Source organism: Argopecten irradians, chromosome 8 (genome assembly GCF_041381155.1).
Source record: "Argopecten irradians isolate NY chromosome 8, Ai_NY, whole genome shotgun sequence".
Taxonomy (NCBI): domain Eukaryota; kingdom Metazoa; phylum Mollusca; class Bivalvia; order Pectinida; family Pectinidae; genus Argopecten; species Argopecten irradians.
Window position 1 is genome coordinate 43769587 of NC_091141.1, and position 70827 is coordinate 43840413.

General features: G+C 36.9%; 3 protein-coding genes across 3 annotated transcripts; 2 read left to right on the forward strand and 1 right to left on the reverse strand.

The window, feature by feature from the left end:
- Window positions 1-3649: 3649 nt before the first annotated feature.
- Window positions 3650-9933, forward strand: LOC138329925 (splicing regulator ARVCF-like). The gene is made up of 3 exons (XM_069277209.1): window positions 3650-3941; window positions 8836-8920; window positions 9699-9933. Exons 1-3 carry the CDS (start codon window positions 3650-3652, stop codon window positions 9895-9897), a joined length of 576 nt encoding a protein of 191 aa, XP_069133310.1. The 3' UTR covers window positions 9898-9933.
- A 12365-nt stretch (window positions 9934-22298) lies between these two features.
- LOC138329926 (uncharacterized) lies at window positions 22299-23027 on the reverse strand. Its single transcript, XM_069277210.1, has one exon. The coding sequence runs from the start codon at window positions 23025-23027 to the stop codon at window positions 22299-22301; it is 729 nt and encodes a 242-aa protein (XP_069133311.1).
- Window positions 23028-24434: 1407 nt separating this feature from the next.
- Window positions 24435-39954, forward strand: LOC138330444 (uncharacterized). Its single transcript, XM_069278072.1, has 5 exons — window positions 24435-24574; window positions 27492-27682; window positions 29867-29889; window positions 31044-31169; window positions 38045-39954. Exons 1-5 carry the CDS (start codon window positions 24564-24566, stop codon window positions 38222-38224), a joined length of 531 nt encoding a protein of 176 aa, XP_069134173.1. The 5' UTR covers window positions 24435-24563; the 3' UTR covers window positions 38225-39954.
- The last annotated feature ends 30873 nt before the right edge of the window (window positions 39955-70827 follow it).

Here is a 70827-nt window from a genome sequence, read left to right on the forward strand (position 1 = left end):
TACATCCTGTCACTGTGACTTTTATGTTACATCCTGTCACTGTGACTTTGTGTTACATCCTGTCACTGTGACTTTGTGTTACATCCTGTCACTGTGACTTTGTGTTACATCCTGTCACTGTGACTTTGTGTTACATTCTGTCACTGTGACTTTGTGTTACATCCTGTCACTGTGACTTTTATGTTACATCCTGTCACTGTGACTTTGTGTTACATCCTGTCACTGTGACTTTGTGTTACATCCTGTCACTGTGACTTTGTGTTACATTCTGTCACTGTGACTTTGTGTTACATCCTGTCACTGTGACTTTGTGTTACATTCTGTCACTGTGACTTTTGTGTTACATCCTATTACTGTCACTTTTGTGTTACATCCTGTCACTGTCACTTTGTGTTACATCCTGTTACTGTGACTTTTGTGTTACATCCTGTCACTGTGACTTTGTGTTACATCCTGTCACTGTGACTTTGTGTTACATCCTGTTACTGTCACTTTTGTGTTACATCCTATTACTGTCACTTTTGTGTTACATCCTGTCACTGTGACTTTGTGTTACATCCTGTCACTGTGACTTTGTGTTACATCCTGTCACTGTCACTTTGTGTTACATCCTGTTACTGTCACTTTGTGTTACATCCTGTTACTGTCACTTTGTGTTACATCCTGTCACTGTCACTTTGTGTTACATCCTGTCACTGTGACTTTGTGTTACATCCTGTCACTGTGACTTTGTGTTACATCCTGTCACTGTCACTTTGTGTTACATCCTGTCACTGTGACTTTGTGTTACATCCTGTCACTGTCACTTTGTGTTACATCCTGTCACTGTGACTTTGTGTTACATCCTGTCACTGTGACTTTGTGTTACATCCTGTCACTGTGACTTTGTGTTACATCCTGTCACTGTGACTTTGTGTTACATCCTGTTACTGTGACTTTGTGTTACATCCTGTTACTGTGACTTTGTGCTACATCATGTCACTGTCACTTTGTGTTACATCCTGTTACTGTCACTTTATGTTACATTCTGTCACTGTGACTTTGTGTTACATCCTGTCACTGTGACTTTGTGTTGCATCCTGTCACTGTCACTTTGTGTTACATCCTGTCACTGTGACTTTGTGTTACATCCTGTTACTGTGACTTTGTGCTACATCATGTCACTGTGACTTTTATGTTACATCCTGTCACTGTGACTTTGTGTTACATCCTGTCACTGTCACTTTGTGTTACATCCTGTTACTGTCACTTTATGTTACATCCTGTCACTGTGACTTTGTGTTACATCCTGTCACTGTCACTTTGTGTTACATCCTGTTACTGTGACTTTGTGTTACATCCTGTCACTGTGACTTTGTGTTGCATCCTGTCACTGTGACTTTGTGTTACATCCTGTCACTGTGACTTTGTGTTACATCCTGTCACTGTGACTTTGTGTTACATTCTGTCACTGTGACTTTGTGTTACATCCTGTAACTGTCACTTTGTGTTACATTCTGTCACTGTGACTTTGTGTTACATTCTGTCACTGTGACTTTGTGTTACATCCTGTCACTGTGACTTTATGTTATTATCCTGTCACTGTGACTTTGTGTTACATCCTGTCACTGTGACTTTTATGTTACATCCTGTCACTGTGACTTTGTGTTACATCCTGTCACTGTGACTTTGTGTTACATCCTGTCACTGTGACTTTGTGTTACATCCTGTCACTGTGACTTTGTGTTACATCCTGTCACTGTGACTTTGTGTTACATCCTGTCACTGTGACTTTGTGTTACATCCTGTCACTGTGACTTTGTGTTGCATCCTGTCACTGTGACTTTGTGTTACATCCTGTTACTGTGACTTTGTGTTGCATCCTGTAACTGTTACTTTGTGTTACATCCTGTCACTGTGACTTTGTGTTACATCCTGTCACTGTGACTTTGTGTTACATCCTGTCACTGTGACTTTGTGTTACATCCTGTCACTGTGACTTTGTGTTACATCCTGTTACTGTGACTTTGTGTTACATCCTGTTACTGTCACTTTTGTGTTACATCCTGTCACTGTGACTTTGTGTTACATTCTGTCACTGTGACTTTGTGTTACATCCTGTCACTGTGACTTTGTGTTACATCCTGTCACTGTGACTTTGTGTTACATCCTGTCACTGTGACTTTGTGTTACATCCTGTCACTGTGACTTTGTGTTGCATCCTGTCACTGTGACTTTGTGTTACATCCTGTCACTGTGACTTTGTGTTACATCCTTTTACTGTCACTTTTGTGTTACATCCTGTCACTGTGACTTTGTGTTACATTCTGTCACTGTGACTTTGTGTTACATCCTGTCACTGTGACTTTGTGCTACATCCTGTCACTGTGACTTTTATGTTACATCCTGTCACTGTGACTTTGTGTTACATCCCGTCACTGTGACTTTGTGTTACATCCTGTCACTGTGACTTTGTGTTACATCCTGTCACTGTGACTTTGTGTTACATTCTGTCACTGTGACTTTGTGCTACATCCTGTCACTGTGACTTTTATGTTACATCCTGTCACTGTGACTTTGTGTTACATCCCGTCACTGTGACTTTGTGTTACATCCTGTCACTGTGACTTTGTGTTACATTCTGTCGCTGTGACTTTGTGTTACATCCTGTCACTGTGACTTTGTGTTACATCCTGTCACTGTGACTTTGTGTTACATCCTGTTACTGTGACTTTTATGTTACATCCTGTCACTGTGACTTTGTGTTACATCCTGTCACTGTCACTTTGTGTTACATCCTGTCACTGTGACTTTGTGTTACATCCTGTCACTGTGACTTTGTGTTACATCCTGTTACTGTGACTTTTATGTTACATCCTGTCACTGTGACTTTGTGTTGCATTCTGTCACCTTGACTTTGTGTTACATCCTGTCACTGTGACTTTGTGTTACATTCTGTCACTGTGACTTTGTGTTACATCCTGTCACTGTGACTTTGTGTTACATCCTGTTACTGTCACTTTGTGTTACATCCTGTTACTGTCACTTTGTGTTACATCCTGTCACTGTGACTTTGTGTTACATCCTGTCACTGTGACTTTGTGTTACATTCTGTCACTGTGACTTTGTGTTACATCCTGTTACTGTCACTTTGTGTTACATCCTGTCACTGTGACTTTGTGTTACATCCTGTTACTGTCACTTTGTGTTACATCCTGTCACTGTGACTTTGTGTTACATCCTGTCACTGTGACTTTGTGTTACATTCTGTCACTGTGACTTTGTGTTACATTCTGTCACTGTGACTTTGTGTTACATTCTGTCACTGTGACTTTGTGTTACATCCTGTCACTGTCACTTTGTGTTACATCCTGTTACTGTCACTTTATGTTACATCCTGTCACTGTGACTTTGTGTTACATCCTGTCACTGTGACTTTGTGTTACATCCTGTCACTGTGACTTTGTGTTACATTCTGTCACTGTGACTTTGTGTTACATCCTGTCACTGTGACTTTGTGTTACATCCTGTCACTGTGACTTTGTGTTACATCCTGTCACTGTCACTTTGTGTTACATCCTGTTACTGTGACTTTTATGTTACATCCTGTTACTGTCACTTTGTGTTACATCCTGTCAATCAATTACACTTGTGTGAGAGGTTGAAGCTCATGGTGGATTATTTATTTTTTTGTTGTTGTAGGAATTTAAGTTCGGCAGCTAAAGAAGATGAACAGCGTGGATACGAGACGCGGAATCGTTTACGTGAATGTAGTAAGCTGGTGAACTGTTTAGTGTATGCTATTAAAGTGTCAGTAGAAAATCATGATAAAGACAGTAAGCCTGTGGAAAACTGTACGTGTTCCTTACGAAACCTTTCCTTCAGAATTCAGGAAGTGTCGGAACGTGACTTTTACAGGAAACGAAACATGACCTTAAAGAAAAAAGCCAAGCCAGAAAAAGGTATTACACCATTTTTGTTTATTCAGAACAACTGGTTAGACAGTTTGAAAAAGTCGTTATGTTAAGTATAAATCCTGACGGTCCCTCAATTTATGACACAGGCTTGTAAGGGCTTTGTCAAGGCTCGTATGAAAATAATCTAAATTCACCAGGTCCATCTTTAATTCATAAAGGAACAACTAGGTCCAACCAGTCAAACCACATATTAATCGAAAATGGCCCTGCAGTTGAAACTTTCAGGCACAGAGGGATTATCTCCCTTTGTTTATTGATCAAGTTTGAAGTTGTTCACCCGCGATTTGGAATGATACGAGATGAAAGACTTATTAAGTGATTACACCCCTTTTTATCAACTTTTTAGGTCACCTGAGACGAAGTCTCAAGTGACCTATTCTAATCGCCTTTTGTCCGTCGTGTGTCGTCCGTCGTGCGTCGTATGTCCGTAAACAATTTACATTTTCGACTTCTTCTCCAAAACTGCTGAAGCAATTTCAATGAAATTTTGCACAAACCTTCTAAGGCATAAGGCCAATCAAAATTGTGAATTATATGGTCCCCACCCCCCAGGGAGCTATGGGAGGGGCCAAAAGGGGTAAAATTGACTAAAATTTCAAAAATCTTCTTCTCCACTCACAGATGTGATGGAATTAAATACTCTTCATAGATAGAAAGGTCATAAGGTCCTTTACAAAAATTGTGAATTATATGACCCTGGGGTCTCAGGTTTCCCCCTGGGGAGGGGGTTAAGTTTACTATAGTTTATATAGGGAAAACACATTTTTGAGTATTATTTGATCATTTGTAATAGGAAATGAGTCAAATATTGTCAGAATTATCCGTATGAGATTGCCATTGAATCCTATTAACCAATTTTCCATGACTGACCCCCAGGGGCCTTAGGGGCGGGGTCAAAAGGGGTCAAATAGGCTATATCTTCAAAAATCTTCTTCTGAAATTCTGGAACTGGTAGAATCACATACTCTTCATAGATGGAAAGGTCTTGAGGTCCTTTACCAAAATTGTGAATTATATGACCCTGAGGTCTCACGTTTCCCCCTGGGGAAGGGGTCAAGTTTACTATAGTTTATATAGTGAAAACACATTTATGAGCATTTTTTGCTCAATTTTAATACGAAAAGAGTCAAACTTGTTTAGAATTATAAGCATGAGATAACATTTTAATATCATATCTATATTGGTCCTGGTCAACCCTCTCGGGGCAGAGGGGCGGGGCCAAAAGGGGCAAATAGGCTAAAACTTTAAAAATCTTCTTCTTAAATACTGGAAATGGTAGAATCAAATACTCTTCATAGATGGACAGGTCTTAAAAGGTGTTTTATGAAAATTGTGAATTATATGACCCTTGGGTCTCGGGTTTCCCCCTAGGGAGGGGGTTAAGTTTACTATATATATAAGTTTATATATGGAAAACACATTTTTGAGCATTATTTAGTCATTATAATAGGAAATTAGTCAATTGTAGTCAGAATTATCCCTATGTGATGGCCATTGAATCTTATTACCAAATTTTCCATGACTGATCCCCAGGGGCCTTAGGGGCAGTCCCAAAACCGGTCAAATAGGCTAAAACTTCAAAAATCTTCTTCTGAAATTCTGGAACTGGTAGAATCAAATTCTCTGCATAGATGGAAAGGTCTTAAAGTCCTTTACAAAAATTGTGAATAATATGACCCTGGGGTCTCATGTTTCCCCCTGGGGAGGGGGTCAAGTTTACTTTAGTTTATATAGGAAAAACACATTTATGAACATTATTTGCCTATTTTTCATAGGAAATTGGTCAAACTGGGTTAGAATTATTAGCCTGAAATAGCATTTTAACATCATATACATACTGGTCATGGCTGACCCCCAGGGGCCGGAGGGGAGGAGCCAAAAGGGGTCAAAATGGTAATTTCAAAAATCTTCTTTTTGAATTCACAGATTTGATGGAACCAGATACTCTTGATAGATTGGAAGGTCTTAAGGCCCTTTACAAAAATTTGTGAATTTCATGGCCCTGGGATCTCAGATTTTCCCCTAGGGAGGGGGTCAAATTTACTATAGTTTATATAGGAAAACACATTTTGGAACATTATTTGCTTAGTTTTCATAGGAAATTAGTCAATCTGGTTTAGAATTATTAGCCTGAGATAGCATTTAACATCATATCCATATTGGTCCTGGCCGACCCCCAGGGGCGAGAGGGGTGGGGCCAAAAGGGGTCAAAATGGATAACATTTCAAAAATCTTTCTCCTGAATTCACAGATTTGATGGAACCAAATAATCTTCATAGATTAAAAATTTATAAAATCACTGACTGACTTCAAGGGCCTGATGGGCCAATATATATTTATAGTGTTTATATGCATGTCTTTGTTTCATTCTGTGTCTGAACTCAGGTGACCGCTAAGGCCCATGGGCCTCTTGTTATGATTTTGTGCCTGTGCTGTACTGGTTTTAGCTCGTCTGCCCAAAGGGCAAGTGAGCTTATGCTGTGGTGCAGCTTCCATCCAGCGTAATTTTTTTCCATTTTCCAAAAGTCGGAGACCTAGTCCTTAAATTTGGCTTATAGCATGCTGGGATGAAGGACAACAAAGTTGGTTCTAATGAATGATTTTGACCTTCATTCAAGGTCACAGGAGTCAAATAAGCTAAAAAAAAATTTAAACAACTTCTTAATAACCAAGAGGCCTAGAGACCTCATATATGGCCTGTGACATGCTGGGATAAAAGGCTTTTGTACCCTTTGTGTATGTTAGATACTTTTCGATTCTCTACTTTTCTCATAGGCTTATACATGGTCATGTGACGTTCAATATATAGCATATTGACTCAATGTTTCCATTTTATAGAAACACCGAGTTAATATATTCCTTTGTTAATTTCATTACGCAAACGTTGAGTTCTTGAGGGTGGCGTCCTATGGCCAACGCTTTTCATGCAACTAACTTGTACATTAGAGAATGGTTTTGACATTTGCTAAGAAAATGTGTATTTACTATAAAAATTAATGTTGAGGTCCCTATGGTGTCAATTAGTGTTACTTGTAGATTTAAAACAATGTCTTTGGATGTCCATAATTGACATATATTGCATTTTTGGAACAATCGGTTAACAAGATGGCTGTCAGGCAGCCATTTTGGACTTTGATACTGCTATTTCTCAGAAAGTTATGAAGGGACCTTTTTCAAATTTTATACAGTGGAACTCTGTTAATACGATCTCCGGACTGCAAGAAATTTAAAGTTGTCCAAGCGTTCGAATTAAGCTATTCTCAATTACTCTTATTCCGCTATTTCTCAGAAAGTTATGGAGGGATCTTTTTCAAATTTTATACAGTGGAACTGTTAATACGATCTCCGGACCGCAAGAAATTTAAAGTTGTCCAAGCGTTCGAGTTAAGCGAGCTCCCAAGTCTACTGACATTTGTTTACTTGATTTATACCAGTATGAACATCACAACAACTTATTAAATAACAACAAAGAATATAACAGAATGATATCAGACATTATAATTTAACAGGGAATTGTATAGAAAGTAATCTACCTCTGTGCATGTCAATCATTGGTGGCTGGTGAACAGCATAAAGTCTATTTTGCCAAGTAGAACATTCAAAGCACTAACATTGCTCACACCGAAATACAATTGTTATTGCACTATAAAAACTGTGATCATGTACCGGAAGTACAAATTCTCGCCATCGCATCTGTATCTGTACAATTTACATGCAAATTTAGTCAATAAAACCCTCTTCTGATAGAAGACACTACCATGCTGATTTCCACCAAAAATTGTCTCAAAATTTGTCTGTGATCATACATGTACATATGCGATGGCGAGAATTGGTACTCGACGAGAACTGGTCACCTGCCAGTACAGCTTCAGGTTAAAAATTCGGTGTAAGGCTGTAAGGACAGTTCAGGACCCTAGAATCCTTGTTAAGGACAGTTTAGGACCCCAGGATCCTTGTAAAGGACAGTTTAGGACCCCAGAACCATTTTTAAGGACAGCTTAGGACCCTAGAATCCTTGTTAAGGACAGTTTAGGACCCAGAATCCTTGGTAAGGACAGTTTAGGACCCTTGAATGCTGGTTAAGGAGACACTTTTGAACCACAGAATCCTTGTTAAGGACAATTTAGGACCCAGAATCATTGGTAAGGACAGTTTAGGACCCTAGAATCCTGGTTAAGGAGACACTTTAGAGCCACAGAATCATTGTTAAGGACAGTTTAGGACCCTAGAATCCTAGTTAAGGACAGTTGAGGACCCAGAATCATTGTTAAGGACAGTTTAGGACCCTAGAATCATTGTTAAGGACAGTTTAGGACCCAGAATCATTGTTAAGGACAGTTTAGGACCCTAGATTCCTTGTTAAGGACAGTTTAGGACCCAAGAATCCTAGTTAAGGAGAGTTTAGGACCCAGAATCATTGTTAAGGAGAGTTTAGGACCCAGAATCATTGTTAAGGAGAGTTTAGGACCCTAGAATCCTAGTTAAGGAGAGTTTAGGACCCAGGATCATTGTTAAGGGTAGTTTAGGACCCAGAATCCTGGTTAAGGATAGTTTAGGACCCCAGAATCCTTGTTAAGGACAGTTTAGGACCCCAGATTCCTTGTTAAGGACAGTTTAGGACCCTAGATTCCTTGTTAAGGATAGTTTAAGACCCCAGATTCCTTGTTAAGGACAGTTAAGGATCCCAGATTCCTTGTTAAGGACAGGCTGTAAGAGTAAGAAGTTGAAATCCTGCACACTGTTGACAACAGGAAATAAGGACAGTGCAAACATTTTGAGAGTAAGAAGTTTGATTTTGTAAGTTTGAGTTAGAGAATTCTTGTATTTGTATCTCTAATAATTATTCTTTTAGCTGAAATAATTTTTGTTTTGTTTTCAGAAAACACAGGGTGCTTAGGGAATATGGGTAGTAAAAAACCACAACAATCCAAGGGTGGTAAAGGAAAGCCTGACCTTAACCAAAAGTAAGTATTCATAACAAACACTATCCACTCAAAGCTGATCACGAGGTGCGTACAGAAGATTTACCTGTACTCATACATGGTTGTGCAAGATAGTGACAACTTTTCACATAGAACAAATGACATACCCTGCCTTCATTCTGTTCCTGGCAGAGTTATACAATTTGTGTCCCTATGATGAGTTAAATGCTGAATTACACCATTGTATCCTAAATAAAGTCACGAAAAACCTACCATTGTTTTGTTGGCAAAGATAGAAATTTTAATTATGTTGGGAATGATGTTTTAGATATAAAAAAAAGTTGATTTCCATTAAACAAATCTAAGAAAAATTTCATTGTTTTATTTATGTAATAATGTACCAATGTGGTTCTCAATTAGTACAGTCGTACAGAATTACTGATGGTCTTTATTTAACAAGTTTGATAAATTTCATATTACATAGTCATAAGTGTAAGATTCTATTTATCACATTACTTTTATTCATAGAAAGTAAATCTCTATACAAATTGTAGAAATCCAGCTCGGATTTGATGTTTCCATCTATGATGACAATAATGCGACATCATATATAGATTCTGAAGTCAAATCTTTATGTCATAATAGTGTTACTAAACATGTGTTTTACGATATTTATGACACGGTCGTATGACATGGTCGTATGACATGGTCGTATGACATGGTCGTATGACATGATTGGACAGGCCAGTTATGTGATAAAAACAACTACAATATAAAATGTGTTGCTTTCATGCTTTTAATTTGACTGAAATTCTTGCAGTGCTGAAATGCGACTTCCACCTGGTGCTGCTGAATTCAAGGCATTATGGGAACCTGAGTTGGTAAAGTTATATCTTAGTATACTTAAGGATGGGACCAACCCTGTAACAATGGAGGCAGCAGCAGGGGCAATACAGAACCTTACAGCGTGTTACTGGCAGGTACACCATCCACTACCGTATATCATTGTCTTACCTTAAGCTTTCCTTGTGCAAGGCTGTTTGGAGCAATCTAATTCATTTCTGATACTCCTGCTATGGCAGAACATTCTAGCCTTGTTTGATATCTGGGCTCAGGGCTCACGTTAACTTTCCATTTTGCTAAGCTGAAGTTGCGAGAGAATTTCTTAAAGAAAACATTAAATCACTTAAAAGCTCTAAATAACTAATTTTATACATCAATTGTAAAGCTCATATGCTTACAAATGTAAAACATTTAGCTCCCAATCATTTATTTAACCGTCAGTATTGTTACTCTACAATCCCTTCAACATTAAAACATATGGTATCAAAACATATGTTTTTATTTAGACCTATAAGCAATGCAACTGAAAAGTTTTATGACTAAGGAAAAAGTAGTGAGGAAAGAGAAGAGTCTGCCTGACCTTGGTCGATCCTCCTTACACATGAAAGAGAGACAGTGTTGTGTGTCATGTGGCGCTAGCTCTCCGAAACCTTGCCATTGACGAGAGAAACAAAGAGTTAATATGGTCAGCTCAAGTAGTAACAATAATTTGCGTCTTCTTACTGTAAAATTGATAGGGTCCTGCTTCATTTTGCCGATTTAATCTATATGTTTAATTCTTCAGTTCTAAAAGCAAAATTCAAATCTGTTGATGACAGAACGAAAAGTAAATAAAGACTTTAAAGGTTTCTTACAGAGTAAATGTCTATAAACAACGACTTTGTGATAATGATGTGTTACTCTACAGGACATCACGGGTACACGGTTTTTACAGTCTTTCACACACATCAGTCTTTTACACGTCTTCACAGTCTTCACACACAACAGTCTTTTACACAGTCTTCACACACATACGCAGTCTTTTACACAGTCTTCACACACATCAGTCTTTTACACAGTCTTCACACACATCAGTCTTTTACACAGTCTTCACACACATCAGTCTTTTACACAGTCTTCACTCAACACATCAGTCTTTTACACAGTCTTCACACACATCAGTCTTTTTTACAGTCTTCACACACATCAGTCTTTTACACAGTCTTCACACACATCAGTCTTTTTTCCACACACAGTCTTCTTCACACACATCAGTCTTTTACACAGTCTTCACACACATCAGTACAGTCTTCACACACATCAGTCTTTTACAGTCTTCACACACATACAGTCTTTTTACAGTCTTCACAACACATCAGTCTTTTACAGTCTTCACACACATCAGTCTTTTACAGTCTTCACACACATCAGTCTTTTACACAGTCTTCACACACATCAGTCTTTTACAGTCTTCACACACATCAGTCTTTTACACGTCTTCACACATCAGTCTTTTACACAGTCTTCACACACATCAGTCTTTTACACAGTCTTCACACACATCAGTCTTTACAGTCTTCACACACATCAGTCTTTTACACAGTCTTCACACACATCAGTCTTTTACACAGTCTTCACACACATCAGTCTTTTACAGTCTTCACACACATCAGTCTTTTACACAGTCTTCACACACATCAGTCTTTTACACAGTCTTCACACACATCAGTCTTTTACACAGTCTTCACACACATCAGTCTTTTACACAGTCTTCACACACATCAGTCTTTTACACAGTCTTCACACACATCAGTCTTTTATCACAGTCTTCACTCACATCAGTCTTGTAACAGTCTTTCACACACAGTCTTCACACACAGTTCAGTCTTTTACACAGTATTCACACACATCAGTCTTTTACACAGTCTTCACACACATCAGTCTTTTACACAGTCTTCACAGTCTTCAATCATCAGTCTTTTTACACAGTCTTCACACACATCAGTCTTTTACACAGTCTTCACACACATCAGTCTTTTCACAGTCTTCACACACTATCAGTCTTTTACACAGTCTTCACACACATCAGTCTTTTACACAGTCTTCACACACATCAGTCTTTTACAGTCTTCACACACATCAGTCTTTTACTTTTACACAGTCTTCACCAACATCAGTCTTTTACACAGTCTTTTACACATCAGTACACGTTCACACACGTTTTATCAGTCTTTTACACAGTCTTCACACAAATCAGTCTTTTACACAGTCTTACACACACACATCAGTCTTTTACACAGTCTTCACACACATCAGTCTTTTTACACAGTCTTCACACACATCAGTCTTTTACACAGTCTTCACACACATCAGTCTTTTACACAGTCTTCACACACATCAGTCTTTTACAGTCTTCACACACATCAGTCTTTTACAAGTCTTCACACACATCAGTCTTTTACACAGTCTTCACACACATCAGTCTTTTACACAGTTCTTCACACACATCAGTCTTTTACACAGTCTTCACACACATCAGTCTTTTACAGTCTTCACACACATCAGTCTTTTACACAGTCATTCACACACATCAGTCTTTTAACACAGTCTTACACAGTCTTTTACAGTCTTCACACACATCAGTCTTTTTACAGTCTTCACACACATCAGTCTTTTACAGTCTTCACACACATCAGTCTTTTACACAGTCTTCACACACATCAGTCTTTTACAGTCTTCACACACATCAGTCTTTTACACAGTCTTCACACACATCAGTCTTTTACACAGTCTTCACACACATCAGTCTTTTACACAGTCTTCACACACATCAGTCTTTTACACAGTCTTCACACACATCAGTCTTTTACACAGTCTTCACACACATCAGTCTTTTACAGTCTTCACACACCATCAGTCTTTTTACAGTCTTCACACACATCAGTCTTTTACAGTCTTCACACACATCAGTCTTTTACACAGTCTTCACACACATCAGTCTTTTACAGTCTTCACACACATCAGTCTTTTACACAGTCTTCACACACATCAGTCTTTACAGTCTTTCACACATCAGTCTTTTCACACACATCAGTCTTTTACACAGTCTTCACACAACATCAGTCTTTTACACAGTCTTCACACACATCAGTCTTTTTCACAGTCTTCACACACATCAGAGTCTTTTACACAGTCTTCACACACATCAGTCTTTTACAGTCTTCACACACATCAGTCTTTTACACAGTCTTCACACACATCAAGTCTTTTACACAGTCTTCACACACATCAGTCTTTTACAGTCTTTCAGTCACAGTCTTCACACACATAACAGTCTCACACAGTCTCTTTTACACAGTCTTTTACACAGTCTTCACACAATCAGTCTTTTACAGTCAGTCATTCACACACATCAGTCTTTTACAGTCTTCACACACATCAGTCTTTTTTTCACACCACAAGTCTTTTACACAGTCTTCACACACATCAGTCTTTTACAGTCTTCACACACATCAGTCTTTTACACAGTCTTCACACACATCAGTCTTTTACAGTCTTCACACACATCAGTCTTTTACACAGTCTTCACACACATCAGTCTTTTACACAGTCTTCACACACATCATCAGTCTTTTCTTTTACACAAGCAGTCTTACACACACTTTCAGTCTTTTACACAGTCTTCACACACATCAGTCTTTTACAGTCTTCACACACATCAGTCTTTTACACAGTCTTCTCACACATCAGTCTTTTACAGTCTTCACACACATCAGTCTTTTACACAGTCTTCACACACATCAGTCTTTTACACAGTCTTCACACACATCAGTCTTTTACACAGTCTTCACACCACACATCAGTCTTTTACACAGTCTTCACACACATCAGTCTTTTACACAGTCTTCACACACATCAGTCTTTTACACAGTCTTCACACACATCAGTCTTTTACACAGTCTTCACACACATCAGTCTTTTACACAGTCTTCACACACATCAGTCTTTTACACAGTCTTCACACACATCAGTCTTTTACACAGTCTTCACACACATCAGTCTTTTACACAGTCTTCACACACATCAGTCTTTTACAGTCTTCACACACATCAGTCTTTTACACAGTCTTCACACACATCAGTCTTTTACACAGTCTTCACACACATCAGTCTTTTACACAGTCTTCACACACATCAGTCTTTTACTACAGTCTTCACACACATCAGTCTTTTACAGTCTTCACACACATCAGTCTTTTACACAGTCTTCACACACATCAGTCTTTTACAGTCTTCACACACATCAGTCTTTTACAGTCTTCACACACATCAGTCTTTTACAGAAAACCCCAAAAACTTCACACACATCAGTCTTTTACACAGTCTTCACACACATCAGTCTTTTACACAGTCTTCACAACACATCAGTCTTTTACAGTCTTCACACACATCAGTCTTTTACACAGTCTTCACACACACATCAGTCTTTTACACAGTCTACACACACATTCTTTTTACACAGTCTTCACACACATCAGTCTTTTTACACAGTCTTCACACACATCAGTCTTTTACACAAGTCTTCACACACATCAGTCTTTTACAGTCTTCACACACATCAGTCTTTTACACAGTCTTCACACACACACAGTCACAGTCTTCACACACTTTTACAGTCTTTTACACAGTCTTCACACACATCAGTCTTTTACAGTCTTCACACACATCAGTCTTTTACACAGTCTTCACACACATCAGTCTTTTACAGTCTTCACACACATCAGTCTTTTACACAGTCTTCACACACATCAGTCTTTTACAGTCTTCACACACATCAGTCTTTTACACAGGTCTTCACACACATCAGTCTTTTACACAGTCTTCACACACATCAGTCTTTTCACACACATCAGTCTTTTACACAGTCTTCCACACACATCAGTCTTTTACAGTCTTCACACACATCAGTCTTTTTCTCACACACATCAGTCTTTTACACAGTCTTCACACACATCAGTCTTTTACACAGTCTTCACACACATCAGTCTTTACAGTCTTTCACACATCACAGTCTTCACACACATCAGTCTTTTACACAGTCTTCACACACATCAGTCTTTTTACAGTCTTCACACACATCAGTCTTTTACACAGTCACACACACATCAGTCTTTTACACAGTCTTCACACACATCAGTCTTTTACACAGTCTTCACACACATCAGTCTTTTACACAGTCTTCACACACATCAGTCTTTTTTACAGTCTTTACATCAGCTCTTTTACACAGTCTTCACACACATCAGTCTTTTACAGTCTTCACACACATCAGTCTTTTACACAGTCTTCACACCACATCAGTCTTTTACACAGTCTTTCACACACATCAGTCTTTTACAGTCTTCACACACATCAGTCTTTTACACAGTCTTCACACACATCAGTCTTTTACACAGTCTTCACACATCAGTCTTTTCAGTCAGTCCTTTTACACACAGTCTTCACACACATCAGTCTTTTACACAGTCTTCACACACATCAGTCTTTTACACAGTCTTCACACACACATCAGTCTTTTTACACAGTCTTCACACAAGCAGTCTTTTACACAGTCTTCACACACACATCAGTCTTTTACACAGTCTTTCACACACATCAGTCTTTTAACACAGTCTTCAACACCACACATCAGTTCCACAGTCAGGTCTTTTACACAGTCTTTTACACAGTCCTTCACACACATCAGTCTTTTACCTTTTACACAGTCTTTTCACACACATCAGTCTTTTACACAGTCTTCACACACATCAGTCTTTTACAGTCTTCACTCACATCAGTCTTTACACAGTCCATCACACACATCAGTCTTTTACACAGTCTTCACACACATCAGTCTTTTACACAGTCTTCACACACATACAGTCTTTTACACAGTCTTCACACACATCAGTCTTTTAACAGTCTTTCACACACATCAGTCTTTTTACAGTCTTCACACACATCAGTCTTTTCAGTCTTCACACCAAATCAGTCTTTTACACAGTCTTCACACACATCAGTCTTTTACACAGTCTTCACACACACATCAGTCTTTTACACAGTCTTTCATCAGTCTTTTACACAGTCTTCACAACACATCAGTCATTTACACAGTCTTCACACACATCATCTTTTACACAGTCTTCACACACATCAGTCTTTTACACAGTCTTCACACACATCAGTCTTTTACACAGTCTTCACACACATCAGTCTTTTACACAGTCTTCACACACATCAGTCTTTTACACAGTCTTCACACACATCAGTCTTTTACACAGTCTTCACACACATCAGTCTTTTACAGTCTTCACACACACATCAGTCTTTTACACAGTCTTCACACACACATCAGTCTTTTACACAGTCTTTCACACACATCTAAGTCTTTTACACAGTCTTCACACACTTCAGTCTTTTACAGTCTTCACACACATCAGTCTTTTCACACACAGTCTTCACACACATCAGTCTTTTACACAGTCTTCACACACATCATCTTTTACACAGTCTTCACACAACATCAGATCTTTTACACAGTCTTCACACACATCAGTCTTTTACACAGTCTTCACACACATCAGTCTTTTACACAGTCTTCACACACATCAGTCTTTTACAGTCTTCACACACATCAGTCTTTTCCACAGTCTTCACACACATCAGTCTTTTAACACAGTCTTCACACACACATCTTTTCCACACAGTCTTCACACACATCAGTCTTTTACACAGTCATCACACACACACATCAGTCTTTTACAACAGTCTTTCACACACATCAGTCTTTTACACAGTCTTCACACACATCAGTCTTTTACACAGTCTTCACACACATCAGTCCTTTTCAGTCTTCACACACATCAGTACTTTTTACACAGTCTTCACACACATCAGTCTTTTACAGTCTTCACACACATCAGTCTTTTCACACACATCAGTCTTTTACAGTCTTCACACACATCAGTCTTTTACACAGTCTTCACACACATCAGTCTTTTACACAGTCTTCACACACATCAGTCTTTTACACAGTCTTCACACACATCAGTCTTTTACACAGTCTTCACACACATCAGTCTTTTACACAGTCTTCACACACATCAGTCTTTTACAGTCTTCACACACATCAGTCTTTTACACAGTCTTCACACACATCAGTCTTTTACAGTCTTCACACACATCAGTCTTTTACAGTCTTCACACACATCAGTCTTTTACAGTCTTCACACACATCAGTCTTTTACAGTCTTCACACACATCAGTCTTTTACAGTCTTCACACACATCAGTCTTTTCTACAGTCTTCACACACATCAGTCTTTTACACAGTCTTCACACACATCAGTCTTTTACACAGTCTTCACACACATCAGTCTTTTACACAGTCTTCACACACATCAGTCTTTTACACAGTCTTCACACACATCAGTCTTTTATTCAGTCTTCACACACATCAGTCTTTTACACAGTCTTCACACACATCAGTCTTTTACACAGTCTTCACACACATCAGTCTTTTACACCAGTCTTCACACACATCAGTCTTTTACACAGTCTTCACACACATCAGTCTTTTACACAGTCTTCACACACATCAGTCTTTTACACAGTCTTCACACACATCAGTCTTTTACAGTCTTCACACACATCAGTCTTTTACACAGTCTTCACACACATCAGTCTTTTACACAGTCTTCACACACATCAGTCTTTTACACAGTCTTTTCACACACATCAGTCTTTTACACAGTCTTCACACACATCAGTCTTTTACACAGTCTTCACACACATCAGTCTTTTTACACAGTCTTCACACACATCAGTCTTTTACACAGTCTTCACACACACATCAGTCTTTTACACAGTCTTCACACACATCAGTCTTTTACACAGTCTTCACACACATCAGTCTTTTAACAGTCTTCACACACATCAGTCTTTACACAGTTCACACACACATCAGTCTTTTACACAGTCTTCACACACATCAGTCTTTTACACAGTCTTCACACACATCAGTCTTTTACACAGTCTTCACACACATCAGTCTTTTACACAGTCTTCACACACATCAGTCTTTTAACGTCTTCACACACACAGTCTTTCACAGCTTCACACACATCAGTCTTTTACACAGTCTTCACACACATCAGTCTTTTACACAGTCTTCACACACATCAGTCTTTTTACAGTCTTCACACACATCAGTCTTTTACAGTCTTCACACACATCAGTCTTTTACAGTCTTTTACAGTCTTCACACACATCAGTCTTTTACAGTCTTCACACACATCAGTCTTTTACAGTCTTCACACACATCAGTCTTTTACACAGTCTTCACACACATCAGTCTTTTACACAGTCTTCACACACATCAGTCTTTTACAGTCTTCACACACATCAGTCTTTTACAGTCTTCACACACATCAGTCTTTTACACAGTCTTCACACACATCAGTCTTTTACACAGTCTTCACACACATCAGTCTTTTACACAGTCTTCACACACATCAGTCTTTTACACAGTCTTCACACACATCAGTCTTTTACACAGTCTTCACACACATCAGTCTTTTACACAGTCTTCACACACATCAGTCTTTTACACAGTCTTCACACACATCAGTCTTTTACACAGTCTTCACACACATCAGTCTTTTACAGTCTTCACACACATCAGTCTTTTACACAGTCTTCACACACATCAGTCTTTTACACAGTCTTCACACACATCAGTCTTTTACAGTCTTCACACACATCAGTCTTTTACAGTCTTCACACACATCAGTCTTTTACAGTCTTCAACACACATCAGTCTTTTTTTACATCAGTCTTTCACACACACATCAGTCTTTTACACAGTCTTCACACACATCAGTCTTTTACACAGTCTTCACACACATCAGTCTTTTACACAGTCTTCACACACATCAGTCTTTTACACAGTCTTCACACACATCAGTCTTTTACACAGTCTTCACACACATCAGTCTTTTACACAGTCTTCACACACATCAGTCTTTTACACAGTCTTCATCACACACATCAGTCTTTTACACAGTCTTCACACACATCAGTCTTTTACACAGTCTTCACACACATCAGTCTTTTACACAGTCTTCACACACATCAGTCTTTTACAGTCTTCACACACATCAGTCTTTTACACAGTCTTCACACACATCAGTCTTTTACACAGTCTTCACACACATCAGTCTTTTACACAGTCTTCACACACATCAGTCTTTTACACAGTCTTCACACACATCAGTCTTTTACACAGTCTTCACACACATCAGTCTTTTACAGTCTTCACACACATCAGTCTTTTACACAGTCTTCACACACATCAGTCTTTTACAGTCTTCACACACACATCAGTCTTTTACAGTCTTCACACACATCACAGTCTTTAACACAGTCTTCACACACATCAGTCTTTTACAGTCTTCACACACATCAGTCTTTTACACAGTCTTCACACACATCAGTCTTTTACAGTCTTCACACACATCAGTCTTTTACAGTCTTCACACACATCAGTCTTTTACACAGTCTTCACACACATCAGTCTTTTACACAGTCTTCACACACATCAGTCTTTTACACAGTCTTCACACACATCAGTCTTTTACAGTCTTCACACACATCAGTCTTTTACACAGTCTTCACACACATCAGTCTTTTACACAGTCTTCACACACACATCAGTCTTTTACACAGTCTTCACACACATCAGTCTTTTACACAGTCTTCACACACATCAGTCTTTTACACAGTCTTCACATCATCAGTCTTTTACACAGTCTTCACACACATCAGTCTTTTACACAGTCTTCACACACATCAGTCTTTTACACAGTCTTCACACACATCAGTCTTTTACACAGTCTTCACACACATCAGTCTTTTACAGTCTTCACACACATCAGTCTTTTACAGTCTTCACACACATCAGTCTTTTACACAGTCTTCACACACATCAGTCTTTTACACAGTCTTCACACACATCAGTCTTTTACACAGTCTTCACACACATCAGTCTTTTACACAGTCTTCACACACATCAGTCTTTTACACAGTCTTCACACACATCAGTCTTTTACACAGTCTTCACACACATCAGTCTTTTACACAGTCTTCACACACATCAGTCTTTTACACAGTCTTCACACACATCAGTCTTTTACACAGTCTTCACACACATCAGTCTTTTACACAGTCTTCACACACATCAGTCTTTTACACAGTCTTCACACACATCAGTCTTTTACACAGTCTTCACACACATCAGTCTTTTACACAGTCTTCACACACATCAGTCTTTTACACAGTCTTCACACACATCAGTCTTTTACACAGTCTTCACACACATCAGTCTTTTACACAGTCTTCACACACATCAGTCTTTTACACAGTCTTCACACACATCAGTCTTTTACACAGTCTTCACACACATCAGTCTTTTATCACAGTCTTCACACACACATCTTTTACAGTCTTTTCACACAGTCTCTTCACACACATCAGTCTTTTACAGTCAGTCTTTTACAGTCTTCATCACACACACACACATCAGTCTTTTACAGTCCTTCACCACCACACAGTCTTATCACACACATAACACAGTCTCACACACACACACATCAGTCTTTTACAGTCTTCACACACATCAGTCTTTTACAGTCTTCACACACATCAGTCACTTTTACAGATCTACTATGTTTTGATTTTAATATGTTTACAGTCATGTTTTCCTTAATTTGTGGTTTCACACATCCAGTCTTAGAACATGTACCTGACACCATATCAGCTGTGGTCGCAGACCTTACACAGGTCACCACAAACAATCATCGCCACAGTAAGTCTTTTACCACAGTCTTCACACACATCAGTAACTGGTAAGCAATTGTATGGAAGTTCTGACTTACAGTTTCACTTGGAATAATAGAAGTGGACTACACATCATTATGGTTACTCACAATAATCCCTGTTATTTGCATGAAATTTCTGCCGTCCCAATTTTTTCTGTGTATCTTACAGTCTTTCACAGTGACCTCCAGTCTATTAGAAATGAAATACCAGTGTCATTCACAACACATCACTATCTTTTACACAATGTGGTTTCAGGGGGGACACATCTAGTCTTTTATGGAAGTTCTACACAAACATCACAACTTTGAAGTGACCAGTCATTCCAAAAATAAAAAATCAGATTGATGAAGTTGTTTCATTTTTTACACATGTCTTCAAATGAACTGCGGCCGGTTTAAAACATGTCAAAATTGCAACAGGGGGAAATACCTAACAAGGACAACATCATAAGGTCTAATCAACATTCTGGTCATCACTCAGATGCTTTTACACAGTAATTCACAAGTACATCAGTCTTGTACACAGTCTTCACACATGACCTCAGTCTATTTATAGCTGGTGAAATTAAAAAACACACACATAAAAAAAAGCATATGTTCACACCATTCTCAGGACTGCACAGATCTATATGGCTCTCAGGACAACACACATCTAAATGGCTCTTAGGCCCACACACATCTATATGGCTCTCAGGCCCACACACATCTATATGGCTCTCAGGCCCACACATCTATATGGCTCTCAGGCCCACACATCTATATGGCTCTCACACACACATATGGCTCTCAGGCCCACACACATCTATATGGCTCTCAGGACAACACACATCTATATGGCTCTCAGGCCCACACACATCTATATGGCTCTCAGGACCACACATTCTCAGCCCACACACATCTATATGGCTCTCAGGACACACACACATCTATATGGCTCTTAGGCCCACACACATCTATATGGCTCTCGGGACCCCACACATCTATATGGCTCTCAGGACCACACACATCTATATGGCTCTTAGGCCCACACGCATCTATATGGCTCTCAGACCCCACCCATCTATATGGCTATCAGGCCCGCACACATCTATATGGCTCGCAGGCCCTCACCCATCTATATGGCTCCCAGGCCCGCACCCATCTATATGGCTCTCAGGCCCGCACACATCTATATATGGCTTTCAGGCCGCACACATCTATATGGCTTTCAGGCCCGGTCGAATCTATATGGCTCTCAGGACCCCACACATCTATATGGCTTTCAGGCCCAAACACATCTATATGGCTCTCAGGCCCACACACATCTATATGGCTCTCAGGCCCACACATCTATATGGCTCTCAGGCCCACACATCTATATGGCTCTCAGGCCCACACACATCTATATGGCTCTCAGGCCCACACACATCTATATGGCTCTCAGGACCGCACACATCTATATGGCTTTCAGACCCAAACACATCTATATGGCTCTCAGGCCCACACACATCTATATGGCTCTCAGGACCGCACACATCTATATGGCTTTCAGACCCAAACACATCTATATGGCTCTCTGGACCACACACATCTATATGGCTCTCAGACCGGCGCACATCTATATGGCTCTCTGGACCACACACATCTATATGGCTCTCTGGACCCACACACATCTATATGGCTCCGCTCTCTGGACCACACACATCTATATGGCTCTCAGGACCACACCCATTTTTATGGTTCTCAGGCCCGCACACATCTGTATGGTTTTCAGGCCCGCACACGTCTGTATGGTTTTCAGGCCCGCACACATCTGTATGGTTTTCAGGCCCGCACACATCTGTATGGTTTTCAGGCCCGCACACGTCTGTATGGTTTTCAGGCCCGCACACATCTGTATGGTTTTCAGGCCTGCACACATCTGTATGGTTTTCAGGCCCGTACACATCTTTATGGTTCTCAGGCCCGCACACATCTGTATGGTTTTCAGGCCCGCACACGTCTGTATGGTTTTCAGGCCCGCACACGTCTGTATGGTTTTCAGGCCCGCACACATCTGTATGGTTTTCAGGCCCGCACACATCTGTATGGTTTTCAGGCCCGCACACATCTGTATGGTTTTCAGGCCCGCACACATCTGTATGGTTTTCAGGCCTGCACACATCTGTATGGTTTTCAGGCCTGTACACATCTTTATGGTTCTCAGGCCCGCACACATCTGTATGGTTTTCAGGCCCGCACACATCTGTATTGTTTTCAGGCCCGCACACATCTGTTTGGTTTTCAGGCCCGCACACGTCTGTATGGTTTTCAGGCCCGCACACGTCTGTATTGTTTTCAGGCCCGCACACATCTGTTTGGTTTTCAGGCCCGCACATGTCTGTATGGTTTTCAGGCCCGCACACATCTGTATGGTTTTCAGGCCTGCACACATCTGTATGGTTTTCAGGCCCGCACACGTCTGTATGGTTTTCAGGCCCGGTGGAATCTATATGGCTCTCAGGACCGCACACATCTATATGGCTCTCAGGCCCACACACATCTATATGGCTCTCAGGCCCACACACATCTATATGGCTCTCAGGACCGCACACATCTATATGGCTTTCAGGCCCACACACATCTATATGGCTCTCAGGACCGCACACATCTATATGGCTTTCAGACCCAAACACATCTATATGGCTCTCTGGACCACACACATCTATATGGCTCTCAGACCGGCGCACATCTATATGGCTCTCTGGACCACACACATCTATATGGCTCTCTGGACCACACACATCTATATGGCTTTCTGGACCACACACATCTATATGGCTCTCAGGACCACACCCATTTATATGGCTCTCAGAACAACACACATGTTTATGGTTCTCAGGCCCGCACACATCTGTATGGTTTTCAGGCCCGCAGCGTCTGTATGGTTTTCAGGCCCGCACACATCTGTATGGTTTTCAGGCCTGCACACATCTGTATGGTTTTCAGGCCCGCACACGTCTGTATGGTTTTCAGGCCCACACCCATTTATATGGCTCTCAGAACAACACACATGTTTATGGTTCTCAGGCCCGTACACATCTTTATGGTTCTCAGGCCCGCACACATCTGTATGGTTTTCAGGCCCGCACACGTCTGTATGGTTTTCAGGCCCGCACACGTCTGTATGGTTTTCAGGCCCGCACACATCTGTATGGTTTTCAGGCCCGCACACATCTGTATGGTTTTCAGGCCCGTACACATTTATATGGTTCTCAGACCTGCACACATTTATATTTGCACCATCACATTTAAAGTTTTATTACAAAAAGAATCCAATGAAATTTTATGCATGCACTTACACCATTGATAAAAAAAATCTGAAAACAAGATCACACAAAAATTTGGATTGTACATTTGACTTTCTTCTTTTCTCATCTATATTCTAAAGTACAATTGTAAAACTCTTGAAGGACCCCACAAATGGCACTGATCTTTGTCCAAAAAGGGATCTCCTTCATTCAATGTTCAGTATTATTGCAGTGACTTGACAATGTTTGAGAATTTAAGGGACATTTCTGTTATAATTCACATGATTATGTTTGTATAATGAATGTTTCCAGCTTACGTGTACGATGATTTTGATGCTTCATGGAAATTGAATGAAGGAAAACTTAATGCTTTTAAAGTCTTGTTTTTGGGGGCTAAGAAGTTTTATGATGTGATATCTTTGAGTTCTCTTGCTTTGTCATTTTCAATGTTGTGTCAGGTTCTAAGCCAGCTAATGTGTACTTAATATGAAATTAGTTTTTGTTTAATTACCTCAATTTTACTGCATGAACCAGGTAAGCGATGCAGGCTGTCTAGGCCTCTTGTTTACATCCTCAGACTTGTCATTTTTCAGTTGCTGCAATCACTATGGGAGTTTAAGTCCCTACACTGGGAGTATAAGGAGAGAGGCCTGGTGGAAGCCGATGTCAACAGCCCCCCCATGGTTGGCAGGTCAGTAGTGTCAATGAAAGCAGCAAGACTTGAGCTATTTCTCAATAGACATTATTGTAAATTCTTTATACCTGTATGTTGTTTTTATCTTAAAAGGTATTATTTCTTGTTTTAATATGGCTTATTTTTAGGTCACCTACCCTAATCTCTTATTGTCTGTTGTCGTGTGTCATGTTTCCGTAAATAATTTATATTTTCGACTTCCTCTCCAAAATTGCTCAAGCAAATTCAATGAAATTTTGCAAAAACTTTTTAAGGCATAAGGCCAATCAAAATTTTGAACGATATGGCCCCCATTGTCCAGGGAGCTGTGGGAGGGGCCAAAAGGAGTAGAATTGATTAAAATTTCAAAAGTCGTTAGTCTTTAGGCTATAGTGATCATGCTTTGTCTGTGGTCGTCTACTATTTGTAAATTTTCATTCAAACAATTTCTTATCAATAACCAAAATGGTACTGATATTGGGCTTGTAGCATGCTTGTATAAAGAGCTACCAAGTATGTTTAATGAATGACCTTGGCTTTCATTCAAGGTCACAGGAGTCAAGTATGCTACAATCTGTAAATTTTAGTTCTAATATATATTGTATGAACAGTCAGATCGTCTTGTATTTTCATTACATATCATTAGCCCACCATCATCAGATGGTGGGCTATTCAAATCGCCTTTCGTCCGTGGTCCGTCGTCCGTCCGTCCGTCCGTCCTTCCGTCTGTCCTTCCGTCCGTCCTTCCGTCCGTCCGTCCGTTAACAATTCTTGTTACCGCTATTTCTCAGAAAGTACTGAAGGGATCTTTCTCAAATTTCATATGTCGGTTCCCTTAGGACCCTCGTTGTGCATATTGCATTTTGGGACCGATCGGTCAACAAGATGGCCGACAGGCGGCCATCTTTGATTTTGATAGTTAAAGTTTGTTACCGCTATTTCTCAAAAAGTGCTGAAGGGATCTTTCTCAAATTTCATATACAGGTTCCCCTAGGACCCTAGTTGTGCATATTACATTTTGGGACCGATCGATGAACAAGATGGCGGAGAGGCGACCATCTTGGATTTTGATAGTTAAAGTTTGTTACCGCTCAAAAAGTATTGAAGGGATCTTTCTCAAATTTCATATATAGGTTCCCCTAGGGCCCTAGTTGTGCATGTTGCATTTTGGGACCGATCGGTGAACAAGATGGCCGACAGGCGGCCATCTTGTATTTTGATAGTTAAAGTTTGTTACTGCTATTTCTCAAAAAGTACTGAAGGGATCTTTCTCAAATTTCATATATAGGTTCCCCTAGGGCCCTAGTTGTGCATGTTGCATTTTGGGACCGATCGGTGAACAAGATGGCCGCCAGGCAGCCATCTTGGATTTTGATAGTTAAAGTTTGTTACCGCTTTTTCTCAAAAAGTACTGAAGGGATCTTTCTCAAATTTCATATATAGGTTCCCCTAGGGCCCTAGTTGTGCATATTGCATTTTGGGACCGACTGGTCAACAAGATGGCCGCCAGGCAGCCATCTTGGATTTTGATAGTTAAAGTTTGTTACCACTATTTCTCAAAAAGTGCTAAAGGGATCTTTCTCAAATTTCATATACAGGTTCCCCTAGGACCCTAATTGTGCATATTGCATTTTGGTACCGATCGGGGAACAAGATGGCCGACAGGCGGTCATCTTGGATTTTGATAGTTAAAGTTTGTTACTGCTATTTCTCAAAAAGTACTGAAGGGATCTTTCTCAAATTTCATATGTCGGTTCCCCTAGGACCTTAGTTGTGCATATTGCATTTTGGGACCGACTGGTCAACAAGATGGTCGACAGGCGGCCATCTTGGATTTTAATGGTTAAAGTTTGTTACCACTATTTCTCAAAAAGTGCTAAAGGGATCTTTCTCAAATTTTATATACAGGTTCCCCTAGGACCCTAATTGTGCATATTGCATTTTGGGACTGATCGGAAACAAGATGACCGACTGACGGCCATCTTGGATTTTGATAGTTAAAGTTTGTTATCAATATTTCTCAAAAAGTACTGAAGGGATCTTTCTCAAATTCCATGCATAGTTTCCCCTTGTACCCTAGTTGTGCATAGTACATTTAAGGACTGATCCATAATGCCTTTCGGCACTGATTGGTAAACAAGATGGCAAACCGGCCGCCATCTTAGATTTCATTGTTGAAGTTTGTTACCACTATGTCTTAGAAAGTACTATAGCGATCTGTTTCAAATTTTATATGTAGTGTGTTTGAACAAGTTTGAAAAGCAGGGAAAAGATCCCTCTTTCCATTGTCAGACATAGATCATTCTTTGGTGGGCGCCAAGATCCCTCTGGGATCTCTTGTTTTTTAAAACATTTTTACCAAGATGGTTTTGTTGTATAACTTCGCTAAACCGTTAAGTAAAACATACAAATCACATCGTAATAATGCATCAGAAGCATACAGGTATATGTCCTTGTGACAGATTAATGTTTTAAAAGGCCAATAGGCATTCTGTTTATAAGAATATCAGGTATCATATTAGCTGTAATTAGCGCCCAGGGCGCTTAAACAATTGTAACAAAGGAGGTGCTTGTGAATGAACCAAAATGTAAGTTGCGGACGAAAAAAGTCAGCCATATTTTAAATGTTTCTGTACTCATGGTACATTAATCTGTTACAGTAAACATGCATATGCCTTTTATCATTTGGGATACAATGCTGATGTTAGAGGCATCACATGTTGAAAAAACTTTGTTTAATACATCCAAAGGGGGTGTTTATACAACTCTTCTCCAGAAAAGGGGAGGGGCGCTAATTACTGCGAATATGGTACCAAGTTTTGTTTGCTCAATACTAAATATATTCTTTTCTGTCACTTTGATTTTTAAACTAGTTTCTTTATATATTGTTTCTATGTTGAAATTATTTTAAAAGCCTGGATGATTCATATTACAGGACTGATGATATTGGTTCTCCGATGAGTAATTACAGCACAATGAGTCGACCGACTGGTAGTCAAGGTTACGACGACAATACAATATCCTCTGGTCGTGTACAGTTCAAAGACTCCTACCCCAATGGCCAGATGGATAGCGGTTATCCTGGCTCCGTAATGGGTCATAGTAACCCAGCCATGCGTGATACTGGTAAGAAACCGCATCCAATCTATTCTTCCTCACTGTAATTCTTTTCATATTCCCGCAATGAAGTTAAAGTTATACCCCCCAACAAAGAAGTTAATGTTATACCCCCCACAATGAAGTTAAGGTTATAACCCCCCCAACAACTAAGTTAAGGTTATACCCCCCCCCCCCCACAACGAAGTTAAGGTTATACCCCCCCAACGACTAAGTTAAGGTTATACCCCCCCCAACAACTAAGTTAAGGTTATACCCCCCCCCCAACAACTAAGTTAAGGTTATACCCCCCCCCCCACAACGAAGTTAAGGTTATAACCCCCCCAACAACTAAGTTAAGGTTATAACCCCCCCCCCCCCAACAACTAAGTTAAGGTTATACCCCCCCCCCCCCCCCGCACAATGAACTTAAGGTTATAACCCCCCCATCAACTAAGTTAAGGTTATACCCCCCCCCCAACAACTAAGTTAAGGTTATACCCCCCCCCCCCTCAAGAAAGTTAAGGTTATACTCCCCCCCCACCCCCCCACAAAGAAATAAAGTTATACTTCCCACAACAAAATTAAGATTATATCCCCCACAATGAAATTAAGGTTATATCCCACACAACAAAGTTAAGGTTATATCCCACACAACAAGGTTAAGGTTATAACCCCCACAACAAGGTTAAGGTTATACCCCCCACAACAAAGTTAAGGTTATAACCCCCACAACAAAATTAAGTTTATACCCTCCACAAGGAAGTTAAGGTTATACCCCCCCACAACGAAGTTAAGGTTATACCCCCCCCCCACAACGATGTTAAGGTTATTCCCCCCACAAGGAAGTTAAGGTTATACCCCCCCACAAGGAGTTTAAGGTTATACCCCCCCCCCCCCCGCAATAAAGTTAAGGTTATACCTCCCCCCCCAAAATAGAGTTAAGGTTATACCCCCCCACCCCATCCCACAATAAAGTTAAGGTTATACCCACACCCCCCCTGCAATAAAGTTAAGGTTATACCTCCCCTCCCCACAATGAAGTTAAGGTTATACCTCCCCCCCCACAACGAAGTTAAGGTTATACCCCCCCCACAATAAAGTTAAGTTTATACCACCCCTCCACAATAAAGTTAAGGTTATACCCCCCACAATAAAGTTAAGGTTATACCCCCCACAATAAAGTTAAGTTTATACCCCTCCACAACAAGTTAAGGTTATACCCCCCCCCCCCACAAGGAAGTTAAGGTTATACCCCCCCCCCCAGGAAGTTAAGGTTATTGCCCTCCACCCGCCAAACAATGAAGTTAAGGTTATTCCCCCCCCCTTACAAGGAAGTTAAGGTTATCCCCCCCACCCACCCCACAATGAAGTTAAGGTTATACCCCCACAAGGAAGTTAAGGTTATACCCCCCACAAGGAAGTTAAGGTTATACCCCCCCCCCCCACAATGAAGTTAAGGTTATACCTCCCCCCCCCCCACAATGAAGTTAAGGTTATACCCCTCCCCCCACAATAATGTTAAGGTTATACCCCCCCACAATAAAGTTAAGGTTATACCCCTCCACAATAAAGTTAAGGTTATACCCCCCACAAGAAAGTTAAGGTTATTCCCCCCACAACAAGTTAAGGTTATTCCCCCCACAACAAGTTAAGGTTATACCCCTCCACAACAAGTTAAGGTTATTCCCCCTATGTGGGGTATAACTAAGAGAACTAGATATCTAATATTGTGCCTGTGATATGCTGGGATATAGGGCTACCATGTTGAATTGCCTTATTATATACTGTGGTCATTAGTCAAATGACTGTTCAGGCCCATTGGCCTGTTGTTAGGGTTGTTGCATGATGTCGTTTCCCACATATTATTACAATATCAATATTTTCATGTTTGAATAGATACTAAGCAACAGGACACTATATGCTATTCAGCACCTTAATTTTTGTTCAAGACAGGTATTTTTATTTTAGTTTGTAAATTAAAATTCTGTATCACATGATTTACAAGTGTTCCACTTTGGATAGCGTTACAATTTGGGTAGCATCACTTTTAAAATATACAACAAAGGTTAACAAATATTTCTACCAACAAAATTATTTTAAAGCTCCTTATCAAAAAGAAAATGTTTACAAACAATTCTTGTTAGTCTGCGTTTAATTTTTGTTTTTAATAAGAAATTTCCTTAAATTAATGAGCGTAATTTTCTATTGCAGGCCGCTATGATACCAGACCTCGGGTAAGTGTTTGATTGTGCGATAGCCCCTTTCAATCCTTTAAGTGTTTGATTGTGAGATAGCCCCTTCAAATCTTGTAAGTGTCTGATTGTGATATGACCCTTTCAAACCTTGTAACTGTTTGCTTGTGAGATTGCTCTTTCAGTCCTAGTGAGTGTTTGAGGAAAATTATCAAAATGTAAAAAACAAATATCAGTATTGCCAACTCACCTGGTTGACCTGTTTTTTTAGACATTTTAGAATGCATAACCTGATTGATCCGATGGGTCATCAAATAACCCAATTTTCAGCACTTGGACCAAAGTGTCAAAAAGCTCACAAAAATATGTCAGATCAAGCCATTAGTGCAATTCTAATTACATTTCAGGGCTTAAGACTCATATCAGGCCCTTGTATAATGCAGGTAGCTATGTTTGTGTTTACTCAAACTTTAACAAAGGTGTGAAATTGTTGCAGTTAATCTATTCAGTCATGCATCACAATGTCTATGATTGTTTTTAGCCAGAGCCAACTAGCAAAATTAGACATGGCCAATTAATACCGTTCAAAATCAGAAATAATCTCTTCAAAATTCTTCAAAAGCACAAACACTTGCAATTTCAGACAAAGATTTACTCACATGAATTCAACATTGTCAACGTGAACGGTATCCTGTTGCAGAAGGCAGGCAAGCCAATCATAATGCCGCCATTTTGTTTAGTCAAAGATAATAATGAAACTGGACACATGTAGAACAAAAAATCTGGATTTTATTAAATAATATTTTAAAGATTTTTTTAATGCAATATTTTTATTAATTATCAAATATTAATTATACTATTATTAAAAAAATCATCATAAATATTATTGGATAACAACATAAAAAATAATAAAAAATATGCATATTTAAGGCTTTTAAAAAGTGTTAAAAATTACACTAAAATGTTATTTCGCATAAGACCCTTGTTTTGACCCTTTCACCCGTTTTTGGAAGAGTGTTCACCAGATATGACCTCATCAGAGGTTGGCAATACTGAAATATCTGTTGACATGATGTGAAAGTTTGGCATTACAATGGATTTTAAGATTCTGTTCAATAGGTGATTATATTCTGTCTCCATCTGTAACATATATTTATTTGGTTTCCGTTTGTTAATATTTCGTACCTTAAATCCAGGGAGAAGAAATCCCGATGTCCGATATCGCACCAGGTTATGCTCCACTAGACGACCATCTCCCCAGAAACAAGGTTCCCGCTGGAGCTGTACCTTTGTTCCCAGCATTGGAAAACCAACGCCATCCCGTGAGTCATGGTTCATGTGGACAGATTATAACTCACTAATTGTAGTTTGTCTAAATATGTTGATACAGACTTTCTGACCCACTACATATATTGGTAGACACAAAGTGTTCTAAAAAGTTCTCCCAGTGTGTTTAGTTATGGCGGTTTAGTGTGAAGCTGACAAACTTTAATGCTTAGAGTCAAAACTTTATGCTTAGGCTCTAAAATTTATACTTAGGCTTGAAACTTTATGTTTAGGCTCCAACTTTTATGTTTGGGCTTCAAACTTTATGCTTATGTTCCATACTTTATGCTTAGGTTTCAAACTTTATATTTAGGCTCCAAACTTTATATTTAGGCTCCAACCTTTATGCCAAGTCTCCGAACATTATGGTTAGACTCTAAACTTTATATTTATCCCCCGCCCAACTATGGTAAGACTCCAAACTTTATATTTATCCCCCGCCCAATGAAGTTGGCGGGATATACAAATGGGTTCCGTCCGTCCGTCTGTCTGTCCTTCCGTCCGTACGAATGGTTTCCGGAGCATAACTCTAAAACCAGTAGAGATATTTCCACGAAACTTCATACACATATTGGTCTTATGGTCTAGTAGTGCCTTTTGCTATTTTTAGGTTTTCATTTTTTGCATTTTTTCCGTAACCATCGAAACATTGCTGAAAATATCATATTTTTGTACCAGGTTCGTTTCCGGAGCATAACTCTAAAACCAGGAGAGATATTTTCCACGATACTTCTTAGACACATTGGTCTTATGGTTTAGTAGTGCCTTTTGCTATTTTAAGGTTTTCATGTTTTGTACTTTTTTCTGTAACCATGGAAACCTTGCTGAAAATGGCAGATTTTTGTGTAAGAATTGTTTCCGGAGCACAACTCTAAAACCAGCAGAGATATTTCCATGAAACTTCATAGACACATTGTTCTTATGGTCTAGTAGTGCCTTTTGCTATTTTTAGGTTTTCATTTTTTTCACTTTTTCAGTAACCATGGAAACATTGCTGAAAATATATTTTTTACCAGGTTCGTTTCCGCAGCATAACTGGAAAACCGGTTGAGATATATGCACGGAACTCCATAGGCACATTAGTCTTATGGTCTAGTAGTGCCTTTTGCTATTTTAAGGTTTTCACTTTTTTGTACATTTTTCTGTAACCATGGAAGCATTGCTGAAAATGGCAGATTTTTGTGTAAGAATCATTTTCGGAGCACAACTCTAAAACCAGCAGAGATATTTCCATGAAACTTCATAGACACATTGTTCTTATGGTCTAGTAGTGCCTTTTGCTATTTTTAGGTTTTAACTTTTTGTGCTTTTTTCTGTAACCATAGAAACATTGCTGAAAATATCATATTTTTGTAGCAGGTTCATTTCCGGAGCATAACTCAAAATGGTAAATGGTAAATGTTACTTTGCAAAACTCCACCCATCTTTGTGTTTATAGTCTAATATAAATGTCAAGGCTGTATACCTGATTCAACAATTGCAGCCCCGCTCTACTTGAATTATACTCCATCTTTCTTTAGCTCAACTTCCTTTTTCCTGTTTTTTTCTCATACACATAAGTCTCCACAATCAAACTTACTTCAGCTTTGATATCTCCATTGGCGGGGAATCTGAATGGCTATGTCCTTGTTGGGCTCCAAAATTTATGTTTAGGCTGTAAACTTTATGTTTAGGCTCCAAACTTTATGTTCAGGCTTCAAATTTTATGTTCAGGTGTTAAGGCTCTAAATTTATGTTCAGGTATCCAGCTTGTTGTTAAACTCTGGGATTACTATTTACTTTACAGACTTACACAAACTTGTGTGTATGTGTTGCAACCTCAATGTGCTGGTTTGAAACTTAATGTGCATGTGTAGAGCTGGTGAGCCTGTCTAATGACTTAGTCGTTTAGCTAGTGGGAAACCATTGTGTTCCTGTGCAGTGCCATAGAGGGTCCCAGACTGACTCCTGGTGTATGTTCATTTCGTGATTTCCTTCAGTAAACTATATGTGTGGGGGGTATTTTTTGTGATAACCTCTGTGTAAATTCTAACTATAATATATTATAATAAGAGTGGTGATACAGGATATTGATTTAGCTCCACACTCTACTGCCATAACTAAACACACTAGGAGAACAATTTAGAACACTTTGGGTCTACCAGTGATATTTCTATGATATATGTTACACAGATACACAACTTCCCAACCCACAAGTCAGATTACCAATTGATATATTCTTTAAAATAAAAAAATATTGACAAGGCGTTGCGTCTTTTTAGGTCATGATGACAATGTCAGGATGACCTATTGTCATCGTTTCTTCCGTCATCGTGCGCCGTCCGCCATCAGCCGTCAGGACGGACAATCATATTTTATATAAATGAGCCTGGTCCGACCCCTAGGGGCTGAGGGGTGGGGACCCAAAAGGGCAAATTTTCTTAATTTTAGCTTTAAAATCCTACTCCTCCTTCACCCTTGGATGGATTTCATCCATATTTGGTGTGAAACATTATTGGGGAAGGACAATCATATTTCATATAAATGAGCTTGGTCCGACCCCTGGGGGCTGAGGGGTGGGGCCCCAAAAGAGACAGAAGAGCAAATTTTCTTAATTAGGTCATCTGACCCGAAGGGTGAGGATGACCTATATTCATCGTGTTTTGTCCGTCGTCGTGCGTAAACTTTTACCTTTAAAACGCTACTCCTTCTTAACCGCCAAGTGGATGTCATCCATATTTAGTGTAAAACATTATTGGGGAAGGTCAATCATAAATGAGCTTGGTCCGACCACTAGGGGCTGAGGGGTTGGGCCCCAAAAGGGCAAATTTTCTTATTTTAAGCTTTAAAATCCTACTCCTCCTTCATCCTTGGATGGATTTCATCCATATTTGGTGTGAAACATTATTGGGGAAGGACAATCATATTTTATATAAATGAGCTTGGTCCGACCCCTAGGGGCTGAGGGGTGGGGCCCCAAAAGGGCAAATTTTCTTAATTTTAGCTTTAAAAACCTCCTCCTTCATCCTTGGATGGATTTCATCCATATTTGGTGTGAAACATCATTGGGGACGGACAATCATATTTTATATAAATGAGCGTGGTCCAACCGCTAGGGGCTGAGGGGTGGGGCCCCCAAATGGCAAATATTCTTAATTTTAGCTTTAAAATCCTACTCCTCCTTCATCCTTGGATGGATTTCATCCATATTTACTGTAAAACATTATTGGGGAAGGATAATCATATTTGATGTAAATGAGAGTGGTCCAACCCCTAGGGGCTGAGGGGTGGGGCTCCAAATGGGCAAATTTTCTGAAAGATGCTCCACTGCTGACGAATGGTATTTGTTCACTATCAAAAACAGGAGCAAACGATATAGTATTTTTATTCAGTTACAAAAGTTACTCACTTTACACCATTACCACAATTGAAAAGTTTGAGCTTCAAATTTTGCATTAAGTTAAAAATCTGAAAAATAATTAATTGCATCCCGAAAAAATTCTGTATCACTATATCCTATATGGAATAAAATACTAATTGCGCATGCACCACAGGCAAAATGAATTATTTTATTATATTTTTTGTGTTAATTAGACATATATAAACACGATTAAACACCAATTATTGATCAAATGATGAATGTCATTTATGCTCTGTCGGAGGTGGAGCATCTTTAATTTTAGCTTTAAAATCCTAATCCTCCTTCATCCTTGGATGGATTTCATCCATATTTGATGTGAAACATCATTGGGGACGGACAATCATATTTTATATAAATGAGCCTGGTCCGACCCCTAGGGGCTGAGGGGTGGGGCCCTAAATGGGGAAATTTTCTTAATTTTAGCTCAAAAATCCTACTCCTCCTCCATCCTTGGATGAATTTTATCCATATTTGGTGTGAAACATCATTGGGGAAACACAATTATATTTTGTATAATTGAGTCTGGTCTGAACCCTAGGAAATGAGGGGTGGGGCCCCAAAAGGGCAAATTTTCTTAATTTTAGCTGGCCGACTTCCTGTTTTTAAGGTTTCAGTCTCCGATCTCAATAAAAATTGGTCTATAAGGGTTTTAATTGATGCCGAACAACATGCAAACATTTTCGTAAAGATTTTGGTATTCAAAGATGGCCGCTGGCCCACTTCCTGTAAGGTTTCAGTCTCCAATCTCAATGAAAATTGGTCTTTAGGGGTTTTAATTGATGCCGAACAACATGCAAACATTTTCGTAAAGATTTTGGTATTCCAAGATGGCCGTTGGCCCACTTCCTGTTTTAAGGTTTCAGTTTCCGATCTCAATGAAAATTGGTCTGTAGGGGTTTTAATTGATGCCAAACAACATGCAGACATTTTCGTAAAGATTTTGGTATTCCAAAATGGCCGCTGGCCCACTTCCTGTTTTAAGGTTTCAGTCTCCGATCTCAATGAAAATTGGTCTATAGTGGTTTTAATTGATTCAGAAGGGGGAACTTTAGGTAAGGACAATCATATTTTATAAAGGACCGAGGTAAGTCCCATGGGGTTAGTATGACCGAGGTCCAAAATGGGAGCTTTGCTGAAATTTGGCTTTAAAATCTGACTCCTCTTTATATTAATCCTTGAATGGGTTTGACCATATTTGGATGAAGGGCTACCAAGTTTGTTCAACAAATGACATTTGCCTTTTTCAGAAACTTACATATTCAACTAAGGAGTTCCTTGTATTGTTTATATTAATCATTAACCAATACTTTATACTGTGACTTTGTTCTTTTGTGCCATGAGTCAGATGACCGTTAAGGCCTATGGGCCTTTTGTTTTAGCTTTAAAATCCTACTCCTCCTTCATCCTTGGATGGATTTCATCCATATTTGGTGTGAAACATCATTGGGGACAGACAATAATATTTTATATAAATGAGTCTGGTCCAACCCCAAGGGGTTGAGGGGTGGGGCCCCAAAAGGGCAAATTTTCTTAATTTTAGCTTTAAAATCCTACTCCTCCTTCATCCTTGGATGGATTTCATCCATATTTGGTGTGAAATATCATTTGGGAAGGACAATCATATATTTTATAAATGAGTCTGGTCCGACCCCTAGGGGCTGAGGGATGGGGCCCCAAATGGGCAATTTTTCTTAATTTTAGCTGGCCCACTTCCTGTTTTCAGGTTTCGGTCTCTGATCTCAATGAAAATTGGTCTATAGGGGTTTTGATTGATGCCGAACAACATGCAGACATTTTTGTAAAGATTTTGGTTTTCCAAGACGGCCGCTGGCCCACTTCCTGTTTTCAGGTTTCAGTCTCTGATCTCAATGAAAATTGGTCTATAGGGGTTTTAATTGATTAAGAAGGGGGAACTTTAAATGAGGACAATCATATTTTATAAAGGATCGAGGTAAGACCCATGGGGATAGTATGGCAGAGGTCCAAAATGGGAGCTTCGCTGAAATTTGGCTTTAAAATCTTACTCCTCCTTACAACTCTTTAAAATATTTGCATTAAAACTTGCAATCAACTTTTGTTAAAGAATATTGTCAGTTTTGTTGATTACATCAGATCGAGAAGCCATATTAGATGGCAGATAACAGCATTGTAATCCAGGGAGTATTAAATGATTATAACACTATAACTAGCTTAGAGTCATCTGCAAAACAGATTGTAATGCTCAATGATATAGTGTCTCAAATGACTGTCATGTACTCGTCAGTGGAGCCTTTAGACTCAATTCAAATTTTAAAACTTTTTTCTAACCACTGTCTGATTGGGAATTACCAGGTGTAAAGAGGAATAACCAGGTCTAAAGAGGAATAACCAGGTCTAAAGGGGAATAACCAGGTGTAAAGAGGAATAACCAGGTGTAAAGAGGAATAACCAGGTGTAAAGGGGAATAACCAGGTGTAAAGGGGAATAACCAGGTGTAAAGAGAAATAACCAGGTGTAAAGAGGAATAACCAGGTGTAAAGAGGAATAACCAGGTGTAAAGGGAAACAACCAGGTGTAAAGAGGAATAACCAGGTGTAAAGAGGAATAACCAGGTGTAAAGGGGAATAACCAGGTGTAAAGAGGAATAACCAGGTGTAAAGGGAAACAACCAGGTGTAAAGGGAAACAACCAGGTGTAAAGAGGAATAACCAGGTGTAAAGAGGAATAACCGGGTGTAAAGGGAAATAACCAGGTGTAAAGGGAAACAACCAGGTGTAAAGAGGAATAACCAGGTGTAAAGGGACACAACCGGGTGTAAAGAGGAATAACCAGGTGTAAAGGGAAACAACCAGGTGTAAAGAGGAATAACCAGGTGTAAAGGGAAACAACCAGGTGTAAAGAGGAATAACCAGGTGTAAAGGGAAACAACCGGGTGTAAAGAGGAATAACCGGGTGTAAAGAGGAATAACCGGGTGTAAAGGGAAACAACCAGGTGTAAAGGGGAATAACCAGGTGTAAAGGGGAATAACCAGGTGTAAAGGGGAATAACCAGGTGTAAAGGGAAACAACTGGGTGTAAAGAGGAATAACCAGGTGTAAAGAGGAATAACCAGGTCTAAAGGGAAACAACCGGGTGTAAAGGGAAACAACCAGGTGTAAAGAGGAATAACCAGGTGTAAAGGGGAATAACCAGGTGTAAAGAGGAATAACCAGGTGTAAAGGGAAACAACCAAGTGTAAAGGGGAACAACCAAGTGTAAAGAGGAATAACCAGGTGTAAAGGGAAATAACCAGGTGTAAAGGGGAATAAAGGGAAATAATCGGGTGGAAATAATTGGGTGTAATGGGGAATAACCAGGCGTAAAGGGGAATAACCAGGCGTAAAAGGGAATAACCAGCGTATTAATCCCTCTCAATTTATCAAAAACAGGAGAATAAAGTAGTTTACAAAATTTGTTTAATTTTATAGTAGAAGTATTAATTGTTTATTACAGAGTCAGATCCAACTTCATGCTGAACCTCAGCCGGGACCAAATGAACAACTATATGCGCAGGTTGACAAAAGCAAGAAGCGTAACACTGGACAGATGGGGGGACATGCAAGTCCTAATCATGTGATGTTGGACATGTCTTCTCCAGGAAGCCCCCAGGGTGGGGCTGACTCCTGGGTATGATCTCCACCGTGGGGGAATGTGTTAGGAGCACAGGATGTGACAAGAGAAAGTGTAGCCCTGCATGGATATATACATAAGAACAAACTTACTATATCACTTAAGTTCTCAACAAAGTATATAGCATGTAAAATGCTATGTAATATTGGTGTTTTCATAGAGGTCCATGACCAGGTGGAGAGTTCACACTTAAAATATGGATTTTACTTCAATGTGACACTGAAGTACAGTGTATAGAAAATGAAAGTATTTCTGAAGGCATTGAATGTCAAAGAGGACTAAACCATTCAATCAGTCCCTTTTGAAGTTTGAACTTTGTGCGCATCACTGTAAACGCTTAGAAAGATGGACCATTTTCCTCAAGTTAAGTGGATCATCTTGTCTTTTGCGTAACAGTCCACAACAACCCATGAACATTCAATAATTGGGCAATGGTTGTGTGATACCCAAAATACCAAAACGCCTTTGGGGATGAAGACTGCTGAATACAGAACCCAAACCTGCAGTAGAGGATTTTAACTTTCCTATGTTAATCAGTCCGGATTCTGTTTAAATTTAGAGACTTATTTTTGATAAATATGGTTACTGGACAGAAGTGCTGTTATTTTTATCAACATCCATTACTTACATTGTATCATAGACTAAGGCCAGATCCGGTGACCTGTTATTGATAAAGGCAGTTGTTGCTATGAAAGATCATCATATCTATATTTTAACATCATTTTATTTCATTTGCTGTTCTGTGTTTATTTGTTTATTTGTTTATGTATTGTAGACTTATGCTACAGAATCTCTAAGAAAGATCCCAATAACAAAAACATAGACCAGCATAATGGACTAGTTGTGTTGGGGTCAAAGGTCAGTAATGGTGGAGAGGGAGGATCACTTTCATGATATTATTGTATTCACAGGTGAAAGTATGTACTGACTACTGTAGACTAGAAAAGGCCTGTAGTTTTATTTGTTTTATATTATATAGTGGTGCACAGCTAATTTTTAACATTATTTAATTAAACCTGTTGCTAGAATAGACTGTATTTCTGATTTTCATTCTCAAATTCCAAATTGAACAAAACTTGTGTTGTCCTGTTTCATTATTCTTGAAAGCAATACCATACAATGTTATATTTCTAACACTATGCAAATTGATTTTTACAGAAGAAATCATATTCAATGAATATGGCCTCCATTTTATGAGATGCAAATGAAATTTTAAAATTATTACTTAATTAAAATGACGAACATATATAAAGTGAACTATGGAAGCTGGAAATAAGTGATTTTTTATCAAAATAGAGTTAGAATGCTTGTAATTTGATTTCCTATATTTTGTTTTATGTCCATTTATTTTCACATGTTGCTATTTTATTATGTTGTACATCAAACTATTGATGATTAACCCCTGCGTTAATGGGCTGCTGGCTCTGTACAGAATAGACAATGGATGACACATGTATTCTATTGATTAGACATTTGCAGGCATTGTACATTAACCACAGTTTTCCTATTATAATTGAATGCAAGGTTCCATTTAGCAGCAAATCTTTTTATATCATGTTGTTATGTGAATGATGTGAAAGGACATGGTAAGTAGAGAAAAACATAATTAATTTTTTGTAATTAACATCAATTAGATAAATGAAAGAAAATCACGGTAAAAATATGCAAGGGGTTTGAAATATATATAAAAGCATTATTTACAAACGATTAGAATAAATATTATACAATTGCAATCCTGGTTTTATCTTCATTCACCATTACATCATAGACTTGTGTAGACAACACCACAACCGGCTACCACATAAATTGATTACCACATGTGGCCCATTGTGTTCATTGTATGTATACCGTATGGTAGCCTGTCAAAAGCTATATATTGCTTCTTTGTTTAAGTTCTTTCATTTTACTTAACAAATCAACAAAGAAACACATAGCTGACATTATCAACTGGAATGTTAACATGTTGAATAATTTGGATATTTTGAATTGTAAAATGTTCTGTAGCTTGTAAACTTTGGCATAGAGCGCGAAAAAATGTACATTTGAGGAAAACAACTTCACAGGGTTTGAAACACGTGTCTGTCAGCATGTTTACTTGTGTCTATAGCAGGTTCAAGGAGCATTTGTTTGACTATATTCAAAATTACAAATTTAAAGCATATACATCGAGTTGCCATGCAAATGGTGGTTGTAAATTACTAGACTAGCTTTGAGAAAAAATGTTAAAACAGCATTCTTACTGTGTTCAGATGACACTATAGCATTGAATAATAGGACTGTGGATTGTGAAGGCAATCAGATGCGATCTGCGATTCGGGCCTAAATGATTCACAGATCCAACCATCAATTTCTAGTCATATAAGAAACAGAATCAACGTGTGGTATAAACAAATTGTTAATCAACACCGGCATCATTTATTTGATACCCTGAGAGTTGAATAACACTGGCTATTGTGGTAGAAATGATGATATACAATCACCGTACATGTTGATATACAATCACCATACATGTTTATATACAATCACCGTACATGTTTATATACAATCACCATACATGTTGATATACAATCACCGTACATCTTGGTATACAATCACCATACATGATGGTATACAATCACCGTACATGATGATATACAATCACCGTACATGTTGTTATACAATCACCATACATGATGATATACAATCACCATACATGATGATATACAATCACCATACATGATGATATACAATCACCGTACATGATGATATACAATCACCATACATGATGGTATACAATCACCATACATGATGATATACAATCACCATACATGATGATATACAATCACCGTACATGATGATATACAATCACCATACATGATGATATACAATCACCATCCATGTTGATATACAATCACCGTACATGATGATCACCGTACATGTTGATATACCATCACCATACATGATGATATACAATCACCGTACATGTTGATATACAATCACCATACATGATGATATACAATCACCGTATATGTTGATATACAATCACCATACATGATGATGATATACAATCACCGTACATGTTGATATACAATCACCATACATGATGATATACAATCACCGTACATGTTGATATACAATCACCATACATGATGATATACAATCACCGTACATGTTGATATACAATCACCATACATGATAATATACACTCACCGTACATGTTGATATACAATCACCGTACATGTTGATATACAATCACCGTACATGATGATATATACAATCACCATACATGATGATATACAATCACCATACATGTTGATATACAATCACCGTACATGATGATCACCGTACATGTTGATATACAATCACCATACATGATGATATACAATCCCGTACATGATGATATACAATCACCCATTGATATACAACATGTAATTGATATACAATCACCATACATGATGATATACAATCACCATACATGATGATATACAATCACCGTACATGATGATATACAATCACCGTACATGATGATATACAATCACCGTACATGATGATATACAATCACCGTACATGTTGATATACAATCACCGTACATGATGATATACAATCACCGTACATGTTGATATACAATCACCTACATGATGATATACAATCACCGTACATGATGATATACAATCACCATACATGTTGATATACAATCACCATACATGATGATATACAATCACCGTACATGATGATATACAATCACCGTACATGATGATATACAATCACCGTACATGATGATATACAATCACCGTACATGTTGATATACAATCACCGTACATGATGATATACAATCACCGTACATGATGATATACAATCACCGTACATGATGATATACAATCACCGTACATGTTGATATACAATCACCATACATGATAATATACAATCACCGTACATCTTGATATACAATCACCATACATGATGATATACAATCACCGTACATCTTGATATACAATCACCATACATGATAATATACAATCACCATACATGATGATATACAATCACCGCACATGATGGTATACAATCACCATACATGATGATATACAATCACCGTACATGATGATATACAATCACCGTACATGATGATATACAATCACCGTACTGTTGATAAACAATCACCGTACATGTTGATATACAATCCAATCACCGTACATGATGATATACAATCACCGTACATGATGATATACAATCACCGTACTGTTGATATACAATCACTGTACATAATGATATACAATCACCATACATTATGATATACAATCACTGTACATGATGATATACAATCACCGTACATGTTGATATACAATCACCGTACATGATGATATACAATCACCGTACATGATGATATACAATCACCGTACATGATGATATACAATCACCGTACATGATGATATACAATCACCGTACATGTTGATAAACAATCACCGTACATGATGATATACAATCACCGTACATGTTGATATACAATCACCGTACATGTTGATATACAATCACCGTACATGTTGATATACAATCACCGTACATGATGATATACAATCACCGTACATGATGATATACAATCACCATACATGATGATATACAATCACCGTACATGATGATATACAATCAACCATACATGATGTGATATACAATCACCGTACATGATGATATACAATCACCGTACATGTTGATATACAATCACCGTACATGATGATATACAATCACCGTACATGTTGATATACAATCACCATACATGTTGATATACAATCACCATACATGTTGATATACAATCACCATACATGATGATATACAATCACCATACATGATGATATACAATCACCGTACATGATGATATACAATCACCGTACATGATGATATACAATCACCGTACATGATGATATACAATCACCGTACATGTTGATATACAATCACCGTACATGTTGATATACAATCACCATATGTTGATATACAATCACCTACATGTTGATATACAATCACCATACATGATGATATACAATCACCATACATGTTGATATACAATCACCATACATGATGATATACAATCACCATACATGATGATATACAATCACCATACATGATGATATACAATCACCATACATGATGATATACAATCACCATACATGATGATATACAATCACCGTACATGATGATATACAATCACCATACATGTTGATATACAATCACCGTACATGATGATATACAATCACCTACATGATGATATACAATCACCATACATGATGATATACAATCACCATACATGATGATATACAATCACCATACATGATGATATACAATGTACATGATGATATACAATCACATCACCATGTACATGATGATATACAATCACCATACATGATGATATACAATCACCGTACATGATGATATACAATCACCATACATGATGATATACAATCACCGTACATGATGATATACAATCACCGTACATGATGATATACAATCACCATACATGATGATATACAATCACCGTACATGTTGATATACAATCACCATACATGATGATATACAATCACCATACATGATGATATACAATCACCATACATGTTGATATACAATCACCATACATGATGATATACAATCACCGTACATGATGATATACAATCACCGTACATGATGATATACAATCACCGTACATGTTGATATACAATCACCGTACATGATGATATACAATCACCGTACATGATGATATACAATCACCGTACATGTTGATATACAATCACCGTACATGTTGATATACAATCACCGTACATGTTGATATACAATCACCGTACATGATGATATACAATCACCATACATGATGATATACAATCACCGTACATTATGATATACAATCACCGTACATGATGATATACAATCACCGTACATGTTGATATACAATCACCATACATGTTGATATACAATCACCATACATGATGATATACAATCACCGTACATGTTGATATACAATCACCGTACATGTTGATATACAATCACCGTACATGATGATATACAATCACCATACATGATGATATACAATCACCGTACATGATGATATACAATCACCGTACATGATGATATACAATCACCGTACATGATGATATACAATCACCGTACATGTTGATATACAATCACCGTACATGTTGATATACAATCACCGTACATGTTGATATACAATCACCGTACATGATGATATACAATCACCGTACATGTTGATATACAATCACCTTACATGATGATATACAATCACCGTACATGTTGATATACAATCACCGTACATGATGATATACAATCACCGTACATGTTGAATATACAATCACCGTACATGATGATATACAATCACCGTACATGTTGATATACAATCACCGTACATGTTGATATACAATCACACCGTACATGATGATATACAATCACCGTACATGTTGATATACAATCACCGTACACATGATGATATACAATCACCGTTACATGATGATATACAATCACCGTACATGTTGATATACAATCACCATACATGATGATATACAATCACCGTACATGATGATATACAATCACCATACATGATGATATACAATCACCGTACATGATGATATACAATCACCATACATGATGATATACAATCACCGTACATGTTGATATACAATCACCATACATGATGATATACAATCACCGTACATGTTGATATACAATCACCATACATGTTGATATACAATCACCGTACATGTTGATATACAATCACCGTACATGATGATATACAATCACCGTACATGATGATATACAATCACCATACATGATGATATACAATCACCGTACATGATGATATACAATCACCGTACATGATGATATACAATCACCGTACATGATGATATATACAATCACCGTACATGTTGATATACAATCACCGTACATGTTGATATACAATCACCGTACATGATGATATACAATCACCGTACATGTTGATATACAATCACCATACATGATGATATATACAATCACCGTACATGTTGATATACAATCACCGTACATGATGATATACAATCACCATACATGATGATATACAATCACCATACATGTTGATATACAATCACCGTACATGATGATATACAATCACCGTACATGATGATATACAATCACCGTACATGTTGATATACAATCACCGTACATGATGATATACAATCACCGTACATGATGATATACAATCACCGTACATGATGATATACAATCACCGTACATGTTGATATACAATCACCATACATGATGATATACAATCACCGTACATGATGATATACAATCACCGTACATGTTGATATACAATACAACCGTACATGATGATATACAATCACCGTACATGATGATATACAATCACCGTACATGTTGATATACAATCACCGTACATGTTGATATACAATCACCGTACATGATGATATACAATCACCGTACATGATGATATACAATCACCGTACATGATGATATACAATCACCGTACATGATGATATACAATCACCGTACATGTTGATATACAATCACCGTACATGTTGATATACAATCACCGTACATGTTGATATACAATCACCGTACATGATGATATACAATCACCGTACATGTTGATATACAATCACCGTACATGATGATATACAATCACCGTACATGATGATATACAATCACCATACATGATGATATACAATCACCGTACATGTTGATATACAATCACCGTACATGATGATATACAATCACCGTACATGATGATATACAATCACCGTACATGATGATATACAATCACCGTACATGTTGATATACAATCACCGTACATGATGATATACAATCACCGTACATGTTGATATACAATCACCATACATGATGATATACAATCACCGTACATGTTGATATACAATCACCATACATGATGATATACAATCACCGTACATGATGATATACAATCACCGTACATGATGATATACAATCACCATACATGTTGATATACAATCACCATACATGATAATATACACTCACCGTACATGTTGATATACAATCACCGTACATGTTGATATACAATCACCGTACATGATGATATACAATCACCATACATGATGATATACAATCACCATACATGATGATATACAATCACCGTCATGATGATCACCGTACATGATGATATACAATCACCGTACATGATGATATACAATCACCGTACATGTTGATATACAATCACCATACATGTTGATATACAATCACCATACATGTGATATACAATCACCGTACATGATGATATACAATCACCATACATGATGATATACAATCACCGTACATGATATACAATCACCGTACTATGATATACAATCACCGTACATGATGATATACAATCACCGTACATGTTGATATACAATCACCGTACATGATGATATACAATCACCGTACATGTTGATATACAATCACCGTACATGATGATATACAATCACCGTACATGATGATATACAATCACCGTACATGATGATATACAATCACCATACATGATGATATACAATCACCGTACATGTTGATATACAATCACCATACATGATGATATACAATCACCGTACATGATGATATACAATCACCATACATGATGATATACAATCACCGTACATGTTGATATACAATCACCATACATGATGATATACAATCACCGTACATGTTGATATACAATTACCATACATGTTGATATACAATTACCGTACATGATGATATACAATCACCATACATGATGATATACAATCACCATACATGATGATAATACAATCACCATACATGATGATATACAATCACCGTACATGATGATATACAATCACCGTACATGATGATATACAATCACCATACATGTTGATATACAATCACTGTACATGATGATATACAATCACCATACATGTTGATATACAATCACCATACATGATGATATACAATCACCGTACATGTTGATATACAATCACCGTACATGTTGATATACAATCACCGTACATGATGATATACAATCACCGTACATGATGATATACAATCACCGTACATGTTGATATACAATCACCATACATGATGATATACAATCACCGTACATGATGATATACAATCACCGTACATGATGATATACAATCACCGTACATGATGATATACAATCACCGTACATGATGATATACAATCACCGTACATGATGATATACAATCACCGTACATGATGATATACAATCACCGTACATGTTGATATACAATCACCGTACATGTTGATATACAATCACCGTACATGATGATATACAATCACCGTACATGTTGATATACAATCACCGTACATGTTGATATACAATCACCATACATGTTGATATACAATCACCATACATGATGATATACAATCACCGTGCATGATGATATACAATCACTGTACATAATGATATACAATCACCATACATTATGATATACAATCACTGTACATGATGATATACAATCACCGTACATGTTGATATACAATCACCGTACATGATGATATACAATCACCGTACATGATGATAATACAATCACCGTACATGTTGATATACAATCACCATACATGATGATATACAATCACCGTACATGTTGATATACAATCACCGTACATGTTGATATACAATCACCATACATGATGATATACAATCACCGTACATGATGATATACAATCACCGTACATGATGATATACAATCACCGTACATGTTGATATACAATCACCGTACATGTTTATATACAATCACCGTACATGTTGATATACAATCACCGTACATGTTGATATACAATCACCGTACATTATGATATACAATCACCGTACATGTTGATATACAATCACCATACATGATGATATACAATCACCGTACATGTTGATGATACAATCACCCATACATGATGATATACAATCACCGTACATGTGATATACAATCACCGTACATGTTGATATACAATCACCACGTACATGATGATATACAATCACCGTACATGATGATATACAATCACCGTACATGATGATATACAATCACCGTACATGTTGATATACAATCACCGTACATGTTGATATACAATCACCGTACATGATGATATACAATCACCATACATGATGATATACAATCACCGTACATGTTGATATACAATCACCGTACATGATGATATACAATCACCGTACATGATGATATACAATCACCATACATGATGATATACAATCACCGTACATGTTGATATACAATCACCGTACATGTTGATATACAATCACCATACATGTTTATATACAATCACCGTACATGATGATATACAATCACCGTACATGATGATATACAATCACCGTACATGTTGATATACAATCACCGTACATGTTGATATACAATCACCGTACATGATGATATACAATCACCGTACATGATGATATACAATCACCGTACATGTTGATATACAATCACCGTACATGTTGATATACAATCACCATACATGATGATATACAATCACCGTACATGATGATATACAATCACCGTACATGTTGATATACAATCACCATACATGTTGATATACAATCACCGTACATGATGATATACAATCACCGTACATGATGATATACAATCACCGTACATGTTGATATACAATCACCATACATGTTGATATACAATCACCGTACATGATGATATACAATCACCGTACATGATGATATACAATCACCGTACATGTTGATATACAATCACCATACATGTTGATATACAATCACCATACATGATGATATACAATCACCGTACATGATGATATACAATCACCATACATGATGATATACAATCACCGTACATGATGATATACAATCACCGTACATGATGATATACAATCACCGTACATGTTGATATACAATCACCGTACATGATGATATACAATCACCGTACATGATGATATACAATCACCGTACATGTTGATATACAATCACCGTACATGATGATATACAATCACCGTACATGTTGATATACAATCACCGTACATGATGATATACAATCACCATACATGATGATATACAATCACCATACATGTTGATATACAATCACCGTACATGATGATATACAATCACCACCGTACATGTTGATATACAATCACCGTACATGTTGATATACAATCACCGTACATGTTGATATACAATCACCATACATGATGATATACAATCACCGTACATGTGATGATATACAATCACCATACATGATGATATACAATCACCGTACATGTTGATATACAATCACCATACATGATGATATACAATCACCGTACATGATGATATACAATCACCGTACATGATGATATACAATCACCGTACATGTTGATATACAATCACCATACATGATAATATACAATCACCGTACATGTTGATATACAATCACCGTACATGTTGATATACAATCACCGTACATGATGATATACAATCACCATACATGATGATATACAATCACCATACATGTTGATATACAATCACCGTACATGATGATCACCGTACATGTTGATATACCATCACCATACATGATGATATACAATCACCGTACATGTTGATATACAATCACCATACATGATGATATACAATCACCGTATATGTTGATATACAATCACCATACATGATGATATACAATCACCGTACATGATGATATACAATCACCGTACATGATGATGATATACAATCACCGTACATGTTGATATACAATCACCGTACATGATGATATACAATCACCGTACATGTTGATATACAATCACCGTACATGATGATATACAATCACCGTACATGTTGATATACAATCACCATACATGTTGATATACAATCACCATACATGATGATATACAATCACCGTACATGATGATATACAATCACCATACATGATGATATACAATCACCATACATGATGATATACAATCACCATACATGTTGATAATACAATCACCGTACATGATGATATACAATCACCGTACATGATGATATACAATCACCATACATGATGATATACAATCACCATACATGATGATATACAATCACCTACATGATGATATACAATCACCGTACATGTTGATATACAATCACCATACATGATGATATACAATCACCGTACATGTTGATATACAATCACCATACATGATGATATACAATCACCGTACATGATGATATACAATCACCGTACATGATGATATACAATCACCGTACATGATGATATACAATCACCGTACATGTTGATACATATATACAATCACCATACATGATGATATACAATCACCGTACATGTTGATATACAATCACCCATGATGTACATACATTGATATACAATCACCGTACATGATGATATACAATCACCGTACATGTTGATATACAATCACCGTACATGATGATATACAATCACCGTACATGATGATATACAATCACCGTACATGATGATATACAATCACCGTACATGATGATATACAATCACCGTACATGTTGATATACAATCACCATACATGTTGATATACAATCACCGTACATGTTGATATACAATCACCGTACATGTTGATATACAATCACCATACATGATAATATACAATCACCGTACATGTTGATATACAATCACCGTACATGTTGATATACAATCACCGTACATGATGATATACAATCACCATACATGATGATATACAATCACCGTACATGATGATATACAATCACCGTACATGATGATATACAATCACCGTACATGATGATATACAATCACCGTACATGATGATATACAATCACCGTACATGATGATATACAATCACCGTACATGATGATATACAATCACCGTACATGTTGATAATACAATCACCGTACATGATGATGATATACAATCACCGTACATGATGATATACAATCACCGTACATGTTGATATACAATCACCGTACATGTTGATATACAATCACCGTACATGATGATATACAATCACCATACATGATGATATACAATCACCGTACATGATGATATACAATCACCGTACATGATGATATACAATCACCGTACATGATGATATACAATCACCGTACATGTTGATATACAATCACCGTACATGTTGATATACAATCACCGTACATGATGATATACAATCACCGTACATGATGATATACAATCACCGTACATGATGATATACAATCACCGTACATGATGACATGATAATATACAATCACCGTACATGTTGATATACAATCACCGTACATGATGATATACAATCACCGTACATGATGATATACAATCACCATACATGATGATATACAATCACCGTACATGATGATATACAATCACCGTACATGTTGATATACAATCACCGTACATGTTGATATACAATCACCGTACATGATGATATACAATCACCGTACATGATGATATACAATCACCGTACATGTTGATATACAATCACCATACATGTTGATATACAATCACCGTACATGATGATATACAATCACCATACATGTTGATATACAATCACCGTACATGATGATATACAATCACCGTACATGATGATATACAATCACCGTACATGATGATATACAATCACCGTACATGATGATATACAATCACCGTACATGTTGATATACAATCACCGTACATGTTGATATACAATCACCGTACATGATGATATACAATCACCATACATGTTGATATACAATCACCGTACATGATGATATACAATCACCATACATGATGATATACAATCACCGTACATGTTGATATACAATCACCATACATGATGATATACAATCACCGTACATGATGATATACAATCACCGTACATGTTGATATACAATCACGTACATGATGATATACAATCACCGTACATGATGATATACAATCACCGTATATGATGATATACAATCACCGTACATGTTGATATACAATCACCGTACATGATGATATACAATCACCGTACATGATGATATACAATCACCGTACATGTTGATATACAATCACCATACATGATGATATACAATCACCGTACATGATGATATACAATCACCGTACATGATGATATACAATCACCGTACATGATGATATACAATCACCATACATGATGATATACAATCACCGTACATGATGATATATATACAATCACCGTACATGTTGATATACAATCACCGTACATGATGATATACAATCACCGTACATGTTGATATACAATCACCGTACATGATGATATACAATCACCGTACATGTTGATATACAATCACCATACATGATGATATACAATCACCGTACATGATGATATACAATCACCGTACATGATGATATACAATCACCGTACATGTTGATATACAATCACCGTACATGATGATATACAATCACCATACATGTTGATAATACAATCACCGTACATGATGATATACAATCACCGTACATGTTGATATACAATCACCGTACATGATGATATACAATCACCTTACATGATGATATACAATCACCGTACATGTTGATATACAATCACCGTACATGTTGATATACAATCACCGTACATGATGATATACAATCACCGTACATGATGATATACAATCACCGTACATGTTGATATACAATCACCATACATGATGATATACAATCACCGTACATGATGATATACAATCACCGTACATGATATATACAATCACCGTACATGATGATATACAATCACGTACATGTTGATATACAATCACCATACATGATGATATACAATCACCGTACATGATGATATACAATCACCGTACATGATGATATACAATCACCGTACATGATGATATACAATCACCATACATGATGATATACAATCACCGTACATGATGATATACAATCACCGTACATGATGATATACAATCACCGTACATGATGATATACAATCACCGTACATGTTGATATACAATCACCGTACATGATGATATACAATCACCGTACATGATGATATACAATCACCGTACATGATGATATACAATCACCGTACATGATGATATACAATCACCATACATGTGATATACAATCACCGTACATGATGATATACAATCACCGTACATGTTGATATACAATCACCGTACATGTTGATATACAATCACCATACATGATGATATACAATCACCGTACATGATGATATACAATCACCGTACATGATGATATACAATCACCGTACATGATGATATACAATCACCGTACATGTGATATACAATCACGATGATGATATACAATCACCGTACATGATGATATACAATCACCGTACATGTTGATATACAATCACCGTACATGATGATATACAATCACCATACATGTTGATATACAATCACCATACATGATGATATACAATCACCGTACATGATGATATACAATCACCGTACATGATGATATACAATCACCGTACATGATGATATACAATCACCGTACATGTTGATATACAATCACCGTACATGTTGATATACAATCACCATACATGATGATATACAATCACCGTACATGATGATATACAATCACCGTACATGATGATATACAATCACCATACATGATATCAATGTAATATGATATACAATCACCGTACATGTTGATATACAATCACCGTACATGTTGATATACAATCACCGTACATGATGATATACAATCACCGTACATGATGATATACAATCACCGTACATGATGATATACAATCACCGTACATGATGATATACAATCACCGTACATGTTGATATACAATCACCGTACATGATGATATACAATCACCGTACATGATGATATACAATCACCATACATGTTGATATACAATCACCGTACATGTTGATATACAATCACCGTACATGATGATATACAATCACCGTACATGTTGATATACAATCACCATACATGATGATATACAATCACCGTATATGTTGATATACAATCACCATACATGATGATATACAATCACCGTACATGATGATATACAATCACCGTACATGATGATATACAATCACCGTACATGTTGATATACAATCACCATACATGATAATATACAATCACCGTACATGTTGATATACAATCACCGTACATGATGATATACAATCACCGTACATGTTGATATACAATCACCATACATGATGATATACAATCACCGTACATGATGATATACAATCACGTACATGATGATATACAATCACCGTACATGTTGATATACAATCACCGTACATGATGATATACAATCACCGTACATGTTGATATACAATCACCGTACATGATGATATACAATCACCGTACATGATGATATACAATCACCTACATGATGATATATACAATCACCGTACATGTTGATATACAATCACCGTACATGATGATATACAATCACCGTACATGATGATATACAATCACCGTACATGTGATATACAATCACCGTACATGATGATATACAATCACCATACATGATGATATACAATCACCGTACATGATGATATACAATCACCATACATGATGATATACAATCACCGTACATGTTGATATACAATCACCGTACATGATGATATACAATCACCGTACATGTTGATATACAATCACCGTACATGATGATATACAATCACCGTACATGTTGATATACAATCACCGTACATGATGATATACAATCACCGTACATGTTGATATACAATCACCGTACATGATGATATACAATCACCGTACATGTTGATATACAATCACCGTACATGTTGATATACAATCACCGTACATGATGATATACAATCACCGTACATGATGATATACAATCACCATACATGATGATATACAATCACCGTACATGATGATATACAATCACCGTACATGATGATATACAATCACCGTACATGTTGATATACAATCACCATACATGATGATATACAATCACCGTACATGATGATATACAATCACCGTACATGATGATATACAATCACCATACATGATGATATACAATCACCGTACATGTTGATATACAATCACCGTACATGTTTGATATACAATCACCGTACATGATGATATACAATCACCTGTACATGATCGATATACAATCACCGTACATGATGATATACAATCACCATACATGTTGATATACAATCACCGTACATGTTGATATACAATCACCGTACATGATGATATACAATCACCGTACATGTTGATATACAATCACCGTACATGATGATATACAATCACCGTACATGATGATATACAATCACCGTACATGATGATATACAATCACCGTACATGTTGATATACAATCACCATACATGATGATATACAATCACCGTACATGATGATATACAATCACCGTACATGATGATATACAATCACCATACATGATGATATACAATCACCATACATGATGATATACAATCACCGTACATCGATGATATACAATCACCGTACATGATGATATACAATCACCGTACATGATGATATACAATCACCGTACATGATGATATACAATCACCGTACATGTTGATATACAATCACCATACATGATGATATACAATCACCGTACATGTTGATATACATCACCATACATGATGATATACAATCACCGTACATGTTGATATACAATCACCGTACATGATGATATACAATCACCGTACATGATGATATACAATCACCATACATGATGATATACAATCACCGTACATGTTGATATACAATCACCGTACATGATGATATCAACAATCACCGTACATGTACATTGATATACAATCACCGTACATGATGATATACAATCACCGTACATGATGATATACAATCACCGTACATGTTGATATACAATCACCGTACATGATGATATACAATCACCGATACACATGATGATATACAATCACCATACATGATGATATACAATCACCGTACATGATATACAACAATCACCGTACATGTTGATATACAATCACCGTACATGATGATATACAATCACCGTACATGATGATATACAATCACCGTACATGTTGATATACAATCACCGTACATGTGATGATATACAATCACCGTACATGTTGATATACAATCACCGATATACATGTGAATGATATACAATCACCGTACATGTTGATATACAATCACCGTACATGTTGATATACAATCACCGTAATACATGTTGATATACAATCACCGTACATGATGATATACAATCACCGTACATGTTGATATACAATCACCATACATGATGATATACAATCACCGTACATGATGATATACAATCACCGTACATGTTGATATACAATCACCGTACATGATGATATACAATCACCGTACATGTTGATATACAATCACCATACATGTTGACAATCACCTACATGTTGATATACAATCACCGTACATGATGATATACAATCACCGTACATGATGATATACAATCACCATACATGATGATATACAATCACCGTACATGATGATATACAATCACCGTACATGATGATATACAATCACCGTACATGTTGATATACAATCACCGTACATGATGATATACAATCACCGTACACATGATGAATATACAATCACCGTACATGATGATATACAATCACCGTCATGTTGATATACAATCACCATACATGATGATATACAATCACCGTACATGATGATATACAATCACCGTACATGATGATATATACAATCACCGTACATGTTGATATACAATCACCATACATGTTGATATACAAATCACCGTACATGATGATATACAATCACCATACATGATGATATACAATCACCGTACATGTTGATATACAATCACCACATGATGATATACATGACAATCACCGTACATGATGATACACAATACACACCATACATCACCAATATCACAATACACACAATCACCATACATAATATATCACCATACAACACATACATGTTGTCCATATCAACACACACACCAATTTTACACCACACATGATGACAACAATCACCATACATACCAACATATACAATACACATCACGTACACCAACACAATACAATCATACAACAATACAACAGAGATACATGATGAACATACACACATACACAACACATACACATTTATATCCACATATACATCACACATATATGACATACAATACACACCATACATACACACACACAATCACCCATACATAATGATATCAATACAACATACAATATCACACATACATACACAATACAAATCAAACACCGTACACACACATACAATCACAACATCACATATACACACACAATCACCGATACATGTTACATATACATCATACATGTTGATACAATACACACCATACATCATACAACATAATACAAACATACCAATCATCCAACAATCACATGATGATACAATCCAACATCCACATGATATGATATACAACATCACAATACACACACATGATATATACAATCACACCATACATATATATACAATCACCATATACATGATAATACAATACCACCGTACATCCATGATATATACACACCACATATACAATCCAACATACAACAATCACCACACATACAATATACATACACATACATGACACCATACATACCATTCATGATTGCCAACATATACAATCACACACCATACATGTTGTCCAACATACATCACCATACATACACATCATATACATCACACCATACACATGATACAATACAATCACCATACATGTATGATATACAATCACCATACACATGATACAACCACATCATAACATCACCATACATCATTCAGTACAATCAATCATACAATACCATACAACATACACACATACACATCACATGAATACACACACATACACATACATCAACATCAACATACACACATATACAATCACCATACATGATATATACATTACACACACACATACATCACAACATATGATACACACCATACATCACCATACACATGACACACACATACATCATACATGATCAAATATACAACACCATACATGATATCATATTGTCCATACAACAATACACATACATACATCACCACCAACATACATACAATATCACACACACATACATCACACATCAACAATACACAATCACCAATACACATCATACATACACATGATATACAATCACAACGTACAATGATGATACCAATCAGTCCACACATGATACACACATACCATTCAGTCCAACAAACACAACACACCATACATCATGATACAACAACACACCATACATTCAGTCCAACATACAATACAACACACACACCATACATTATCCACATACAAACAATACACCCATACACATTACAATACATACACACCATACACATCATACCATATCAACATACACACACACACATACAACCATCACATACACACCATACAATACACACACATACACAACATACATGAGAATATCATACAATCACCATACACACATACAACACCATATCCATACACATGATACAATCACCATACACAACATACAACACATTTGTCACACATACATACAATATCAACCACACCATACAATCAACATACATCAACAATACACACCATACAACATACAATACAACACCATACATGATGATATACAATACACCATACAATGACAACAAAACATAACATCACATACATGTTCAACATATACAATACACAAACACATACACATACAATATACAATCACATACAACACACACACATGATCACATATACAACACACATACAATGTCCAACATCAACAAACACCACACACATACACACATACAACAACACATACAATCACACCATACACATCACATCACATACCATGACCATATACACACACACAGTACAACATCCAATACAACAATACACACATACACAGTAGAACATCAACAATACACACCATACAACAATACACATACACAATCACGTCCACATAACAATACATACATGTTATCAAATACACAACATCACACATACACATGTATGAACAATCATACATACATCAACAATACACACCACACACATATACCAACATACAACAAACATACACACATATACATCATACACATACCAAATACACACACACTACAACCACACAATGTACATATACAATACACCATACATATGAGTCCAAACACACACACACAATACAATACAGTCCAACATCAACAATACACAACAATCACAATACATACACATGATACATATATCAATACAACACACATACATATGATACAACAACACACATACATTATCATACATACAAACAAATACATCAACACCATACCACATCAATCCACAACATACACAAATACACCATACATAAATCATTAATACAATCACACCATACAATCACCACATCAACAATACACACACATACACATAACACACACATACAATTGTCCATACATCACAATATCATACACATACAATATATCCAACACAACATACATACCATACACCATACAACATCACACATGATGAGATACAACATCACAACACATACATACACACATACATAAATCCATACAACAACAATACACACATACAGATATATCAATACACACCATACATACACAACATACATACATACATACATCATACAAATACACATACAAATACACATCAACATATACAACACCATACATATACAACATAACAATACACCATACATGAAATACATCATACATCACACATTGATGATACAATACACACCACTACAACCAATCATCCATCACAACGTTATTGTCACATACATTTCCAACATATCAATACACACACATACACCCACATGAAACATTTTTTGTCGATACATCACACACATACAATATACACACATCAAACATACATTACGTACACAACATATACATCAATATCAATACACACACATACAATTCATCCAACAACAACAATGTTATACACATACATACACAATATCAACATACACACACATACAAACCATACATGAATCCAACATCAACACGTACATACACATAGGAGAGATATCAACATACATCATACAATACACACACATACATGACACACATAGGAAGATATCAAACATACATACATACACATACCAATACAATCACCATACATATAATGAATACAATACACACCATACAATGCCAACATCAACAATACACACATTTTATCCAATATCACACATGATCATCAAATACACAACATACACACCATACCACATCCAACATCAACAATCATACACACATACAACCATCGATACACACAACATACAACATACACACCACATACACAAACACAAACAATACACACACCACACAGATCATCAACAATATACATGTACATACACAACATACATGAAATGATGATCCACACAACGATACACACCATACAATTCAGTACACACACATCAATACACAACACACATGACACAATTTTGTCGATCACATACATAGATATCAATACACACCACATCACCACATACAACATACAACATGAAATGTTATCCAACATAATACACGATACACATGATCATCCAATACACACACACAACAACACATACACATCATACATCATCAACATACAAACATACACACCATACAGCCACAAACATCAACAATCATACACAATACCACATGATCAAACACACACACCATACTACAATAAATCACATACAAACAATACATACATGACACACATATTATACATATACACACACCACACAAATACACACATACCATGTTTTTTACATCGATACACATACCACATCAATATATCAAATACACACCATACATCACAACAACAACAACATACCAATTTATCCAATCATCGATACATATACCATCATACAAATACACACAATACACCATAAATACAATCCAACATCAACAATACACCACATAACACACATCCACATACAATACAATACACACATACCAATATACATATACACATACATCACACACATCATGAACATCAACAATACACACCATACAATCATCCAACACAACATACATACATACCATACATATATACAATCATACACCAACATGACATCCGTACATAACGATCATACACATGACATATACAAACACACACACAATACACAACAACATAAACAGTCGATACATACAACATACACACAATACACACCACATACAACACATACATGTTTTTCATACATACACAACCATACACACATATACAACACACACACATACAATACACACATCACAACATGTCACACATAACAAACACATACACACCATACACATATCATATACAATCATCACACACACACACAGGAGAGATCACACATACACCATACAAGCCAACATCAACAATACACACATACATACAGATATCACATCACACAATACACACCATACATCATCCAACATCAACAATACACCATATACACATGATACACATACATCATCACAATACACACCATCACCATACATTCATCCACACACACATATGTCGATACACACCACCAATTCATCCAACACACACACCATACACAGCCAACATACAAATGTTTTTTATCGATACAACAACATACATACATATACAACACAACACAATACAATACACACACAAACACATCATCACGATACACAACACATACATACATACACACATACAACACATACATGTTTTTTGTCACACATCAATTATCAATACACACAATACATACCCACCATACAATGTTTTTTGTCGATCCAACATATCACACCCACACAATACACACCACATACAACATACAACATAAAACACACATACAATCATCCAACCATGACATCATCAATACACACACCATACAAGCCAATTCATACACAACAAATGTTTACAATCACATACACACAGAGATATCATCAAACACACACATACACATACCAACATCCAAAATCAATTTGTCGATACATAGAGAGATATCAATCACAACACACAATACAACATACATCAAACAACATTACACACACATACATCACCACATCAATATCAAATACAACCATCACACATATCATACACACACATACCACATCAACATACACAAATGTTTTTGTCAACATCAACACACACCATACACATCATCCAAATCAACAACACACATATACCAATTCAGCCAACACAAACATTTTTTGTACGATACACATAGGATATATCAACACATACACACACACACACATACAATTCAGTCCAACATCAACCACACACATACAACAACACACACAACATACATGATACACACATATCAGTACCATACATATCAACAACACACACATACACCAACATCAGTCCAATGTTTTCAACACACACATACACACCAATATCAAATACACACACCATAGCCACACACAACAACATTTTTTGTCGATACATCACATAGATATCAACAATACACACACCACTACAAGCCAACATAAAACATGTTTTTGTCGATACATAGGAGAACATCAACATACACACCATACAAGCACAACATACACACATACATTGTCGATACACACACATACCCATCATCAAATACACACACTACACACCCACACAGTACAACACAACATACACACAACCAATCAGTCCATACATAACAATACCACATACATTCAACATACACACCATACATCACACACACATACAACAACACACACCATTTTGTCGATACAACATCAACAATACACACCATACAATATCAATATACACACATACATACATCATACATACAACATCAACAATACACACCATACCATTCAACATACAATACACACCATACCAACATCAACATCAATATACACACATACAACAACACACAAATGTTTTTTGTCCATACATAGGAGAGATATCAACAACATACACACACACTACACAGCCAAACATACAATTTGTCACCATACATCAATACAGGTGACATATCAAATACACACAACACATACAACCAACATGAAATGTTTCCAACATCGATACATACAAGGATACACATTCACAACAAATACACACACACACTACAAGCCAACATGACAATGTTTTTCAACAATACGATACACATACACATTCATATACAAATACACATACCATTCAGTCCAACACAAAATACACACCATACCAATACATAGGTCCATATCAAAATACACACATACAACAGTCCAACATCAAAACACACACCATACATACATCACCATACAACATCAATACACACATACCAATCCAACAACACAACAATACACACATACAATATATCACAACACACATACACACATAACACAACAACACATAAATACACACCATACACATTCATCACAACATACATACAAATACACACCACACCATACAAGCCAACATCAAACACACATACATACACAACAGACATATCAAATACACACACACACAGCCAACACAATACACAATTTTTTTGTCCACGATACAATACACACAGACAATCAAATACACACATACACAAGCCACAATCAAATGTTTTTCAACAATACACACATACATATCCAACATCAAATACACACCATACATACAAGCCAACATAAATGTTTATTTGTCATACATAGGAGAGATATCAAACAACACACACACTACAATACACAACATGAAACATTTTTGTCGACACACATAGGATGATATCACATACACACACATACAAGCCAACATCAACAACACACACATACACAACATACAAATACACAACATACACATACCAATTTAACATCAACAATCACACACACACATCAACATTACAACACATACACAACAACACAACATTCACACCAACAACAACAACACAAACATTTTTCAGTCAACATCACACATCAGACATATCAAATACACACCATCACACACACCATACACACCAACAACATCCAACATCATACATACATATCAAATACACACCACATACAACACACACCATGAGTCCAACATTTACAATACACAACAGATACATCAAATACACACCACACACAGCCAACACACAAATGTACACACCATACAATACACACACAACACAAACAATACACACAATACACATTCAACAACATAACATTACATCAACATAACACACACACACATTCATACACACATCATAACAATACACACACACAACATACATCAACATCAACAACACACACAATGTCATACACACACATACATATCAAATACACACCACATACACACATACACAAACCACAAATGTTTTTTGTCGATACATAGGACATCAAAACAACACTACACACACCACATAAATGTTTTTCACACACATCAACAATACAACACCATACAAGCCAACACATTCAGTCAAAACATCAACAAATACACAACATACCAATTACACCAACATCATCATACACATATCAAATACACACATACAGTCCAACATGAAACAACATACACACATACATTCAGTCGAGAATATCACAATACACACACACATACAAAGTCCAACAACAAACACACATACATTTTTTGTCAACACATATACACACCATACATCAACAACACACACACACACATACAAGCCAACACATACACACATGTTTTTTGTCCATACACATACAACATATACACATACACACATACATCCAACATCCAACATGAAACACGTTTTTTGTCGATACACAGGACCATATCAAATACACACACACACAGCCAACATGAAAATGTTTTTTTCCAACACATACATATATCACATACACACATCCAACACAACAACACACAACATGAAATGTTTTTTGTCACAACACACATACAGACACCAACAATACACACACACACAAGCCAACACATACATGTTTTCACATACACAACACATACACATCCATACACAGTCCAACATCATACAATACACACATAAATGTTTTTCAGTCAACATATCACACATACAATTCACAACACACACAAACACACACACTACAACCAACATGAAAACAATACATACATAACAACACAAATACACACACACACAAAATACAATACATACACATACAAATTACACCACATACAACACACAAACATACACACATACATACAATACATACAACACCAAACAAAATACACACCATACACACAGACAATATCAACACATACATACACACATACACAACAACATGAAAAATTTGTCGATACATACATACAATATCAAATATACACACACATACACACAGCCAACATCAATGTTTTTACACACCATACATAGGAGACAATATCAAAATACCACACCATACAAACCAACATCAAAATACACACATTTTGTCACATACATAGGAGACATATACAACATACACACCACATACAACACACATGAAATGTCAACAACATACCGATACACACAACATACACAACACAATACACACACATACACACAACATCATCCAACATTTGTCAACATACACACATACAACACCACAACATCAACACATACAACATACACACACACAACACACACAACACACAGTCGATACATAGGAGATCAAATACACACAATACACATACAACATCCAACAAACACACAATGTTTTTCACACAACATACATACATACAATCACACCATACAGAATACAACATACAAAACATACACACACACACCATCAAATACACACCATACAGCCAACACAAAATCATTTTTTGTCCATACACAAGATACACATCACCATACACACACACAACACAACACACACCAATCACAACAACACACACCATAGGACACATACAACATCAACATACACACATACAACAGCCAACATGAAAACGTTTTTTTGTCCATACATAGGAGAGATATCAAATACACATACACACCAACATGAAAACATGTCCACATCAACATCAAATACACATACATACAACATGAAATGTTTTTTGTCATACATCACACATACACAATACACACCACATCCAACAAGCCAACATAAACAACACCACACGATACACACCACATACAACAAATACACACACACACAACAGTCCAACACAACATACACGATACACATCAACACATCACATACACACCATACAACCACACACACACACATATCATACACACACAGCACACATGAAATCACATACAACGACACACACAGAGATCATCATACACACACATACAATCAAGCCAACACAAAATGTTTTTTTGTACAACACATACAGAGATATCAAATCACACATCAACAATACAACCACACCAATCACAACATTGTCGATACACACCATACACATACAAATACACACACAACATACACACCAGCCAACACATATGAAATTTTACACGATACACATACAATTCAGATATCAAACAACAACATACACACCATACACCATGTTTTTTTTCATACCAGAGATACATCAATACAACACACACATATGTTTTTGTCAATACACACAACAATAGATATCAAATACACACCACACAAGCACAACAACATGAAATACACACCATTGTCCATACATACATACACACCATGTACACCATATCAAATACACACCACTACAAGCCAACATCCAAAAACAACAACACACACATACATAGGAGAAATCACACATACATACATACACCATACATATCAATCAAATATACAATATACACACCATATCGATACACACACAACAACACACACCATACACAACCAACATGAAACACACACACCATACAATACACATAGGAATACATATACAAATACACACACACATACACACACAACACACCAAATGTTTTTTGTCACAATACACAGGAATTCATACAACATACACACATACAATCCAACATGAAATGTTTTTTGTCATACACATACACATCCATACAACAATACACACATACACTACAAGCCAAACATACACACATTTTGTCGATACATCAGACATACACAATACACACATCACTACAACACAACATGACACACCAATACATATCAGTACATACATCAACATACACAACATACACACCAACCACAACACACATGTTTTTTGTCGATACACAAGGACAGATATCAAATACACACATACACTACAACAACATACACACAACATTTTTTGTCGATACACATCAAGATACAAACCACACATACACCAACATCAACATACACACATACATCAATCCACACACAAACATACAATACATTTTCAGTCCAACACACACAACAATACACACCACACCATACCACATCCAACATCAACAATAACACATTTTGTCCAACATACACAATATCATATCATACAATCACACAACACTACAACACACACACATAAATTCATTTTTTGTCATACATACATCAATATCAACAACACACATACATATCCAACACAATCCACACATAACAACATTTATACACACACATACACATAAGTTTTAGTCCATACAACCACACATAACACACACACACACATACCACAACAACATCAACACGTTTTTTGTCGATATACAGGATACATCACATATCAACATACACACCATACAATTCAGTCCAACATCAACAATACACACGATACACACAACAACACACACCATACAACCAACACAACATGAAACATCAGGAGAGATATCATACACACCACTACAAGCCAACACAAAATGTTTTTTTGTCCAACATAGGACAGACATACACACATACCAATACAAGCCAACACAACAAACACACCCACCAACATACACACAATATACAGAGATACAATACACACACACTACAATACAACCATACAATGTGTCGATACAACAGAGATCAAACAATACACATACATACACACATCAGTCACAACATACATAGGATACACATCACATACAATATACACCATACACAACATGAAACATTCGATACACAGGAGAGATATCAAATACACACCACTACAAGCCAACATGAAACACACATACAAACGATACACATTCAGAGAGATATCAAATACACACAACACACAGCATACAACATGAAATGTTTTTTGTCGATACATAGGATACCACATTATCAAATACACACACACATACAAGCCAACATCCAACATTTTTTGTCGACATACACAGGAGAGATATATCAAATACACATACCACACAACACAACATACACACATGTTTTTTGTCGACATCCAGACATCATCAAATACACACCATACACATTTCAGTCCAACATCAAAAATACACACCATACGATTCAGTCCACATCAACAAATACACACCATACACAACACCAACATCAACAACACACACATACCAATATCAATACACACACACTACAACCACACAAATGTCACCATACATACATACATACCAATTCAGTCCAACATCAACAATACACACATACACATACATACAACAATGAACCATACAATTCAGATACCAACATCAAACACATACAAGCCAACATGAAAACATTTTGTCGATACACACACATAGATCATCCAAATACACACACATACAATTACACACATAAATACACACACATCGATACACATAGGAGACATACCAAATCACACACAACATACAAGCCAACATGAAATGTTTTTTGTCGATACACATACACCATACATATCAAATACACACCACTACAAGCCAACATGAAACATGTTTTTTGTCACATACATACCAATATCAAATACACACCACTACACAACAGTCCAAACATCGATACATACACACCATCAGACATCCAATACAGTCCACATACAAGCCAACACACCATGTTTTTTGTACAATACACACATACAGATATACCAACAATACACCAACAACACACATACACAATACCAATTCACAACATCAACAAAATACACACCATACCAACATGATCAGTCCAACATCAACAATACACACCACATACCAATCATACACCAACAATACAAACAACACACACAAATACACAGGACATACCAATTCAGTCCAACATACAACAATACACACCATAAATGTTTTACCATCACATACATACATACAACAAATACACAACACTACAACACAACATACCATGTTTTTTGTCGATACACAGGATACAGAACATCACAATACACACACACTACATTCATCCAACATCACAACAAATAACACCATTTTTTGTCGATACACACAGAGATATCAAATACACACCACTACAACAACACAAAACATGTTTTTTTGTCCAACATACACAATACACATATACAAACACAACACACACACAATACAACCATACCAATTTCCAATCAAAATACATAGGAGACATAGTCCAACATCAACAATACACACATACCAATACAGTCCAACACATCACACACATAGGACATATCAAATACACACCACTACAACCAACACACCATTTTGTCGATACATATCACATATCAACATACACACCACTACAACAACACACACCATAATGTTTTTCCAACATCATACATAGGACACATCAAATACCACATTCAACATCCAACATCAACAATACACAACATCCAACACACAACATTACACCACATGAAATGTTTTTCAGTCCATACATAGGAGAGATATCAAATACACACCACATCAACAAACACAACACAAAATTTTTCCAACATCGATACACACATACCAAGAGATATCCAACATACAATACACACATACTACACAGTCCAACACAACAATGTTTTTTGTCATACATCACACATACACAACACACACATACAATCACATGAAATTCAACAATACACACATACAAATACACACAATCAGTCCAACAATGTTTTTTGTCGATACAATTCAGTACCAATATCAACAATACACACCATACCAACAAGTCCAACATGAAACAATGTCATACATAGGAGAGATATCAAATACACACATCCAACAACACCAACATACCAATTCATTCCAACATCAACATAGGACCATACCAATTCAGTCCAACTACAACACACACCATAAAATTTTTCCAACATCGATACATAGGAGAGATATCATACCAATACACACCACTACAACAACACAACATTTTTTCAGTCCGATACACAGGAGAGATACAAATACACACCACACCAATTCAGTCCAACAACAACAACACACACACACCATACACATTCATGTCCAACACATAGGAGAGATATCAAATAACACCACTACAAGCCAACATACAATTTTCAGTCCATACATCATACAATACACACCATCAACCAACATGAGTCCAACATCAACATACACACCATACAATCAGTCCAACAAGCCAACATACACACCATACCAATTCGATACATATCAGAGATATACACACCATACACACCACAGTCCAAGCATCAACAATACACACATGTTTTTTGTCGATACATAGGAGAGATATCAATACACAACACACCACAATACACAGCCAACATGAAATCAACAATACACACCATACCATCACAACATACACACAACAATACACACCACTACAAGCCAACACAAATGTTTTTTGTCGATACACAGGAGAGATATCAATACACACAACAATACACACTACAAACAACATGAAATGTTTTTTGTCGATACATAGGAGAGATATCAAACAAATCACACAATACACAGCCACACCAATGTTTTCAGTCCGATACATCAACATCAAATACACACCATATACAACATCATCCACACCATCCACATCGATACATATACACAGATATCAAATACAGTCCAACACTACAATACCACATAAATGTTTTCAGTCAAATCAACAATACACATAGGAGTCCAAGATCAACAATACACACCATACCAATACAAGCCAACATCAAAATTTTTTTGTCGATACCAGAGAATATCAAATACACACCAC

Excerpts from the sequence above, each read along its gene's own strand:
- LOC138329925 (XM_069277209.1), top strand. The coding sequence starts at position 3,650 with ATGGTGGATTATTTATTTTTTTGTTGTTGTAGGAATTTAAGTTCGGCA. Across the intron at positions 3,942-8,835 it reads AAAAGCCAAGCCAGAAAAAG|AAAACACAGGGTGCTTAGGG; the intron begins GTATTACACCAT and ends TTTTGTTTTCAG. Across the intron at positions 8,921-9,698 it reads AAGCCTGACCTTAACCAAAA|TGCTGAAATGCGACTTCCAC; the intron begins GTAAGTATTCAT and ends AAATTCTTGCAG.
- LOC138329926 (XM_069277210.1), bottom strand. The coding sequence starts at position 23,027 with ATGTGTGCAGGCCTGAAAACCATACAGATGTGTGCGGGCCTGAAAACC.
- LOC138330444 (XM_069278072.1), top strand. Across the intron at positions 29,890-31,043 it reads GCTATGATACCAGACCTCGG|GGAGAAGAAATCCCGATGTC; the intron begins GTAAGTGTTTGA and ends CCTTAAATCCAG. Across the intron at positions 31,170-38,044 it reads TGGAAAACCAACGCCATCCC|AGTCAGATCCAACTTCATGC; the intron begins GTGAGTCATGGT and ends TGTTTATTACAG.